The sequence below is a fragment of the Vulpes lagopus genome, chromosome 21 (genome assembly GCF_018345385.1).
Source record: "Vulpes lagopus strain Blue_001 chromosome 21, ASM1834538v1, whole genome shotgun sequence".
Taxonomy (NCBI): domain Eukaryota; kingdom Metazoa; phylum Chordata; class Mammalia; order Carnivora; family Canidae; genus Vulpes; species Vulpes lagopus.
This window is the reverse complement of record NC_054844.1, coordinates 39,653,072-39,725,160: the sequence shown is the minus strand read 5'-3', so window position 1 is coordinate 39,725,160 and position 72,089 is coordinate 39,653,072. Positions and strand designations below refer to the sequence as shown.

Below are 72,089 nucleotides of genomic sequence, written 5' to 3'. Positions count from 1 at the left end.
ATGACAAATGCATTGAGACAGGCCAGACCCCATGAGATCAACACGAGCTTCACACAGAACTGGGTGCTCATCACCTGGCCATAGAGCAGTGGGTGGCAGATGGCAGCATAGCGGTCATAGGCCATCACTGAGAGCAGAAAGGCTTCGGTCCCTGGTGTGATAAACACAAAGAACACCTGAGTGAGGCAGCCCTCCACTGAGATGGTTCTCTTCTCAGACAGCAGGTCCTTCAGTAGCTTGGGCACAGTGACAGAAGAGAAGCAGACGTCTAGGAAGGACAGGTTACTCAGGAAGAAGTACATGGGAGTGTGGAGGCGGGAATCCGCCCTGATCACCAGCAGCATCATCAGGTTCCCCATCACGGTCAGGAGGTAGATCCCCAGGAAGAACACAAAGAGCAGAGCTTCGATGTAGGGGTCGTCGGACAGCCCAATGAGAATGAACTCCGTGATGGTGCTGTGGTTCCTCCAGGCCATTTGTGGAGGGGGTTTCCCTGGAGTAATAGAGAAATAGTGATGAGATCCCTCTCCTTCACGTCATCACTCCTCTTACCATACATCCTTCCCTGCTTCCCTACACTCTGTGCGGACATCTCAAGGCTGCCCTCACTGTCTATCGGGAATAATTTTTATCTTGTTTGGTTATAACTGATCTGGTTCACAGTGTTTGCATAGTTCAGGAATCTTCTTTTTCTTCCATAGGCATTTATCTGGAAAAATGAGTCTCGCTGGTTCCCCTCCACATCCGTGCATTATGATCCCCCCCTTTAAAAAAATATTTTATTTATTTATTCATGAGAGAAACACAGAGAGAGGCAGAGATACAGGAAGAGGGAGAAGCAGGCTCCACACAGGGAGCCGGATGTGGGAGTCGATCCAGGGTTCCAGGCTCCTGTCCTGGGTTGATGGCCCCGCTAAACCGCTGAGCCATCCAGGGATCCCTGTGCATTATGATTCTATTGCATTCTTCCTAGCGTTTAGAAACCTAAAATTTCTTGCATGTATCTCCAGGGATATTCTAAACTTTCTCTTCAATTTCTAAATCATAATTTTTTGTTCAAAATCATCCAATGTCTCCTTACCAGAGTTGATAACCATTAGGGAAAGTAGGCAAGGATCTTGGAAGGCTAATGAATAAAATAAATTTTCTTTAAGATCTGAAGAAAAAATTAATACAATATAGGCTGGATTATATTTATAATGGGTGGGACAGAGCCAGAGAAATGCTTGCTTGTTATTGTGCTTCATAATTGCTTCAGTAATATAAATTTTAATAAAATTTTATTAAAAAGGGACCTATGAAGGCAAAAGTGCCTGGGAGCCATGGAAGTCAAGTCCCTGTTCTTTACTTTGTAAACAAGTACGTACATACTAAGGCTTCATTAAAACACTTTCTTAATGACTATCTCAATTGTTTCAAGGTAGTTCCATAAGATTGGAGAGGGAATTATTAGCCTGGAAAGGAAGTTTATCCCCATTATACCTGTGAGAAGTCTCATATTAAGGGATATTTGCAATGTCATATAACAACAAGTAGAAGAAAGAGGAAGTAAATGCCATTATTTTTTCTAATTACAATCCAATGTCTAGGCTTAGTCCACGTCATGAGGAACACTTTTCTTACCTGGACCTTTAAGTTCTTCCTCATCTGCCCTTAAACTTTTGGCCATTTTGGCTGCTTTTGATACCAGAAAGGTCTGTTTGTTTCTGTCCTTGCTCACCTTCTCCTCTATATGTTCTCTTAATTCCAGAGATGCAGACTCTCATGGGCCTTCCAATGTCACCTATAGCCCTGCTCAATTCCTTATAGCCTGACCCAACTTTTCCCTCCTTGAACTCCCAGCTCTCTGTTCAAATCATGGGGCCACCTGCTCTCAGGTGCTTTATGTCATGGTCTGATTCTGTGTCTGGCTCATGGGGGACATCTATCTGGGGTTTCCTCTCCCAATTGTGAGCTCCATGAGAGCAGGGCCACAACTGGACAAGCACAGTCACAAACCAGCATATCTCGGGCTCTGTCCCACCCATTAGCTTCTGATGACCTCTCCAATCTCTGTCCAACTGAGGCATCTCCTGTGTTCCTCAGAGACCTCTTGACCGTGCTTAGCACCATCTCATCCCTTCCTCCATAGGCCCCACAGCACTGGCACCTGGAGGGAGCACGATGGACAGGGCTGTCTGCCCCTGTTGCCAGGCCCCCCACTCACGAAGATTGGAGGCCACAGCTGCTGAATTTAGAGGTTGTTATCATCTGCACAGACCTCACCATCTCATGCTGCTGCCATCCTGTCTCTTCTGCTCTCATACTGGTAGACTCAAGGGCACTGTGACTAGCATTGCAAGAGTATGCTTGTGTTCTTATTGTGGACATGTTATTCTTTTTTGTCCCCCTAGGTTCAGAGGCAAAGGGCTTATAATTTTCTTTTTTTTAAAAAATTTTGTTTATTTATTCATGAGAGACACACACAGAGAGAGGCAGAGACACAGGCAGAGGGAGAAGCAGGCTCCCTGCAGGGAGCCTGACGTGGGACTTGATCCCGTCTCCAGGATCACGCTCTGGGCTGAAGGTGGTGCTAAACCTCTGAGCCACCCTATGGGCTGCCCTATAATTTTCTTTTAAACAATGTTTGTTGGATCCTCTTTCTACATATTTCAGCTGTGTAGCCAGGAGGAGCAGATGGTGAGCCATTTAGGTGAATGAGGATACTAAGATTCATTTTGACCCCTTACTTTTGGACTATATAGGGAGTCACTGTCCTATGAGAATATGCCTCTCTCAGTTGGACATTTAAAGCTAACTTATCAGTATTCTTTTTGTCTGTCAGTCCACAGTCTGATCCCACAGTAGGCTTCTGTCTTCATAGAACTATTTAATCACACCAACCCAGAAAACCCTGCTTCTGACCCTTTGGGCTTTGACAGCAATGTATGACCAGGTGTTAACTTACATTAAGAAAAGCTTAAATTTTGATCCAATTAATAAATCCACTAGTCCCACCTCAGTCCATCTTAGCCCCAAGTCTCGGTTACCTGTGTGGCAGGACAGATAGTGAGATGTTCACTGTTATGTGCCTGTAGGACATTAGCTTTGGTCCAGTGATGGTGAAGCATAACTGGCTGGAGAAGTTACTTTTGAGGATCCTACATGGATAAAATTGCAGACACTGCTGAGAGCAAACTCTGGCTGAATCTATGCAATCCACACAACATGATATGATAAATGGAAGCCATTCTTTTCAAAGATTCATGCATTTCAAAATATTTATGGATATGTCTACCTTGAAAATGACTTCCTTTCTTCCACTGACACTCACAAGGGGTACCGGGCTACAGTGCCCACAGGGGGTTCAAGTTCTCATCTGAAGAACACTGTAGTAGTTGTGCAGAATCCTTTCTGTCCTGTCTTAGGTCATATTATGTACAAACAAAGACACCAGTTACTTCTCTCATGTGAAATTCAGGTTGTCTCATAGAATGGAATCTTCCTCCCCATCACCATTTTTTTTCTTTTTTATATTTTTAAATTATTTTTTTATTGGAGTTCAATTTGCCAATATATAGCATATTACCCAGTGCTCATCCCGTCAAGTGCCCCCCTCAGTGCCCGTCACCCAGTCACCCCAACCCCCCGTCCACCCCCCCTTCCACTACCTCCTGTTCATTTCCCAGAGTTGGGAGTCTCTCATGTTTTGTCACCCTCACTGTTATTTCCCACTCATTTTCTCTCCTTTCCCCTTTAATCCCTTTCACTATTTTTTATATTCCCCAAATGAATGAGGCCATATAATGTTTGTCCTTTTTCGATTGACTTACTTCACTCAGCATAATACCCTCCAGTTCCATCTACGTTGAAGCAAATGGTGGGTATTCCTCATTTCTTTTATATATATATATATGTATATATATATATATTTTTTAGTTACGATAGTCACAGAGAGAGAGAGAGAGAGAGAGAGAGAGAGGCAGAGACATAGGCAGAGGGAGAAGTAGGCTCCATGCACCGGGAGCCCGACGTGGGATTCGATCCTGGGTCTCCAGGATCGCGCCCTGGGCCAAAGGCAGGAGCCAAACCGCTGCGCCACCCAGGGATCCCGGGTATTCCTCATTTCTAATGGCTGAGGAATATTCCATTGTATACATAGACCACAGCTTCTTTATCTATTCATCTTTCAGTGGACACCGATGCTCCTTCCACAGTTTGGCTATTGTCCCATGACCATTCTTAAACGATACTTCAAATTGATGCCTGAGATTTCTTTAGTGACCAGGGATGATTCTTTCCATTTACATCCTAGATCAATTAAGCATGAAAATAAAACACTTGCAGTCACTCTTCGGAAGGGAAGATATTGGCTTCATTTAATCCTGAGCTATACCAGACTGATGCCAGATGCAGAACATGGATTGTGAGCAGGAGAGGATTGAGGAAAAGTTGGGAGACTGGTGCCCGAGAAGTGGGAACTGTTAAAGGAGAGGATTTCAGTAGTATCTTAGATGAACGTTTGTGTCAGCATTTTACCAACACGGACATTTCACATCTATCAGACACCTGTACATTTGATGTATTTCTCTTTCTTTCTTTCTTTCTTTCTTTCTTTCTTTCTTTCTTTCTTTCTTTCTTTCTTTCTTTCTTTCTTCTTTGTTCTCTTGACTGCTACGTCAATGGTCAGCTTTATTTTCTTTCTTTTTAAAAATATTTTAGTTAAATTCAATTTGCCATCTTGATCAATTTCTCTTACAAAGAGATGTGGCAGGATATTGTGTATGTTTATGATTTGTGGCTCTCAGGAGGCTAACTAAGATCAGCATCTTCTCCAATTCAGCTGTTAATATAGCAAATCACACATTTATTTTTTGGACTTAAAGATCAAGCCCAAAGTTGAGAACAACTCTGCTGGAGCTATGATCACCCAATCTTGCCCAAAGAGGAAGCTATTTGACAGCAGGTATCTGTTAAATGAGAGAGTCATTAGTGTGTGTAAACTTACCTGCACACTGGCTACCATAAAGCTGTCTTTGGGATGAAGAAATGCCTGAAGGTTGTGTGCAGAAGGTCAGACTAGACAAGGTGCCTCTAGGGATCCTGTGAGCTGGTCTGTGGCAAGCAGACCCTCGGTGCTAGGTGCATGGGGTAAAATCTGTTTCGGGGAGAAGCATATCAGCACTGGGAGCAGGTGGGACTTGAGACAAACTTGATCCACCTGAAGTGATTCTCAGAGCTGTCCTCTCCTCTCCTCTCTCACACTATTCACAGTGTCTCATGGTGACTAGTTCTCAGGTGACTTGAATCTCAAGTACTGGAAGTCTACTGTGCTTCTACTGTTGTACTGGGCAAGCAGGAAAACAGGTAGCTGTGACAGTGTGAGCCCTATCTCTGATGCCCTCTTTTCATCTGGCTGTCAGCCTTTTTCAATGCTTTGGGATCCTGAAGCATGAGAAGATTGATGCCTAGACTTTAAGGTGTCACTGTCTTCAGGTGAGGCAGGGATGGAGAGAATGTGTCCAAGGCAGCTGGTACAAAAGCACCATTTGGACAGAGAGAGATATATAGAGTCTCACCTGGGGAGATGATCTGCCAAGAAGTGAGGTGTTCCCACCTGTAGCTTAGGGACAAGGAACGTGTGGAGCAGGAGCCTGAGGCTTTAGGACCAATGGAAGGGATCCTGAGGTGGAGATGGAGGAGGAAAAACCCCACCAGAATTAAAACATACAGAGAACATCCCAGGCAGAAAAATAGGAGGACCACCAGAAACACAGAGAAAATATTACCATCTCCTGGCTTTTCTTGGAGGAGGCAACTGCACGTGTTCCGTCTTCACCATCAGGAGCAGACACTTGGTAGGTCATCCCAATAAGAGAAGCCCTGTCACAAGCATCTCTTTACAGAGCACATAGCCTGTTCCCTTGGCTGTCAGTGAGTGAAGGAAGTTAGAATAGGGGAAGCTCTGGAAACACTGGATCTATCAGAGCATCAGGATTATTTTCCAGAACCCCTAAATAGAGGGGTGTCATTCTGCAATGGAGGCCACTCTATGGAAGGACAGAGACAACATTTCCAAACAGCTCATATTCTGAACAACAGACACACATTTCATGAATACCTTCTCTCCTGATCTCAGGGGCAGTAGTGTGCCCCTTTGTGCCCTCTGTGTTTCTGAATGCTCTTCTAAGAGTGTCACTTAAGGAAGGAAGAATTGACCAGAACCAATCAAAGGCTGCCTGTATTTCAGCAGCCATGGGGTGGTGTGGGCCCCCAGGGGAAGCTGGGCTGCTGCCCTGTAATCCCTGAAGTCCCAGCCTGAAGCTGAGCTCTGGACTCATTAACCACAGCTTGCACTTAACTAGAAAGGTAAATGTAGTAGGCGGCACAGGGGTTCTCTCCAGGGCATTTTTTCAAGTTTATGAATTAAGGCCATTTTTTAAGGTCTAGAAGAGACTATTATTTGGCTGGGGTGGAGATGGGGATGCTGAACAAGTAGAGAATAACATACAGATTTAAGGGAAAACTGCTGGGAAATGGACATTTTCCTGATGGCATCACAGAATGCCCTGAGAAATAGTGGATGGAACACAGCTGGCACATACTACTGACCAATGTCCAAGTCATTTCGAGAGGACATTTGCATTTTCCTTATTTCTCCAACAAGATCATCATTATACCAATGAGAGGACATGAGATAACTCATTCAGGGGAATATTACTAAGTTAGGTTTGTAGACTTTCCATGTTAAGCATAGGAGGAATTGTAAGGAGTGTTTATTAAAGAGTAATATTTGAGGTATATAATTAATTGTTTTTAGTAAGTTGAAGAGACGGTTTTTGAAATGAACAGAGTGAAAATTTTTTATTATATATATGTGTGTGTGTATATATATATATAGTTAAAATTTTTGTTTATTTATTTGAGCAGGAGAGGGAGAGAGAATCTCAACCAGACTGGATGCCCAGTGTATTGTGTGAGGTGGGTTCCATCCCAGAACCCAGAGACCATGACCTGAGCTGCACCCCTACCACTCCAATATCCACGTGGCTCTCTGTCCCTCAATTCAGGTCCCTGTTCAAATGTTGCCTCCTCAGAAGGGCCTTTGTTTACCTCCTTTATCAAAGCAGGAACTCCCATCACTCCTTCCTTATCCTGTTTTTCTTCTGGTGCTTGCCATCATATCTCTTCCCGCTGTACTATGTATGTTGTGGTCACAACATATGAGGGCAGAACACAGCCCTGGGGACGAGTGACATTTTCCTCCCTCCCAGGTCAGTGAGGCATGAACAGGGGCCAGGACAGCTAGATGGTGCACATTTCCCAGGGACCCTGAAGAGGTGACCTGGGAGGCCAGGTGGAGGCCTGGGGAGGGCATGGTGAAGGGGAATCCCACCCAACCTTACCTCCTGGTTGGAGAGCTCATTGGTGTAGTGAAGGCTGCCACGGAGTCCATGGTCCAAATGGAGCCGTACTCCGCCTGCCAGACTATCTCTAAGGATCTCTTGCTCACCACAGTGTCCTGGGCCAGGGCAGGGCCAGGAGAGGGTTGATGGGTGATGAGGGGCCCTACTCACCCACCTGGTTTATGTCCACAGGACTCCCCTGATTCTCAGGTGGCATGACTGAATTGCTATGGAAGCATAAAGATGGGAGCAAGTTAATTGGACACACTATTGCCTTGGCATAGTTTGACTTTGAACACATTTTTCACTTCCTCATTCTTGAAGTGTCCCATTTCCTTTTCTTGTTTTCCTATAAAATCCTTGGTATTGATGTTGACATCCTGTTGATGTCCATGCAAAGTTACTAATGATCTGGCTGGCTGGTGGCAGGGCTAGTCATGAGGCTACTTTGAAGACATGATGAACACGGCTGGTCCCACCTAACCAGATTAATGTGGAAACTGCTCAGATCCTGCATTTTCCTAGAAACCCCTCAGCCTTTTACTTCAGTCAGGCTTTCAGACTTGGAGGCATTAGCCTGCTATAGCCTTCTTAGCCTGACAAAGTAATAAACTATCTTCCTTCTTTATAACCAGAGTCTGTCTTTGCATTACATATTTCTGCTCTGGAGCACAGAGGTTGGTTTTCGACAGTATGTCCTTACCATGTACAGCTCCCAGATCCCATACATGGCTTCTGCACACCTCTCTAATATAGTGGGGCCATGTGTGGGGGACAGGATAGATGGGCCATGTGGGTGGACCTAGATAGGACAGAGCAGTTGGACACGCATCTCCCTGACTCTAGGAGCCGTACTCCTGCCTAGAGTGATGCCTACAATCCTGCAATCCTAAAGCCACTACAATGAGTGCCAATTACTAGGAGGGCAGGGTTCCCTGACCACTGGGTATGTGTCCCCATATGTGTATGTGTAAGTGATTATGTTGGGTGTCTGGGGATGGGGGGGACCTGTATATCCCTTCTGAATTCTCTGCTCCCAGCTCCAGGCTGGACAGGTGAAGCAGACATGACTGGGCCTGGGGGCAAAATAATCTTCTCTCCCACTTGATCTGACCTCAGTAGCGCATTATTGTTAAGCCCTGGGCTTGGAGATAGATTGGTTGACCTTAGTCATGTGACTGGTTGTGTGACTTTGGGCAGGCAACCTCCCATCTCTGCCTTTCTATCCCCTACAGTGTAAATTGGGGCTTCTGGTTAGAGTGCTGTGATGATGAAGCTGCCTGGTCCACCTGGTGTTTATTGTTGTTCTGGACCATTCGCTGCATCGCAGTGATCTTTACAGTCGTTCTCCAGACTTTACTCCCCAAAAGGGCTGGATATGTAAGTGATGGTGCACACAGGCCTCATCTATAGGTGATAAGTATGCCTGGGCTGGTGAGTGGCAGGAATGCTCTCCCTTGAGGCCTCCATTTTTGTGATCTCCCACCCCCTTTTTAAAAACTGTCTAACCACATCTTCCAGTACCTGTTTATAGCCAACTTTGGAGGGGATCAGGGAAGGCTTCCTGGAGAAGGAGACACCTGTGCGAGGGCCTCTGAGTAGTGTCCTGGCCGTCTTGTTGCAGGGGTGGTGGAGAGGCATAAGGCTGGAGTGGGCCGAGGTATGAATGACTATTCCAATTAGTGTGCCTGGGTGGCTAGGAGGACATCCTGAGGACAGCACCCCTTAGACCATCTGACTGTAAACGTTTATCTCTCTTAGCTCCTATAAAGCTTAATATCTGATAGTGCATCAGGAAATAATATCTCAATTCTAGGAAGCAAATGGTACTCTCTGTAATAAAGGCCATATTATTGTGATTTTTGTGGTGTTGGAAAACTTTGATCCTTGACGGTGTTGGAAAGCTTTGATCCATCTATAAAATATGAGTGAAAATAAGGTAAGAGGCAGTTTAGGACTTGACATGACTGGGTGAGCAGTGGAAAGCTGGTGGATTGGTAGTGATTGGCTCATCCTTGTTGGGAAGTAAGGAAAAGGAGGGCATTGGTGAGTGGGGCTATATCTTCTCGAGTCCCCAGTTAATCCAGAGAAGATCTACTTTGATCCAAGGGGTGACATGAAAGTTGTCATGGCCACAAACCAAAGAGAAACTTTGGATCCAGTGCTTGTCAGACAAGGCCTCATTGATAGAGAAACTGAGCTCCCCTTGCCCCACAAAAAGACTAAGTAGCACATCTTTCAGATCCACACAAGCAGGACACCAACACTTGAGTCACATTGTTTGTCCAATAGTATCAATTTCATCAATAAAATGATGGCTGGTGCATGTTCTTCCACATATGGAAACAATTCCCGAATGAGTTTGGGCTGATCCTCTAGGTACTTCTGAATAAGTTCTCAGGAAAGTGGCTGAGGTTTGGTTTGCTACTGCTTTGGTTAATAAGGTTTTCCCTGTGCCAGGTGGACCATAGAGAATGACCCTCTTTGGGAGCTTTATACCCATCTCTTCATAATACTCAGGATGAGTGAGAGGAAGCTCCACAGATACCTTAGTGTCCTGGATTTAGTTGTCCAACTCCCCAGTATCAGCACAGGTTTCCTGGGAATCCTTTTCTACCTTCATCACTGTGGCCAAGGGATCTGTGTCACTCATGAGCCCCTGTGTGAGAGCATGCACCTTGTGGTTGAGCAGGGTGGAGCAGCCTGGTTTCAGCAGATCCTTGTCTACATAGGAAAGAATGCTGTGTAGTGTTCTGAACCCACTGATACAGGCGCGATGGTGTTATTTTCATCAATGATCTTTTCCATGTTTCGCACTGACATTGGGGTCCCCTCAGATCATCCACCTTTGTTCTTTCCTCCTTTTGCTTTTCTTCTAAAGGCTTTTTTGTTCCTGATTTCTAATGAATTCTTCCTCCATGAGAAGATAGTCTTTAATTCTAACTTCAGTAATTTTAAGGGGCACTAAATGTGAGGTGTCACTATTGGTGGCTTAACTGACACCATCTGGTCCCTTTGTTTTCTTCTTTTTCCCCAGTCTAGTTGGTATAGGAGGTTCATATTTCTTTTTCTTGTCCTTGTCATCCTTCATGTCCAGGGACATGACTGCCACTCTGTCTTTGACCCATCCTGCTTTGGCCACTGGAACTGCTGCTGTGGGACTAATCACTTTTATTTGTTACTGTTTCTGTAGGATTTAAACAATAATATAATCAAAGTAAAGGGGCAGTTGGGTGGCACAGTCATTGAGCATCTGACTCTTGGTGTCAGCTCAGGTTGTGATCTCAGGGTCATGAGACTGAGCGCTGTGTTGGGCTCCACTGTCAGCATGGAATCTGCTTCAGATTCTTTCTCTCTCTCCCTCTGACCCACCTGCTTGTGTGCACTCTCTCACAAATAAATAAATAAATCTTTAAAAATAATAATAAAATCAGAGTTAAAAATTTTTTAATAAATTTTTTAAAATTGGTGTTCAATTTGCCAACATACAGAATAACACCCAGTATTCATCCCGTCAAGTGCCCACCTCAGTGCCCACCACTCAGTCACCGCCACCCCCCGCCCACCTCCCCTTCCACCACCCCTAGTTCGTTTCCCAGAGTTAGGAGTCTTCCATGTTCTGTTTCCCTTTCTGATATTTCCCACTTATTTTTCCTCCTTTCCCCTTTATTCCTTTTCACTATTATTTATATTCCCCAAATGAATGAGAACATATAATGTTTGTCCTTCTCCGATTGACTTATGTCACTCAGCATAATACCCTCCAGTTCCATCCCCGTCGAAGCAAATGCTGTTATTTGTCATTTCTAATGGCTGAGTAATATTCCATTGTATACATAAACCACATCTTCTTATTTATTTATGTATGTATGTATGTATGTATGTATGTATGTATGTATTTATTTATTTATGATAGTCACAGAGAGAGAGAGAGAGAGAGGCAGAGACATAGTCAGAGGGAGAAGCAGGCTCCATGCACCGGGAGCCCGACGTGGGATTCGATCCCGGGTCTCCAGGATCGCGCCCTGGGCCAAAGGCAGGCGCCAAACCACTGCACCGCCCAGGGATCCCTAAACCACATCTTCTTTATCCATTCATCTTTCGATGGACACCGAGACTCCTTCCGCAGTTTGGCTATTGTGGACATTGTTGCTAGAAACATCGGGGTGCAGGTGTCCCGGCGTTTCATTGCATCTGTGTCTTTGGGGTAAATCCCCAGCAGTGCAATTGCTGGGTCATAGGGCAGATCTATTTTTAACTCTTTGAGGAACCTCCCCACAGTTTTCCAGAGTGGCTGCACCAGTTCACATTCCCACCAACAGTGCAAGAGGGTTCCCTTTTCTCCGCATCCTCTCCAACATTTGTGGTTTCCTGCCTTGTTAATTTTCAACATTCTCACTGGTGTGAGGTGGTATCTCATTGTGGTTTTGATTTGTATTTCCCTGATGGCAGGTGATGCAGAGCATTTTCTCATGTGCTTGTTGGCCATGTCTATGTCTTCCTCTGTGAGATTTCTGTTCATGTCTTTTGCCCATTTTGATTGGATTGTTTCTTTGCTGTTGAGTTTAATAAGTTCATTATAGGGAGATCCCTGGGTGGCTCAGCGGTTTAGCGCCTGCCTTTGGCCCAGGGCACGATCCTGGAGTCCCGGGATCGAGTCTCGCGGCGGCCTTCTGGCATGAAGCCTGCTTCTCATTCCTCCTGTGTCTCTGCCTCTCTCTCTCTGTCTATCATAAATAAATAAATCTTAAAAAAATAAGTTCATTATGGATCTTGGAAACTAGCCTTTTATCTGATACATCATTTGCAAATATCTTTTCCCATTCTGTAGGTTGTCTTTTAGTTTTGTTGACTGTATCCTTTGCTGTGCAAAAGCTTCTTATCTTGATGAAGTCCCAATAGTTCATTTTTGCTTTTGTTTCTTTTGCCTTTGTGGATGTATCTTGCAAGAAGTTACTGTGGCCGAGTTCAAAAAGGGTGCTGCCTGTGCTCTCCTCTAGGATTTTGATGGAATCTTGTCTCACTTTTAGATCTTTCATCCATTTTGAGTTTATCTTTGTGTATGGTGCAAGAGAATGGTCTAGTTTCATTCTTCTGCATGTGGATGGAAGACACAAAGAGATGGAAAAATATTCCATGCTCATGGATTGGAAGAATTAATATTGTGAAAATGTCAGTGTTACCCAGGGCAAATATGTTTAATTTAATCCCTATCAAAATAACATGGACTTTCTTCAGAGAGTTAGAACAAATTATTTTAAGATTTGTGTGGAATCAGAAAAGACCCCGAATAGCCAGGGGAATTTTAAAAAAGAAAACCATAGCTGGGGGCATCAGAATGCCAGATTTCAGGTTGTACTACAAAGCTGTGGTCATCAAGACAGTGTGGTACTGGCACAAAAACAGACACATAGATCAATGGAACAGAATAGAGAATCCAGAAGTGGACCCTCAACTTTATGGTCAACTAATATTCGACGAAGCAGGAAAGATGATCCACTGGAAGGAAGACAGTCTCTTCAATAAATGGTGCTGGGAACATTGGACATCCACATGCAGAAGAATGAAAATCAGAGTTAAAATTGAATTGAAAATGTTTGATCTGGTTTAGCTCTTTATCTAATTTTATTTTTTTAAAGTCTTTATTTAAATTCTAATTAGTTAACATATAATGTAATATTAATTTCTGGTATGTAACAGTGATTTAACACTTACATCACTCAGTGCTCTTCAGGCCAAGTGCTCTGTTTTTTGAATTCAACATACGAGTGAAATCATATGGTATCTGATTTATTTCACTTAACATTCTCTCCAGCTCCATCCTTGTCCTTGCAAGTGGCAGTATTTCATCCTTTTTTATGGCACAGTAGTATTCCACTGTACATATATACCACATCTTCCTTATCCACCCACCAGTCAATGGACACTTGGGCTATTTCCCTATTTTGGCTATTGTAGATAATGCTGTTATAAATATTTGGGTGCATGGATCCCTTTGAATTAATATATTTGTAGTCTTTATAGCTCTTTATTTTAAATGTCTTTGTAGCTCTTTATTTTTAATGAGAAAATATACAGGTACCTATGTGGCTCAGTTGATTAAGCATCTGACTTGATTTGGGCTAAGGCCATGATCTTGGAGTGATGAGATAAAGCCCCATACTGGGTGCCATTTTCAGTTGGGAGTCTGCTTGTTCCTCTCCCTCTGCCCCTCCCCCTGCTTTCTCTCTCTTCTCTCTCTAAAAAAAAATAAGTTAAAAAATAAATCTTTTAAAAAAGTCCTCAACCTCTGCACTCCTTTTTACTTTCCTCTTTCTTATTCTAAATCTGAACACCTTGAGAGTGTTGTATGAACTTACTGCCTTCATTTATGTGTCCTATTTATTCAACATTTTGCAGTCTGGCTTCCAACCACCACCACTGCTACTGTTACTGATTTTATACATTTATAGAAAAGAATTTTTCAGGGCGTGAGAAGCCATTCAATAGGTATATACTGCCCAGGTTTAAATCGGCCCAAACCATTCTCGAGTCTAATCACTGAAAAACTCATTTATATAAATGTGCATTTGCCTAAAATCTCTACTAGCAAATTAGATTTCACATATGAAGGGTAGGTTCAATTGCTCTGGGGACTGGACCAATTCTTAACACTGTTTTTCTTTTTCTTTTTTTTTCCTTTTAGCATTTTCAGGATTTTAAAATCTGACACCTCTAATGCAATAGACCAACAAATATTGTAGATTGTTTTAAGCTGCAAGGTCATGCAAATAGATTCCTTAAGAACGAACATGCAAATAGACAACTGTAAGTAGCAAAGCTGAAGATGAATTCATCTGGAGAACATTCTCTTCTAAGTTGGGAGACAAAAATTATAGTATATCTTGGTTTTTTTTGGCTGACATAATGGGTGTAAAAAGCAAAACACAGGTGAAAGGAGATTGAAGTTTACCATCTACTCATCAAGACTTGAAGACTACTGCCTCTAGCTTTGGTTTTATTTTTCAACATTACTTTGGCTATTCAAGGTCTTTTCTGGTTCCATACACATTTTAAGATTATTTGTTTCAACTCTGTGAGAAATATTGATGGTATTTTGATAGGGATTGCACTGAATGTGTAAATTGCTTTGGGTAGCATAGACATTTTAGCAACATTTGTTCTTCTAATCCATGAACATGGACTGTTTTTCCATTTCTTTGTGTCTTCCTCAATTTCTTTCATAAGCGTTCTATAGCTTTCGGACAATTACGGATTTCAAGCTGTATTACAGAGCTGTAATCAAAACAGTAGATTGCTGGCACAAAAATAGAATCACAGATCAATGGAAAAGAGAACCCAGAAATGGACCCTCAACTTTATGGTCAAATGATCTTCAACAAAGCAGGAAATAATATCCAATGAAAAATAGACAGTCTCTTCAGCAAATGGTGTTGGGAAAACTGGACAGCCACATGCAGAAGAATGAAACTGAGCCACCCTCTGCCGTACACAAAAAGTAAATTCAAAATGGGTGAAAGACCTAAATGCAACACAGGAATCCATAAAAATCCCAGAGGAAAAACAGGCAGCAAACTCTTTGACCTCAGCCACAGAAATTTCTTGCTAGACATATCTCAGAGGTGAAGGAAACAAAACCAAAAATGAACTATTGGGAGTTCATCAAGAAAGCAAAGGAAATAATAACAAAACTAAAAGGCAACCTATGGAATGGGAAAGGATATTCCCAAGTGAAATATCATAAAGGGCTAGTATCCAACATGTATAAAGAGTTTATCAAGCTCAACACTCAAAAAACAAAAAAATCCAGTTAATAAGTGGGAAGAAGACATAAACAGACATTTCTCCAAAGAAAACATATAAATGGCCAACAAACACATGAAAAATGCTCAACATCACTCAGCATTAGGGAAATACAAATCAAAACCAAATGAGATACCACCTCACGCTGGTCAAAACACCCAAAATTAACAACTCAGGAAACAGCAGATGCTGGCAAGGACATGGAGAAAGGGGAACCCTTTTACCTTGTTGTTGGGAATGCAAACTGGTAGGCCCTTTGGAAAACAGTATGGAGGTTCTCAAAAAGTTAAAAATAGAACTATAATGTAACTCAGCAATTGCATTACTAGGTATGTAAAGAGCGATTCAAAGTGGTACATGTATGCCAATGTTTATTGCAGCAATGTCCATGATAGCCAAAATATGGAAAAAAGCCCAGATGTCCACCAATATATGAATGGATAAAGAACATCTGGTACTCACACCCCCCCCCCCACGAATATAACTCAGCCATCAAAAAGAAAGAAATCTTGCCACTTGTAGTGACATGGATGGAACTAGAGAGTATTACAGTAAGCAAAATAAGTTAGTCAGAGAAAGACAAATACCATATAATTTCACTCATGTGGAGTTTAAGAAACAAAACAGATGAACATGGGGGAAGGGAAGGAAAAATAAATGAAGATAAAAACAGAAAGGGAGGCAAACCATAAAAGACTCTTAACTTTAGGACACTAACTGAGGGTTGCTAGAGGGGAGGTGGATGGGGAGATAGGTAATTGAGTGATGGTATTAAGGAGGGCACTTGATGTAATGAGCATGGGGTATTATATGCAACCGATGAATTGCTAAATTCTACACTTGGAACTAATAGTACACTATATGTTAACTAAATTGAATTAAAAAAATTAAAGGCTTGAAGATGGAATATTTTAAGTTTTTGGAATTTTGAATAATTTCATTTATGTAAAGTTCAAGAACAGGCTAAGGTTATAGTTTTCCTTCTTCTAGCTTTGTTTTTTGCTATATAAGACCATGATCCCTAGATCTGAAGGTACTCGGATAAGTGTTTTGTGCCAGTCTCAGCCTACGGATAGTTTAAACTGTTGGCTAGAAATGTCTAGGCCCCATAAGCTTCCCACAGTCTTCCCTTTCCAAACCAATTTTATGACTGGGTGGCTCCTTGTGGTTCTTATTATGACTGGAGATGCCCTTCAGCAACAGTCATCAGGAAACTTGGGAAAAATAAAGATTTATTACTTACAGGATCTAGAAATTACATAGATCCCTGGGCCCACATAGTGAGGTCTTTGGGGTAGGGAGAGAGAGAGATTGCCTGGTTTCCCTTTTATTTTAGGGTGAAGGATGGCAGCCTGAAGTTTCTTGGGTTCTCTCTGTGATGGTGAATTTTAACACAAGAGTGGGAATTCATAAGAGATGAATCTTTGTATTTCCTTAAAATATTTATTTATTAAAATATTTTATTTATTTATTCATAAAAGACACAGAGAGAGGCAAAGACACAGGTGGAAGGAGAAGCAGGCTCCCTGTGGGGAGCCTGATGAGGGACTTGATCCCAGGAAGGATCATGACCTGAGCCAAAGGCAGATGCTCAACCACTGAGCCACCCGGGTGCCCAAATTTTTTATTTTTTATATCAGTGTTGCATTATTGGTTTTCTTTCTTTTGAATATATTCTACAGAATTATATAATTTTTTCTAGATGTTTTTGAGTGACTACATCTTTCATTTATTTCTCAATTCTGTTTTTTTGTTGTTTTGACTTCTTAATTTGTGGTATTAGTTCCTTTATCCCTCTTTTTGTATGTTAGCTTTTGTTGTCTTTCTAATGCTTGGATTTGAGCTTTTAGAAACTTAAATTTGTTTCTTGTTTACTAATGAGTAAGGAGAGATCGATTAAGATAATGGTTATACTGGCAATGTTTTGTAACTTTATTTTATTTTATTTTTATTTATGATAGTCACAGAGAGAGAGAGAGAGAGAGAGAGAGAGAGAGGCAGAGACACAGGCAGAGGGAGAAGCGGGCTCCATGCACCGGCAGCCCGATGTGGGATTCGATCCCAGGTCTCCAGGATCGCGCCCTGGGCCAAAGGCAGGCGCTAAACCGCTGCGCCACCCAGGGATCCCATGTAACTTTAGTATATAATGTTCTCATGTTCGTAATACTCTATATAGAGTTTTGAATATTTTGTTGACATGGGATTTTTTCTATTTACCAATGTTTTATTTAAAAACTTACCAGAAGTTGGATTTGCAAAAGTTACCTTCAATTTAATAAATGCCTCCTTTGTTTTTAGTTCTTTCCACAACTCCTCCTAGTCAGATGCTGAATCGCCTGAAATGATCATCGTATCTTTTCAACCTAATTATTTTGTTGTCTTATCCATTTGGTTGTGGAAAATTGTCTTCACATTCCCTTCCAACCAATGGAGCACAGACTTTCCAAATAAGGAGCCCTAATCAAGAACTAATGCCTTAGAATAATAGTCAAGCTCTACTTAGACAAGCTCTGGAATCTTTCTTCCAAATGATGTGACACGGTATGTAGGAGAAGGTGGGAACAAAAAAAGAAATGCAAAGGAACCCAGGCTTTATAACTGTGTCTTTGTTCACTACTTAGAGATATTTCCCCAGTGTCCTTCTCACAGCCGCCTTCACCTCTTTATTCTTTAGGCTGTAGATGAGGGGATTCAGCAAGGGTGTGACTGCACTGTACTGCAAGGAGATGAGAAAATCCAGGGAGGAACCTGAGGGAGGCATGAGATAACAAAGAAAACCTGAGCCAAAGAACAAGCAATGCACCTCACTGCAATGAGGTGGGAGGAGCAGGTGGAGAAGGTCTTGCTTCTGCCTGAGGTGGAGCTGATGCTCAGGATGGTGGAGATGATGCGAGCATAGGAGAAGAAGATTGGGAGGAAGGTCCCAAGCCCATGCAACAAACTGGAGGACAGCAGGATATCGGTAGTGATGGAGATATCCGAACAAGACAGAGGGAAAAGGGCAGGCAGCTCACAGGTGTAGTGGTGTATGGTTTGGGCCTCACAGAAGTCCAGGTTAATAGCCAAGAGCACAATGACAAATGCATTGAGACAGGCCAGACCCCATGAGATCAACACGAGCTTCACACAGAACTGGGTGCTCATCACCTGGCCATAGAGCAGTGGGTGGCAGATGGCAGCATAGCGGTCATAGGCCATCACTGAGAGCAGACAAGCTTCAGTTCCTGAAGAGAAAAACACAAAGAACACCTGGGTGAGGCAGCCCTCCACTGAGATGGTTTTCTTCTGAGACAGAAGGTCCTTCAGTAGTTTGGGCACAGTGACAGAAGAGAAGCAGAGGTCCATGAAGGACAGGTTACTCAGGAAGAAGTACATGGGAGTGTGGAGGCGGGAATCAGCCCTGATCACCAGCAGCAGCATCAGGTTCCCCATCACAGTCAGGAGGTAGGTCCCCAGGAAGAGAACAAAGAGCAGAGCTTCGACGTAGGGGTCGTCGGACAGCCCAATGAGAATGAACTCCGTGATGGTGCTGTGGTTCCTCCAGGCCATTTGTGGAGGGGGTTTCCTTGGAATAAGATAGAAAAAGGAGTGATATCACTTATGATTATTCCCATTTTTTAGGGGATAATCATGTCTTCTTATACATCCCTCCCCCACTGCTTAGTCTGACCTTGTGCTCAGACCTCTCAAGGTTGCCCTCGCTGTATATCAGGAAGAGTTTTTATCCTTCCTCGTTCAGTATTCATGTTCTTTAAAGAATTCTATTCCTGTTTCATAGGGATTTACTTGATAAATAACATTGCTGGCTCACTTACACATTAGTCTTATTGACTTTTCACTTCATGCTCCAAAATTCAGAAATCCTTACAATCATGTGTCCAAAACCATATATGACATATCCACAGTGAATGTACTAAAACTTTTCTCTTCTTGTCATTCTTCTTATTCAAAATATCAAGTTACTTACTTCCTAAACAGCACATTAAACTTTAATAGTTTTTATTTGTATGTAGAGTGTTTCCAAAAATTTTACTTGTTCTTACAGCAATTTTTGGTGTATTTTATGAACAGAAATTTATCCCATTTTACCCCTGAGGAATATGCTATTGAACTCCATTGAGAACCAGTAGAAAGCCAGGAAATAAACTTTTCCAAATTCTCATCCCAGTGGCTAGGCCTGGTTCCAGGAATAAAGACCACTTTTCTTGCCTTGACATTCAGATTTTTCTCATTTGCCCTTAACCTATTTTTTAGCTTTTTTGGCCCCTTTTGGTACTAGAAGGGCCTATTTATTTGTATATCTTTGATTACATTTTTTCTCCTTTCACATGTTCTCCTTCTTTAATCCACTGACCCAAATTTTCATATGCTTTCTAGCTTCCTCTCAAATCCGAGTATTTCCTTGTCAAGTATAGCTAAAAGCCTGATTCTATTAATAACTCTATCATCCCAGGCTCAAGCTCATCTTAGACCCAAGTCTAGGTTACCTGTGTCCCTGTGCACTCTGTTCCTTGGGGTGACTTCAGCTAGATCCAGTGGTGGTGAAGCATAAACAGTTGGAGAATTTACTTTTGAGAATCCTGCATGGATAAAAATGTAAACATGGTTGAAAGCAAACATTTTACTTGGAATCTACTCAAGTGAAGTGGAACGAAAAGTTTGTTCTGTGCTCTTCAAAGATTAGAGAACACCAAGTATTTGTAGGTAGGGCTATATTGCAAATGGTTTCTACTTTTCTACTTTTACTTGTAAGGGGGTATTTGACCATGGGATCTTTGGAGAGTTTAGGGTCTCATCTAAGAAGACTGTAGCATTTTTGAAAAACTATTTTTCAGTGGTGTGCTAACATCTGCATTTTGTGTAGATGAAGGCAGTAGCTGTTTGTATCATATGGTCTTGGGATATCATCCTCCTCCTCATCCTAAAAAGAAACTCAAACTGAGTCCAGGCATCTCTTTAATGACCAAGGACAAAGTCTTCCATTTAATTTTTCATTACATTAAAAGCATGAAAATAAATCAGTTTCAAGCAGGAAAATGAACATCAGCTTTCATTTACTATTTAGAATGAAAGACATTGGCTTTATTTCATACTGACATAAGAGAGACTGATGCCAGATTTACATGTAGACGAGAACAAAGGACTAAAATTAAACAAGGGGTAGCTTATTATGTAAATAAGAGGATATCAGAAGTGTTCTAGACACATCCAAAAACCACACTGGTTTTTGGATATATTTGGAAAGAAGTGAATGAAGGGTGGTTTGGAAGGTCAGTTTCCAAGCGACTTGAGGCTTACTGGGGCTGCATGCCATGTCCTGACCTTATATTCATGAGGAAGAATTTGAAAGGGGAGAAGGATATCAGTGCTGGAAGCGGGAGGAAACCAAAGGTCAATTTAATCCACTTGAAACTATTCTCATTGCTGTCCTCTCCAGTATCTCTCACACTATTCACATTGTCATAGTGGTGACTAGATGGAAAAGTTGTTCTAATAATAGAAAAAATACAAATAGAAGTCTGTGCAAGCAAGGAAATAAGTAGCTTCAACAAGTGAACATCTATTTCTGATATTTCATTCCAGGTGTCAGCTTTCTGCAGTCTTTGGGGATCCTGAAAAATAAGAGGATTTATGTCTATGCTTGAGATGTCCGTGTCACCAATGTTATAAGGGAATGAAGACAGATCTTTCTAAGATCTTTCCAAAGCAGCTGAGACAAATGAACATTAACAGAGACATCAGGGGCCAATCCAGAGAAGGAGGTGGCCTATGAAGGGGTGAGAAGTTTCCATCATAAGCTGGGAATGAAGAATGGGTTGAACAAGAGTCTCAGGATCTAGTACTAGTAGGATGTATCAGGAAGTTCTGCAGATGGAGTAAAGGTGGAGCATGGTGAGCAAAATTAAAACACATATAGAACTTTCTAGGAAAAAATGGGGGATATCCAATATGTTGGAGGGTATTACCATGCTCTTGGCTTTTCCTGGAGGAGGCAGCTCTTGTGTATTCTGGCTTTCCCATTCAAATAGACACATCATAGGTAAAGTCTCCCCATAAGAGAACCTATGTCTGACCCTTGAAGAACAGATAGCGATTTCTTCTTGCTGTCAGTGGATAATAGGCATCAGAATAGTTCAAACTTTAGAAACATTGAGGATGCCGGGATATCAAGATTATTTATTGAATACCTTAGCCTAGAGTAGTGTCATTCTGCAATGCAGGCCACTATATGGAAGGACTAGAAGAATATCTTTAAAGAAGTTCCTATTTCCAACTGGCATATACTTCATTAAAACTTCCTCACATCATCAGATCTAGTAACCTGCCATCTCTTCATTTATTTCCTCTGAAATTCTAAATACTGTCTTAAGAATAATACATAAAGAAAGAACAATGTAACAGAACCAATCAGAGGCCATCTGTGCTTATACAGCCATAGGCTGGGTTTGGCACCCCGGGGAAGCTGGGCCAATGCTTTGTATTCTCTGAAGTCTAGTCTGAAACCAAGTTCTGGACTCACTAATTAACACAGTTTGCAGTTAACTAGAAAGGTAAACAGTAAGAGGCACAGGGGACTATTTGAAATTTCTGAATTAAAGTAATTATTTAAAGCCTAAAAGAGAATTTTATTAGGCTAGTAGAAACTGGAGAATAAGAAAAGCATTTTTAAATCTCTCTCTCTCTCTCTGTAGTGTGTGTGTGTGTGTGTGTGTGTGTGTGTGTATGTATATATATGTGTGTGTGTAGATGAATATATGTACTATTTTTTGGGTAATATTTGTTGAGGATTTTTGCATCTATATAATTTTCTTTTATTATAGTGTCTTTATCTGGTTTTAGAATCAGATAATGCTGGCTTTGTAAAATGAATTTGGAAGTATTCACTCCTTTTCTATTTTTTGGGAAGAGTTTGAAAAGAATTGTCATTAGTTCCTTAAATGTTTGGTAGAATTCACCAGTGAAGCCATCTGGTATTGTATTTTTTTGTTGTTGTTGACTCGTGTTTTTTGTGGCTAGTTTAAACATTTGGAATTTAAACAACATGCCCTTTTTACTTGATATATAATTGACATGTAACATTTTTTTCAGGTGTACAACATAATGATTCAATATTCGTATATATTATAACATGATCACCACAATAAGTGTAGTTAACATCCCACTATATATAGTTACAAAAAATGTTTTTCCTTGAGAACTTTTAAAATCTAGTCTCAATAACTTTTGAATATATAATACAGTATTCTTTTCTTTTTAAGATTTTACTTATTTATTTGAGACAGAGAGAGAATGAACACCGAGGAGGGGCAGAGGGAGAGAAAGACAGAGAAGCAGACTCCCTACTGAGCAGGAAGCCTGATTCCAGCTGATCCCAGGACCCGGGGATCATGACCTGAGCCAAAGGAAGATGCTTAACTCACTGAGCCACCCAGGCTCCCTTACAATATAGTATTCTTATAGTCACCAGGCTGTACATTACATCCCAAAGACTTATTTATTTTATAACTGGAAATTTGTGCCTTTTGACCACCTATACCCATTTTGCCCACCCTCTACCCTCTGGCTTCCAGCAACCACCAATCTGCTCTTTAGGAGTTATTTTTTTAATTGAAATATATTTGACATATAACATTGTATAAATTTAAAGTGTACAACATATTACTTTGATACATTTATGTAATATTATTGCCATTGTAGTGATAATTTGCACCTCTGTCATGTTACATTATAGTACCATATTGTTGATTATATTCACTATACTGTGTATAGATCTCTAGGATATACTTACTACTTGTTGCAAGGTTGTATCTTTATTTATTTAAAAATATTTTATTTATTCATTTGACAGGAGAGAGAAAAAAAAAAAGAAAGAACACAGCAGTGGGGAGGAGCAGAGGGACAGAGGGGGAGAAGCAGGCTCTCTGCTGAGCAGAAAGCCCGATGTGGGGCTCAATCCCAGGACCCCAAGACCATGACCTGAGCTGAAGGTAGACTCTTAACCGACTGAAACACTCAGGCGCCCCAAGGTTGTATCTTTAATTTTTTTTTTTTAAGTAGGCTCCATACTCAACCTGGGGCTTGAACTCATGACCCTGAGATCAAGAGTCACATGTTCTATCAACTGAGCCAGCCAGGTACCCCACAGGGTTGTATCTTTAAATAACATCTGTCCTATTTCCCAAGCTCCCATCTTCTAGGAACCATCATTTATTCTTTGTTTTTATGACTTTGGCTTTTTTAGATCCCATATATAAGTGATATCATACAGTATTTGTCTTTCTCTGTCTGACCTATCTCACTTAACACAAAGTGGTCAAGATTCATTTATGTTGTTACAAATGGCAGGATGCCCTTCTTTCTTATGGCTGAATAACATTCAATTGTATACATATACCACATCTTCCTTATCAATTTATTTCTTGATGGGCACTTAGATTGCTTCCATATCTTAGCTATTATGAATAATGTTGAAGTAAACACAGAATTGCATATATCTCTTTGATATCCTATTTTCATTTCCTTTGGGTATCTGCCAAGGAGTGGGATTCCTGGATTATATGGTAGATCTCTTCTTACTTTTTTTGAGGAACCTCTGTGATGTTTTCCATAGTGGCTGAACAAGTTTATATTCCCACAACATAAATATCCTACATTTGGTAATATCTACCAATAATAGCATCAGACACCTTTTTTAAGGCTTAGTAAGAGATAGCAGAACCTATGTTGTTACTACTAGTTATAATAAACCCTCTCCTTCCCTGCTTATATACAAAGTTTGGGATTGGAACAAATTGGGGAGGGTGTTCATTCATTGGCCTTTCCAGGAAGTTTAGTGTTTTGGTGAGAAGCCATTTCCTTCTTTTCTCATGAGGGAAGGAAGGATTGCTTTTCTTTTGTAGAATCCAAATGAATGGGGTCCTAAGAGAAATGCTCACAAAAACAGATAATGCCTGCAAAGCGGAATAGACTGAGATCTCAGTCCCGTTAGACATGTTTCAGAAGTAGACTTGCTGATCTTTTCGCTATGCCTCTCTGAGCCAGAGAGAGAAGAATTGGAAAAGCTGACAGATGGGGGTGGGAGTGGGATGGGTGTGAAAGGAGTGAGTGTGTGTGTAGATATACAGCAGCCAGCCTATCCACTGTTTAGCATGGCAAGGATACATGAATTTCCTTGGCAGGGGGAGTGAATTGGTCATCTTGGTAGAAAGCTGATTTTGGACTCTAATTGTCACATCCAGGATGGTTGTTAGGGAGTTTCCCTTGACAGCAAGAAGCTGTGGGGTGCTGCAGGTATAGGAGAAGAGGCAGGAGAGAGGAGAGTGAACAGGAGTCAAGTCTTCTGAGTCAGGGAACTTGCAGAGGTGGATCACACTTGATCTTAGCCAAAAGGCGGAGAAGTGAGGCACTGAGAAGGATTAGCAGGATCTTACAAAGAATTCCCATGTGCCTCCACCAAAGCCAGTTTGTATAAAGTCTGTCCTGAGGTTGTTTTTATTTTTTATTTTTTTGGGGGGGATCAGCCATTGATAACTAGAAAATAAGTGACAATCAACAGTGAGAAAATAACAATAGGGCAAATTACAGGAATTTTTTGTTGTTGTTGTTCCCTCTGCCTTTTTTGTCCTCCAGATTGGGAGAACTGACCTTGAGGAGGTGGTAGAGGGGATGTGTCTGGGCCAGATTAAGCCTCTTCAGAATTGTGAGATCCCAGCTCAAACCTGCATTTGGGAAAGGAGAGGAGTGAGACTTTAATGAGATATATGTCTTATATTAGAATGTACATATATTAAACAAAGTGATCAGAACATTAAGGATCTGCTGATATATCTTTAAATGTAAGGAAATGGAGATTATAGATCCCAGTTGAATTAAGTAACTAGAAAAAAAATCAGTTTCATGTGTATTTGCCATGGAGTTGGGACTACTTGGTAAATGGATTACATTAAAATCTTCATGTGCAAAGGACAGAAGAAAGTATACTCAAATATGGGTGATGGAATTATTTTTGATAATTACCATCTTTTATTTAACCTATCTGCTTCTTTATTATAACTTAAAAAATTGGGGCAGCCAATTTTTTAGCGGTTTAGCGCCGCGGTGGCTTTATTATAACTTAAAAAATTGGGGCAGCCAATTTTTTAGCGGTTTAGCGCCGCCTTCAGCCCAGTGTGTGATCCTGGAGACCCGGAATCGAGTCCCACGTCAGGCTCCTTGCATGGAGCCTCTGTCTCTGCCTCTCTCTCTCTGTGTCTTTCATGAATAAATAAATTAAATTTTTAAAAAAATTGGAAATGCAGTTGTGTTATTAATTAGTGCATGATTCAGTACCTGATATGCTTTATGATAACATATGTTTATGAAAAAATGAAGTAAAATAGAACTACAGTATTTTAACCTATTAATCAAAATAATGTGGGGTCATCTAACATGAGTCAAGGAAGAATTCTTGAGACATTGTATGGTGTAACTTAGTGAGTTTATTTAAGTAGCACTGCGACAGGACCCATGGACAGAAAGAGTTGTACTTTTGGTGTGTGAGGCTGGTGGCTATCTATTTAGTAACCAAAGGGAAGAGGGCCTGCAGGGAGTATCAGGTTACAAAAGTTTTTTCAAATTTGTTTAAATTCCTACTCATACAACTACTTTTGCGACATTCTTCTGATGCTTATCATCAGTTCAATATTAACTATCTGTGAGATATATAAGCAGTAGTGAGACCCTAAAAGAATGTAGTAACCAGCACATGCCTGATACTTATTGAAACTATGCAGGCTGTAAATCAGCCTTCCTGGCTAAGGGTAAACATTTTCCTGCTTCTGTCCCTCATCAATAACATGTATTATTGGGGGTCTCATTAAGTATGTTAATAAATAACATTGAACGAGTATAAGCTACCACATTTTATTTTATTTTTTTTTAAATTTTTATTTATTTATGATAGTCACAGAGAGAGAGAGAGAGAGAGAGAGGCAGAGACAGGCAGAGGGAGAAGCAGGCTCCATGCACCGGGAGCCCGACGTGCGATTCGATCCCGGGTCTCCAGGATCGCGCCCCGGGCCAAAGGCAGGCGCCAAACCGCTGCGCCACCCAGGGATCCCCAAAATAGATTGTTTTAAAATGTGGTAGCTTAGGGGATCCCTGGGTGGCGCAGCGGTTTGGCGCCTGCCTTTGGCCCGGGGCGCGATCCTGGAGACCCGGGATCGAATCGCACGTCGGGCTCCCGGTGCATGGAGCCTGCTTCTCCCTCTGCCTGTCTCTGCCTCTCTCTCTCTCTCTCTCTCTCTCTCTGTGACTATCATGAATAAATAAATAAAATCTTAAAAAAAAAATAAAACAATCTATTTTGAGGAAAGTCATAAATGGTATAGAAAATTTTCTCAGAAGATACAGATTTGGTGATATATATATATATTGCATATTTCATAAACCCATGCTAGAATATACGAAAAGGAAATTACTTCAAAACAATTGACTCAAAACCCTTGCCTTCCCCGAATGGACTAAATGGACAATAAAAGCTGGAAGGAGGTGAATTGTTGTGGAAGGCTACATTTTCCTGTCTTACCTAGAATGAGTGACATCTTCCCTCATGTTCCAACTTCCAAGTAACAGAACAATAGAGTTCTTGGTATTACCCAAATCAATGACCTGCTAATTGTGCTGTCCAGAATTTTAGCACTTTTGTCTAACTGCAAAGCTTCCTCTTCAGTTGCCTCCACAGACCTCAAGTCTAACTTTCTTTCCCTGACATTCAACACTTTTTGGGGAAATCTTACAATGTTCAGTGCCTTTCTGTACATTTAATCCTAAAAAATAATCCAATACACACACATTGTTTTACTCAGTATCAATGAAACAACAGAAGAATGAATTATGATTAAAACTTTTAATCAACATGACTATATATTCCATGATCTGCCTTTGAGCAGGATTTAATCTGAACCACATTCCCCTACCCTGACCCCACGCTCAAGGTACCTATGTGCCTCTTTTCTCTCTTTTTTTAAAGATTTTATTTATTTTACAGAAAGACAGAGAAAGAGGGAGAGAGAAAGAGAGAGAGAGAGAGAGAGAGAAGAAGCAGCAGGCAGAGGGGAGGGAGAAGTAGACTCATCACAGAGCAGGAAGCTGGAAGGGGGGGCTCCATCTCAGGACCTTGAGATCATGACCTGAGCTGAAGGTAGATGCTTAACCGACTGAGCCACCCGGGTGCCCCTCTGTGCCTCTTTCATAAGCTCTTCTCTGGTATCTTTTAGCATCTAAAACAGTAAACCATCAGGAAGATTGTAGTATCAATTCAACAGGTATCCTGAAGCCTGTAGTTGTTTCCTAATTGGTCATCTCTTTGTAGTTCGCTACCTGTGCCATTGCAAACACTTTCCCAAGGTTCTTCTTAGAGCTGCCTTTACTTCTTTGTTTTTCAGGCTGTAAATGAGGGGATTCACTAGGGGAGTTATCACACCATACTGTATGGAGAAGATCAGCTCCAGAGGTGAGCCTGAGGTTGGTATGAGATGACGGAGGAAAGCTGAGCCATAGAAGAAGCTCACGGCAGTGAGGTGGGAGGAGCAGGTGGAGAAGGCCTTGCTTCTGCCCAAGGAGGAACTGATGCTCAGGATGGTGGAGACAATGCGTGCATAGGAGAAGAATATCAGGAAGAATGTACCAAAGCCATGCAGGAGTGTGGAACAGAGCAGGACAGTGAGGTTGGTAGAGACATCAGAGCAGGACAAAGGGAAGAGGGAGGGCAGCTCACAGCTGTAGTGGGGGATGGTATGGGCCTCACAGAAGTTCAAGTTCATAGCCAGGGGGATGTTGATAACTGCATCCAGGAAACCTAGGCTCCATGAAGCCCATACCAGCCTCACACACAGCTGGTTGCTCATCATGCGGCTATAGAGCAGAGGGTGGCAGATGGCTGCATAGCGGTCATAGGCCATGGCAGAGAGCAGGAAAATTTCTGTTCCTCCAATGTCAAACACAAAGAAGGCTTGAGTCAGGCATCCTTCTATTGAAATGATTTTCCTTTTAGATAGGAGGTTCTCCAGCATCTTGGGCACAGTGACCGAAGAAAAGCAGAGGTCTAAGAAGGACAGATTACTCAGGAAGAAGTACATGGGTGTGTGGAGGTGGAAATCAGCACTGATCACCAGCAGCATTGCCAGGTTCCCCATCACAGTCAGGAGATAAATCCCCAGGAAGAGCACAAAGAGCAAAGCCTGGACTTTGGGGTCAGCAGACAGCCCGAGGAGGATGAACTCAGTGCTGGTGCTGTGGTTTCTCAAGGCCATTTAGAGAGCACGTTTCCTAGAAAAAAATATAGGATGGACTCAAAACTTGTCTTGATTACACCCAATTACAGAATTAGGGACCTCCTTTTATGTTCCCACTCTTAATTATTTAGGTTTCACATATGCCCTTATCAACTATCTAGAATCCCCTCTTCCCTGTCTAGTATTTGGATTCAAAGTCTCTATGATATTGCCATATAGTTGTTAATTCTACTTTAAAGACTGCTTAGGAAATTTGTGAATTTGTACAGACCTAGTCCATGACTAATTTATTCTATGTTCTTCAGCTGAGCACTGCTTTGTCGGCCGTGTTCTGGACACATTTTACACATTGTAGTAGAATTTTTAGGGGGCTCTTTCAGCATTTGTCTTCTCTTCTCCATTTTCCCAACCTATTCTTACCCCATTTCAAAACCCTCCTAAGATTGGTAATTGCTTTAAATAGTATCATTTTGTCTTTCTATAGTTTTTTGTCATTGATACCACACATTAACATATATTATTGAGCCTTTGGGACAAGATTGAAAGATAATTGTGTGTGTGTGTGTGTGTGTGTGTGTGTGTGTGTGTGTGAATGTTGAATGTGGGACAAAAGAATAAGGGAATTATTGCAACTATTTTTTTTTGCAAATTAAAAAAGTATTATAAATGATGTAACTCATTCAATGCCATCATTTGTCTACATAGACATAGGATCCTGAGACACCAGGTCTTTCTTACATACAGTGACTTTCATTCAAGGCCTGCCTTCAAATTCTCCATCATACGGCATTTAGATAATGTTATGGTTGTTCTCAACTCTTTTGGTCTCGTTGCTGTGGGCAGAAAGGTGTACTTGCTCCTGAGCACCCCTTGGGAATAACTTTCTCTCTGCTTTTACTTTAGCATCTGCTCTATTTGAAATGCTCTGCCCTTTAGGGTAATTAATTGAAATCTTATTTATTATCTTACCCCATCTTAATTTTGATCTCTTATTGAGATCCTTTTTGATCATTTGCTTCTCTGAACTCCCATAGTACATGATGATAATAACAACTAGCTTTTTTTCTTTTTTTAAACTGAGGGCCTAATATGTCTTTGGCACTCTTAAAAATTTGACAATTTCACAAGCCACTCTGGGGAAATCATTCTATCCTAATTTTTCAAATCTAGAATTTTGCCTTGCCAGAGTTAATCAGTGGCTATATCAGGATTTCACCTGCATTTAACTTTTCTTTTTTTTTTAATTTAAAATGTTTTTATTTTCACCTGCATTTTCACTATTGCTTCTCATCTGGTACTTCTGCCTCCCCTTTTCTTATGTATTTTTCAAGGGTGTTAGCTCTCCTCCTGTCATGTTAGCTCTCCTCCTGTCATCTCCTCCTGTCACGCCCGTCTCCTCCTGTGGCAGCCATGGAGGTGCTTCACTTGGGTCTACCTTAAAGAAAGAACCTAACATTCATCAGTGATGGATCCAGTTAGTGGACAGAATCCAGTTGCAGTACCTTTGAGATTAACCGCAGCTTTAGCAGGGGCCAAACTGTTCCCAGGGAGTCAGTGAACTGAGCACGCCTTCTCTAAGGGGCAGTCTTTGCCCCAGACCTCCTACTGGCTTGTATGAATGTTTCTCATATCTGTATTGCAGTCTGAAGCTCCTAGAGACAATTCTGCTTTCCTTCTGTCTTTCTTGTTGCCAAGGTCACGTCTGGATCATTGTCTGAAGGCTTTTCTGACCCAATACTGATTCCTCCTCTTTATCTCTCACAGGCCCCTCCTCACCAAATTTCATGTAATCCTACTTCTACATCAACACTCTTCCGGAAGGACCTTACCTGATATACTTCCACTCTGTGCTAATTCATTAACTCACCATAAGCAACTCTTCATTTTATGCCATTGCTGAATCACCATCTTGTTTTGACAGTTAGTGGTTAGAATATTTATGCCATGTTTCTTTATTTTTCTTTTCTTCCCTCAAGCAATGATGTTATAGTTCTTTGATGAAGGTGATTATGCTCTAAATCACTTGGTATCTCTATCTCTATACCATAACACTTCGCCCAATGAGAAGCACATATGGTGGGTCCTTTATCACTTTTTGTTGGATGAAAAAAGAAAGCAAAGAAGTGAATTGAACAGACTGTTTAGCTAACCTTCTTTAGAAAAGTCTTCAGACTCATAAGCCTGGTAAAGGTTCAGCACCTTTACCAGACAACAAAGTAGGAAGCAAAGAAATGGTATGTGTGTTTGCATGTGTGTGTACAGTTTTGAGCAACCAGTGGTGTACTTAACATATATTCCATGCCTACTATCCCATTTCTACCTAGAAAGGCTAAAACCCATGAAATTCCCTGTTCATTCACCCATGTTTCTGAACATTAATTAATTATATTATATTATATTATTTTATTTTTTTGTATATTTTTTTATTGGAGTTCGATTTGCCAACATACAGTATAACACCCAGTGCTGGGACAAAAGAATAAGTGCTGGGTGTAATTCTGTATGTTGGCAAATCGAACACCAATAAAAAATAAATTTATTATTAAAAAAAATAACACCCAGTGCTCATCCCGGTAAGTGCCCCTCAGTGCCCATCACCCAGTCACTTCAACCCCCGCCCACCTCCCCTTCCACTACCCCTTGTTTGTTTCCCAGAGTTAGGAGTCTCTCATATTTTGTCTCCCTCTCTGATATTTCCCATTCATTTTCTCTCCTTTCCCATTTAATCCCTTTCACTATTTTTTATATTCTTCGAATGAATGAGACCATATAATGTTTGTCGTTCTCCGATTGATTTACTTCACTCCAGTGAAGTAATACCCTACATAATAATAATACCCTCCAGTTTTATCCACGTTGAAGCAGATGGTGGGTATTCATCATTTCTGATGGCTGAGTAATATTCCATTGTATATATAGACCACATCTTTTTATCCATTCATTAATTTATTTAGTTTACCTGTTGGCTCTTTAATATATCCTTTCCATGAACTTAGTCTTCTATATATTTATTCTTTGATCATTCTTGCATCTATCCATCCATAACTCAATCATTCATTCATAAGTTGCCAGCTATATGTTGGGTTATGCTGGGCTTAGAGAAGACCACATCACAAATATGTTGAACTGTTATATGCATTTACATTTGTCTCCTAATTTTTTTTAGTTTTTTTATTGGAGTTCAATTTGCCAACATATAGTTTAACACCTAGTGCTCATCCCGTCAAGTGCCCCCCTCAGTGCCCGTCACCCAGTCACCCATTTCCCCGCCCACTTCCCCTTCCGCTACCCTTTGTTTATTTCCCAGAGTTAGGTGTCTTTCATGTTTTGTCACCCTCACTGATATTTTTCACTCCTTTCCCTTTATTTCCTTTCACTAATTTTTATATTTCCCAAATGAATGTGTCTTCTAAATTTTAAGTCAGTCTTGTCCAGGATCCAGGGATGACTTATCTTTCTAGACTAGTTCCTTATGCTTAATTTGAAACTTGATATGGCACTATACATGCAAATCATGCTTCTTTATGAAACACCCCTTGGTTGGTAACTTCATACAGTCTTCTGACCAGTCCCTTGAACTCTTAGCCTACCTTTTATTCTTTAGCTTTGTTCTGACACCAGAGTCTGATGTTCGTATTGCCCAAAGGACTCACAACAAAAAGTTAAATTCCTGAAAAACTAGCCAACTTTCCAGTCTTTGTCATTTTCTTTACTTGGACAAAAAAACGGAGAAGTCTTTTCTCTACTATTAATATTAAATATTCACAGAGATCCCCAGACTATTCACAGAGATCTTACTTAGAACTTAGATCTAGATTATGTCTCAGTCTGTCCTGTAGGGGAATCTGTAGTTTAGGATGGCCCAAATTAACTCTGATTCAGTAAACAATGAGAGAAACTTGCAGGAGAAAAAGTCTATTTTAAGGAGCCTGTCTCATCTCTGAGTTTGTCAAGTTCTTTCAAAATGAATATTTTCTCTGCTTATCTTCAATAGCAAAATAACAATCACAACAAACCATCATAATTAATTTCGGTCATTCTTTTCTAGAATTTGTAAATTTCTCCAAGTATTTGGAATTTTCTGAATGAATTAGATAGTTGCTTCAATTATTCTACACATACTTTTTTTTTTTAATTAGGCTTTATGCCCAGTGTTGGACTTGAACTCACAACCCTGAGAGTAAGAGTTACATGCTCTAATGACCGCTACATGTATTTTTTAAAGTATACCTGACCACCTTGTTTTTATGTGTTTCTGACCATGCACTTAAGAACATACCAGCATCTGCAGAGGATATTGGAAAGTGTCATTTAAGGATCCAAAATCTGAAAACTTTGGTCCTACAATGAGGGCCCATGTGACTCCACAGTGGGACAGACAGCAGTCTGTTTATTGTGATCCTATTTGTTAATAAAACATTACTGACACATGCCTTTTTTATATATGAGAAACTAGGATACAGAAAAGTTAGGTAAATTTGTCAGGATCATGGAAATAGTATGAGTTAGCCGAAATTTGGGCTCAGGAACTTTGCATATGACATTGTCATATCCTGTCCAAGGGAACAGGTATCTGAGGTCATTCCTTGGAGAAAGGGCCAAAAAACATATAATACAAAGTGCTTAAAGTCTTGGTAGCCTCACTCACATTTAATTTTGTGTTTGTTAATTGAACAAATGATGTGATTGATGAATCTTATTGAGAATAAGAGGAGAGAGAAGTGTAGTGTTTCCTCTATAGACAGAACATGGAGATGTTCTGCATGACCAAATGCAGGGTAGGAATTTGGATACTCAGTGGTAAGTGGTATAAAGACCCTGGATATCTAGACAGGCACCTGGACTGGGGAAGACAGATGAAAATAGGAGAGAACTGAAAAGAACTTTTTGAATCCAGATAGTTTTCCTCAGACCTGTTCAGATCCTGCCCCTCTTTCTGTGTGCTTCACATCATCAGTATTTACTGGGTCCAAGGGGAATTAGTTATGCAGAAAAATGAACTTTTTAATAGTATATGTGGTTTGGCATTCTAGAAGAAGAGCGTTTCCTCAGAATTTCTGTTATCTGCTGTCTAGTCCAGTGTACTATCCACTATCCCCATCCACCTTGACATTTATGCTTCCACCTACTGGTCCCAGGTTTCACTGGCTATAACGTAAGCCAGTGCAGAATTTGAGACTAGGATGAAAGATATGCCAGATCCCAGAGCTCAGCATAACTCATTGAGGATAGAGAGTTCTTTCCATGTAGCTTCTTAGGACCAAAGCCCCATTTTATGGAAAATGTGATTCCTAGGTCAGGGACCTCAGTCTCCAGCAGGCAGAAAGTTAATGAGAAGACAGGAAAAGAAGGTTGGATCAGGAGAGAGAGAGAGAGGTAGGGGCCAGGAAAGAGAGACAAGAACTTCAGAGCAATCATAGCAGACATTACCGAGTTCCAGGCTTTTTCTGATTCAGAAGATTTCCTGTCGCTTTGGTCTTTTCATGGTGGGATCTCATCTGGACTGGGATGGTCTCTATGCCCATAGGAATCAATACTTCTGTAGCCTAGTTAAAGGAAAAGCAATTAATCCATTTATCTAATTGGAAGTCATAGTGACAACAGAAAACTGATTACCCCAGACCTAGATACTCTTAAAGGTAGAAGCTTCAAGACAAGCATTTTCTGAGCTCTAGCTTGGTCCTGCCTTTCTCTCCTATTCATTACATGGTGAGACTACGTGTAAGAAACTTCCCTCCAATGGTCATAGGCTCAGCTACACAGGCACCTCTTTATTTAATTTCCTCTCTGATTCTAAATACTGTCATAAAAGAGTCTGGGAATTGAGTGATTCTTACATAAAACTCTTGAGAACTGGGTATATATAGATTAAGCAGTCAGTAATTGGCTGACTGAACATGGCAACTTAGAAGATGAAGGAGCCAATGTTCTTTATTCCCTGAAGTCATAGCTTGAAGCCCAGTTTGAGACTCATTAACTAGATAAGTTGAAATTTGTGAGGGCCTCTGATGATTCTGTTCAGTATGGTCGTATGGAACTTCTGTGTTGAGGTTTTAGCCTAGGATGAGGTCACTCTCCCAAAATAGAGCCCCTTGGAATATTGAATATTTCATGCTAAAGGAATTTGAGAAATGGCAGGTGTAGGGAAGCACTTTCTGACTTCCCTCTGAAGCAAATCATAAAACCCTCATGTGAGAGGTGACTTCCCTATACCTGGAGGAAAGGGGCAACCTTATTTCCAAAGATGAAGGGACACAGAGAAGAATCTGAATAGGCCTTGCTAATTACCAGGCCCCATCTCCCCATTTCCATTTACCATATGTATCTCACCATTGTTTTATTACATCTTTCCATGACTTTCCTGTCTTTCCATAAAAATGCTTAAGTTTGTACCCTTTGGTCAACATGTTCTCATTATGAGGTGTCAGCTAAGTTATGGTGGTAAACAAACTGCAGTATATAAGTGTATCAAATCAATATGTCATACACTTTAAACTTACACAATGTCGTATGTCAATTATATCTCAATAAACCTGGGAAAATATCCCATTCAAGTTTAACTGTTTCTTCTGGCCTTCATTTTCTTTTTTTTTTTGTATATCTTTTTATTGCAGTTTGATTTGCCAACATATAGTATAACCCCTAGTGCTTGCTATTCAACATAGTACTAGAAGTCCTAGCCTCAGCAGCAATCAGGCAACAAAAAGAAATAAAAGGCATTCAAATTGGCAAAGAAGAAGTCAAACTCTCCCTCTTTGCCGATGACATGATACTCTACATAGAAAACCCAAAAAACTCCACCCCAAATTGCTAGAACTCATACAGCAATTTGGTAGCGTGGCAGGATACAAAATCAATGCCTAGAAGTCAGTGGCATTTCTATACACTAACAATGAGACTGAAGAAAGAGAAATTAAGGAGTCAATCCCATTTACAATTGCACCCAAAAGCATAAGATACCTAGGAATAAACCTAACCAAAGAGGTAAAAAAATCTATACCTAAAAACTACAGAGCACTTCTGAAAGAAATTGAGGAAGACACGAAGAGATGGAAAAATATTCCATGCTCATGGATTGGAAGAATTAATATTGTGAAAATGTCAATGTTACCCAGGGCAATTTACACGTTTAATGACTTTCTTCAGAAAGTTGGAACAAATCATCTTTTTTTTTTTAATTTTTATTTATTTATGATAGTCACAGAGAGAGAGAGAGGCAGAGATACAGGCAGAGGGAGAAGCAGGCTCCATGCACCGGGAGCCCGACGTGGGATTTGATCCCGGGTCTCCAGGATCGCGCCCTGGGCCAAAGGCAGGCACCAAACCGCTGCGCCACCCAGGGATCCCGGAACAAATCATCTTAAGATTTGTGTGGCATCAGAAAAGACCCCGAATAGCCAGGGGAATATTATAAAAGAAAACCATAGCTGGGGGCATCACAATGCCAGATTTCAGGTTGTACTACAAATATGTGATCATCAAGGCCATGTGATACTGGCACAATAACAGACACATAGATCAATGGAACCGAATAGAGAACCCAGAAGTGGACCCTCAACTTTATGGTCAACTAATATTCGACAAAGCAGGAAAGATGATCCACTGGAAAAACGACAGTCTCTTCAATAAATGGTGCTGGGAAAATTGGACATTCACATGCAGAAGAATGAAACTAGACCATTCTCTTACACCATACACAAAAATAAACTCAAAATGGATGCAAGATTTACATGTAAGAGAAGAATACCTCAAAATCCTAGAGGATTTTGGGAACACCCTTTTTGAATTTGGCCACAGCAACTTCTTGCAAGATGCATCTATGAAGGCAAGGGAAACAAGAGCAAAAATGAATTACTGGGACTTCATCAAGATAAAAAGCTTCTGCACAGTACAAGAAATAGTCAACAAAACTAAAAGACAACCTACAGAATGGGAGAAGATATTTGCCAATGACATATCAGAGAAAGGGCTAGTATCCAAGATCTAGAAAAAACTTATTAAACTCAACAGCAAAGAAACAAAAAATCCAATCATGAAATGGGCAAAGGACATGAACAGAAATTTCACAGAGGAAGACATAGACATGGCCAACATGCACATGAGAAAATACTCCGCATCACTGGCCATCAGGGAAATACAAATCAAAACCACAATGAGATACCACCTCACACCAGTAAGAATGGCTAAAATTAACAAGATAGGAAACCACAAATGTTGGAGAGGATGTGGAGAAGGGGAACCCTCTTGCACTGTTGGAATGTGAACTGGTGCAGCCACTCTGGAAAACTGTATGGAGTTTCCTCAAAGAGTTAAAAATAGATCTGCCCTATGACTCAGCAATTGCAGTGCTGGGGATTTACCCCAAAGATACTGATGTAGTGTAATGCTGGCACCCCTGCACCCCGATGTTTATAGCAGCATGTCCACAATAACCAAACTGTGGAAGGAGCCTCGGTGTCCATCGAAAGATGAATGGATAATGAAGATGTGGCATATATATACAATGGAATATTACTTAGCTATTAGAAATGAGGAATACCCACCATTTGCTTCAACATGGATGGTACTGGAGGGCATTATGCTGAGTGAAGTAAGTCAATCAGAGAAGGACAATCATCATATGGTTTCACTCATACGGGGAATATAAAAAATAGTGAAAGGGATTATAGGGGAAAGGAGAGAAAATGAGTGAGAAAAATCTGAGAGGGTAACAAAACATGAGACTCCTAACTCTGGGAAATGAACAAGGAGTAGTGGAAGGCGAGGTGTGCGGGGAAATGGGTGACTGGGTGACAGGCACTGCAGGTGATAGTTGGTGGGATGAGCACTGGGTGTTATATTATATGTTGGCAAATAGAACTCCAATAAAAATACATTAAAAAAGAGAAAACAAAAAATACATGTATATATATTACACAGATATCAAGCATACATTATACATATACATACCAAAGCACATTAAAGTTATTGAATAAAAACAAATCTGGTATCCTGGAGGAGTGTGGCATGGTAGGTTAGAGAAAATGCTTTTGAGTATGCTGATTAGAAAGAGGTAATAAAACATTTTCTTTGCATTGTATGCATGAGGTAATGAGGTAATGAGGTATTTATTTTTTTTTTAGGTTTTTAAAAAGATTTATTTTTTTAAAAGTTAATATGTGCATAAAAGGAAACTGAAAAACACAAGAAGCAAAGAACAAAGTCATCCATAATCACAAGTAGTTTACAGTTTGACTTCTAGGTCCTGTGTGTGTGTCTATCTACACAAGTAAGCATTTTAATGTAAGATCATACAGTTGTGTATCATGCTTTTACACACCATGAATATTTATCATGTCAAAGTCCCCAAACTATGAGTATTTTGATAACCAAGAATACACCAACTCCATCTGAAAAAAAATGTAATCCTGCCTTTCTTGGCGACAAAAATATAAAAGACAAAAATGGCCACAGGCCTCTAGATAAAGATATTGGCAGAGTTACAATTAAAATACTGCATTCCGGGATCCCTGGGTGGCGCAGCGGTTTGGCGCCTGCCTTTGGCCCGGGGCGCGATCCTGGAGACCCGGGATCGAATCCCACGTCGGGCTCCCAGTGCATGGAGCCTGCTTCTCCCTCTGCCTATGTCTCTGCTTCTCTCTCTCTCACTGTGTGCCTATCATAAATAAATAAAATTAAAAAATAAAAAAAAAATACTGCATTCCCTTAATGTTCAATTAAAACTGAGACATAAAGTAACAGAGTACACAACATATAATGCTTCTAAAAGAACTCATCATCCAATCTATAATATTCAGTTAGCAAGGAGGTATGTTTCCTTTGAATCACTTAATGTATTCCTAAAGCACAAAGAGATTAATATATGTTAACAGTTATTAAAATGTAAGTACGAAAACATCCACATACAACTCTCCCTCTATACTTCCTTCTGCCCCTCTGCTGCCAACCTAGTAAGTTCTGACATTTCTCAGAGACAGCTTAACAATCTCATGTCCAAGATGCTTCTTCCCTATCAATGATAACAAAGAGAAACTTATAAATTGGTTAAATCACTAGCTGTACATTTTAATGAGGTATTTCATGCAAGTGTGTACTCTTCAAAATTTTAACATATTAACTCTTGCTGTGCTTTTGTGAACTGCAAGACAAGAGATAGTCACGGACACCTAAAGTTTCTTAGTTCTATGTTACCTCTGCTGAGGTTGTTATAAAATATTGTTATTTTGGATAATAGCGCGGTCAAGACTGACTATTTCTAATACTCAAGCAAGAAGCTAAACACGAAAATACGTCTAAAATGAAACAGAATGTTTAAATGGGCTGAAACATGTTTACCTTGTATGAAAACCTAACATTTGATAATTATAGATGATAATCTATAGATTATCATCTATAATATAGATGTTTTGTAGGAAGAATTGATAATTGGCAAAAAATGGCTTAGACAAATGTCCTTTAAGTGGAAAATCAGTGGAGTTCTGCAGAGGGGCAGGTGAGGGCACCAGGTGAACACAGGGACATAAAGAAGAGGGAGGCATACAGACAGAGAAGAAGGACCACAGGGCTTACAGTCCCCCAAAGTGGAAGGAGGTCATCATGGGCCTTGTGTAGGAACATATTTGTGTATTTTGGTTTCATTTAAATCCAGGGCAAAAGTCTTTCTTCATTATCAATCCCAGGGATGGATGCAGCGAATTCCCTGCATCCATCCATATTCTGGGACAAACAGATGTTCTGTATTTGACAGCTTCTCAGTGATCTTCCTCTCCAGACTGATTTCTTCCCCATCTCCCTGTATCACTATTTGCTGGTACCGAGTCCTCTCCCTTTCCACACCACTCCTCTCCTCCTCATTCTAGCTTTACTGCCCGCTGTACTCTGTTCCTGTAGGAGGAGTGTTATATGTTTACTTGGTTGAAAGGCAGAATTCTAAGGATGGCCTTTCGAGATTTCTGATCCATGGTTCTTCAAACATGAATCTAGAGACTGCTCTGAAGGGATTTTGTAGATATAATTACAGTCCCAAATCAATTGGCTTTAAAATATGAGATTATGCTGGTGGGCCTAATCTAATCACACCCCTTTAGGAGCAGAGAGTTTTCTCCAGATGTTAGCAGAAGGGGACATGAGAGGGATTTGGAATGTGAGAAGTAGGTGATACACTGTTTTGAAAATGGAGAGGGCCAGGTGAGAAGTGAAGGGGCCCTAATAAGGAGAGAATGGTCCTCGGTTGACAGCCGGCAAGGAAATGGGGGTCTCAGACCTACAGTTTCAAGAGACCGAATTCTGCCAATAATCTGAATCTCTAGAGCCTGTGGAGAAGGGCCCAACCCAGCCAGCACCTTGATTTCAGTGTTGTGAGACCCTAAACAGAGAACCCAGGGAATCTGCTCAAATTTCTGACCTAGAGACCTATAAGGTAATAACTAGATGTTATTTTAATTTGTTGAAGTTTTGATAACTGATTATGGCAATAATGGAAAGCAACAGAGAACTAATATGCCTGGTAAATTGTGACTTCCCTCTCTTGACCACACTTTCTATTTCTGCCTATTTCCAGAGATCTTACCACTACCCATGACCCTTTCCTTCACCCTATGAAGCCCAAGTCTTTGTTATTCATTTCTTAGAGACCCAGGATCTTTTATTTCTATAAAATATTTTCCCAGACACAGTAATTCAAATTAAACATTCAAGACATAAAATATTTTAGGATCCACTCTAATTTGAATGCTTTTTTAAAAATGTGGACCGTATATTGACATGTTATTAACTAAATCTATGAAGCTGAGAAGGTTTTCCGACTTATGTGCTCTATGTCTGAATAGGATTGATTCTGAGCCATGCAAGCAAAATAGCTTCTAGCACTTTCCTTGATAGTTTTTAAAAAGGGAGCATCAGCAATATGCATTGCAACATGTGACAAAACAGGAAATCAGGAATTTAATGTCAATCATGAGATTTCTTGCTGCAGTTCTGTTTCTTTCATGTTATATCTCTTCTGTGCTGAGACATCGTAAGTATTTTATCATCATTCTTCTCAGAGCTGCTTTCACCTCCTTGTTCTTCCAGCTGTAGATGAGTGGATTCACCAAGGGAGTGATTACACTGTATTGTATGGAGAGGATCAACTCAAGAGGTGACCCTGAGGTTGGCATGAGATAGCGAAGAAGGGCTGAGCCATAGAACAGGATCACTGCAGTGAGGTGGGAGGAGCAGGTGGAGAAGGCCTTGCTTCTGCCTGTGGTGGAGCTGATGCTCAGGATGGTAGAGACAATGCGCACATAAGAGAAGAAGATCAGGAGGCATGTCCCAATGGCATGCAGGAGGGCAGAGCAGAGTAGCATTGCAGAGTTGGTGGAGACATCAGAGCAGGAGAGAGGGAAGAGGGAAGGGAGCTCACAGGAGTAGTGGTGGATGGTTTGAGCCTCACAGAAGTCCATATTCAAAGCCAGGAGGATGTTCATGAGTGCATCCAGAAAGGCCACGACCCAAGAGCCCCACACCAACCTCTCACATAGCTGTTTACTCATCATCTGGCCATAAAGCAGAGGGTGGCAGATGGCAGCATAGCGGTCATAGGCCATCACCGAAAGCAGGCAGGCTTCAATCCCTGTAGTGGCAAACACAAAGAACACCTGAGCCAGGCAGCCCTCCACTGAGATGGTTTTCCTCTGAGACAGGAGGTTCTCCAGCAGCTTGGGCACAGTGACTGTGGAGTAGAAGAGGTCTTGGAAGGAGAGATGGCTCAGGAAGAAGTACATGGGTGTGTGGAGGTTGGCATCTGTATGGATCACAAGTATTATCAGCAGATTCCCCAGTAGAGTCAGAAGGTAAATCATCAGGAACAGAACAAAGAGCAGAGCCTGGACATAGGGGTCAGCAGACAGCCCAAGAAGGATGAACTCCGTGATGCTGCTGTGATTCACTGAGGCCATTTACGGTCACTGTTCTTTAGAGAAAAATTAGGAAGAAGATATAAATCTCTTCTTTCCATAATAGTTTCCAGAAGGCATCACTCTTTACTATTTATTCCTTATGTCTTTCCCTATATATTCCTTCCTGCCTGGTCTGGTCTCCATTTTCATAGCCCCTTTAATGGTTCCATGGAGTCCCTTCTCCTCCCTGGCTCTCTGCTGTGCTGTCTCTGAGCTCTGGGTCAGCCCTACTGGGAACTGGGCTAATAGAGAAGTTTGCCTTGTACAAATAAATTCCTCGCATGTTTTCCACTGTGTGTGTGTGTGTGTGTGTGTGTGTGTGTTTGTGTGTGTACAGGGGATGGTGAGATACGAGACTGAACTCATTTTACAGGTGAGAACATTTAAACCCAGTGATCCTAGAACTTGTCTAGATCCCTACACTGATCAGTTTTTTTTTTTTAAAGAGCAAGGAAATAAATCTGTTGCATTTGGATGTAGAACAAGAGCTTGTCTACTATATGACCTGCTTAGAGAAAAAGCCAAACTCCCTAGTTTGGATTTCAAAGCATTAATCACCCAGGATTCTCTAGATGTCCCATTGCTGAGGCCAGATAGCTTTGCTTTGTTTGTTCTCCATCACTCCTGTTTTCTCTGATTTGATTCAGGCCGATATATTTTGTGTACCTATTAATTGATCTACATCTAATAAACCTTGGAATTCCCACCTTATTTACCACCTACTCTATGAGTTCTTTGATCACGCCCTTCTTTGTCCTCACATAAATTTCTGGGATAATCATCATGAACCACATTTTTTCAGATGATGAAAATAAAGCTAAGTAATCTAATTCAAGATTCTAATTAGTCTCTAATCTAGGATCCTAAAACCTTGCCTGCTTCCCTTTTCCATGTAACAATTCATCAACACACTGTAAGTTTTGCCATTTTTGGTATTACTAGTTTGCTTTATCACCTAGCGATATATGTGAGTATCACTTCTTGTGTCTACAATGACAGTGCAGTTTCATGGAGGGCAGGAATTATTTTCTTATTCACACCGCCCATCAATATTTAATGGGTCTTAAATAAATCATTGTTAAGTAAGTAAATACAAAAATTAAGAAAACTGAACAGATCATGTAGTAAAAACTCTTGGAGATTATCTCCAGGTCTAGAAGGTCAACTTCAAGTTGTAGTCAAGGGCAAAGCATTAAGGGGGCCTGGAATTAGAAGAGAAAGGGAAGAAGTGGACTACATACCTCCATTTTGCTGTAGAGGGCTTATTCCTTCTGAAATCACTAATACCTACAAATCTTTGCTTAAGAGGGATCACTTCACACTTTGCTTAAGTGTTCAATATCCATCCATCCACCCACTCATCCATCCATCCATCCATCCATAATGTTACTGAATAAACATTTTTGAGTCTCTGTTCACTAAGGTAAGTGTGTTGTACATACAGTTGAAGACAATTCTCTATTGTTTTTTTGTTGACTCTTGCATGAATGCACCTACCTGAGCATTTCTAGGTATGACCACTCCTCCTAACCTGTTTCCTCCTCATCAAAAGCAACCTGTGGTTATACAGTCAGATTCAGCCTTTCCTGGGATCCTCATGAGTGCTTTCCTATCTATCAGAGTGTTCTAATCTGCCCCTTGAACTATGAATCTTTCCTGGGATCTCTACCTTTTGTGTCTACCACACAAATGTAATCTTGATGTCTCTCATAGGACTTGCAATAAAAGGTATAATATTGCTCAGAAGGTAAATTTCCCAGTCCTTGAACTTCCTCTCTACCCTATTCTACTCCTGCTACTAAGCTTATCAAATACATACTGCTAAACTTTAAGCCTTTATTAGAATATGTGTCTGAATTACCTATGAGTTCTGTCCAGTGTGTAATGTGTAGTCCAGTGGGTTGGCTCAAACTAATGAAGACTCAGCAGTGAAGAAGGACTACCTGCAAAAGTCAGTTTTATCTTTGAGTGCATAAAACTCTTAAAATATTTTTGATACATTGCTTTTTAAAAATCTCTTATCTAAGTTAATCCTATTCAGCAAAAATTACAATAAATTTTATAAATTGTAGTTTAAGTCTTTTAAAAACCAGGAACATAATATGCTTTATGATAATCAAAGAACAATACTAAATCTGAGTTGTATGAGCTGTTAACTTGTAATATGTTTTAATGTTTAGCTTAAAAATAAATAAAAACCAACCACATGCTAATATACTGTCACAAAAGTTTCTCAGAGATGTCCTCTTACTCCCTGTGTGTCAGTATTTTTCTGTTTCTTCCCTGAGGTACAGAATACATCCATATCAGGTGTCAAGGTACTCATTCTAAACTGCCTTATCCTACTCATTTTAGGGGTTGTATTGGATAGAAGGCTGATATTTATTATCCCTCAGCTAGTCCATAAAATACTTTAGAAAGTAAACAACTTCTCTGGATTTTTAAAAAAGATTTTATTTATTTATTTGAGAATGAGAGTGAGCACAAGCAGGGGTAGCAGGCAAGAAGGAGAGGGAGAAGCAGGCTCTCTGCTGAGTGGGGCTTGATCCCAGGACCCTGAGATCATGACCTGAGCTGAAGGCAGATGCTTAATCAACTGAGCCACCTTGGTGCCCCAATTTCTTTGGATTTTATACTAACAAAATAACACTGTGGACAACATTCATTCTTGTAAAGACTATGAACATTTTTAAGAATTTGGAATTTAAAAAAAAAGAATTTGGAATTTAATTAATTTCTCATTTAATTTATCCAAATGAGAGAAATCGGTCCAGTTCTTCTATGCTTACTCTCTATTAACCTGGTTATAAGGACTAATTAGCATGAAAATACTCTAGCATCTTCAGAGGATATTAGAGAAGCTGCTTATCATGGATCCAAAGCCTGAAAACTTTTATCCTGGAATGGAAGCACCACAGTCTATCAGGGAGACAGCTCCATCATGTGATTTTATGTTCCATCTCACTCCAGGCTCAAAGCATAGATCTTCTGACAAATGATACGTTCTTTCAAAGTAGGACAATGTCTTTATCTTAATATTTAGGAAATGATAAAATGTTAATACAAAATCTTCTCACTTACCTCCAAGAAGGAACACAGTGAATTCAATTCAGGCAGAAGTTTGAGTGGTTCCAGATTTAAAAATGGTGTGAATATAGGGAGTCATGGAGTAGTTCCTGAGAAAGTAGAGGCATGAAGGGCAGCTTGAGGGATTCTCCCAAGACTGTTTACCAATTTTCCTTGAATTGCACACAGAACAAAAGCAAACTCAGCTTTCCACATTTTTTTCAAAGACCATCTTAACAACTTTAGAATATAAAGTTGCAACTAAGTAGCATCATAAATAATCACCATCTTCCCTTCTACTGAAATTTCAACATTGGAGATTGTTTATGCCAGAGTGAGTCTGTGTCTAAAGTAAAATTAGACAATTTTGGTAAGGGTTGCACATTGAAACAGTCGTCAAGTCGTTAGGTCTAATGAGACCACTAGTGTTTTCCAAGGTGACAAGTAGTTAAGGACTAATAATCAAAATATGAGACTTATTTCAATAAGTGTCTGATACTTGTCCTGGTATAGTTCAACTCAGAGGATGTTGAGGTCCTTAATTAAATAATTGATAAGTGAGGTTAGGAGAAGAGAAAGCTAAAATACTTCAGTACTTATAGAAGGGGCCTGGTGACCAGAATGAATTGTTATAAATAAGTCTCCCATTGTTCTTTACGTTAATTCTTCAGCAGGGATCAGACTGGGAATGGGTAATAATATCAGAAAAATGAATTCTCTGCACATATATGTCTGAGGACCTGTTAAAGGAGAGTGTACCTTAGGGCATCAATATTTTCTGCCAATATTCAAGGAATCCCCTTCCCTAATGATTAGCATTATTCACTGACCGCCTTATTACCCAATAAGAGAACTGGAGGACAAAACTGAATAAACTGAGAAATGCAGACACAGTTTAGGGAGCACTGAGAGGCAAAGGTCTCTCTGTTGTGTGGAAGTTGAGGTGAGAAAGTGAAAAGAAGTGTCTCAGAGATCCAAAGAGAGAAGGTCCAGTGAGAGATGTTAATAAAACTATAAAGCAACTGGAAAACATTTGGAAAAAAACTTTAAGAAAAATCATAGGAAATATTACCATGCTCCTATATTTTCTGATACAGAAGACATTTTGTAGCTGTTTTCCTACTCGACCTTATCTGAGGTCCTAAGAAGTAATACTTCAATGAAGTAACTTTAGGAAAAACAGCAACTTTTATTTTTCCAGTTGGGAGTCACAAGGAGGGCAGGAAGACAGAATGTCCTAGATTTAGATTGTTCTGAAGTGTTGGTCTTCTATGTCTCAATTGGCCACAGTGAAAAGATGTTCCAATCCTCAGTAAGTGTAGTTTGGTGAGAGATTTCAGGTGGTTTTAGGACTAGTTACTTAGTTTCTCTTCATTTAGCATTCTCTGTGACTAAATATGATGTTCAAGAGAGTAAAGCTCAGTTCTAACCTCTCAGAAAAGCAATTATAGTTCCTGCAGTTTATTGGCTGGTCGAAACTGGCAGATCAAGAGAAAGATGGAGCAATAGCCTTTATTCCCTGGAGTTAGATCCTGAACTACATGAGTTAATTAGGGAAGTTGCAGTTTGTAAGAATTGTAGATTTTCTCAGATGTTGACTTCCGAACTTGACTTAGAAATCTTACTGGAAACTCTTGGGTGAGAACTCCTGAGTATCTGGTGTTTTTTCTTTACTTTCCTCCCTCTCTGCCTCACTCTCTTCCTTCCTTCTTGATGTTGAGTTACAATTAAAATATAAAATTTTATATGTTTAAAATGTACAATGTGGTGATCTGACATATGTATGCTTTGTGAAATGATTTCCACCATCAGATTTTTAAAGATATTTTATTTATTTATTTGAAAGAGAGTGTGTGCACGTGTGAGCAGTCAGCTGGTGAACCAGGTAGAGCTAATATTGCAGATGAAGCTTAGATGAAGTCCACTGGAAGAATTCCCTCCTGTTCGTGGGAGGTCAGCCTTTTGTTCTAGTTAGTCAGTCCTTCAACTGATTGGACATGGCCCACCCAAATTATGGAGGGCAATCTTCTTTGCTCTAAATCTGCCATATCAAACTTATGTTTTCTGGAAAAGAATTCTTTTTTAAATAGATGCCTTACTCTAAATATTTTAAAGGATTTAAAACATCCTCCCAAGCTTTAGAGTAATAATATCTCACCATCCACCAGAGTAGCCTGGAGAAATATTCAGAATGCCTCAGACTATGTGGTATTTGTCATCAATGAACTGATCCATGCCAGTCACATTGATTACCATGGATGATGAGATTGGAGATGGGAAGGAGAAGATTTTTTTAAAATAAAAATTTAATTTTAGAATAGTTTTAGATTTACATAAAAGGTGCAAAAATAGTACAGAACATTCCCATATACCCCTGCCTAGTCTCCATTATTATTAACATTTTACATTAGTGTGGTACATTTATCACAAATAATGAACCATATTGAAAAATTATCACTAAAGTTCATAACGTATCCATATTTCCTTAGTTGTTACGTAACGTCCAATTTCTATTCCAAGATTCTATCCAGGACAGCACATTACATTTAATTCATGTATCCTTAGGCTCCCTTGATTGTGACAGTTCTCAGCCTTTGTTTTTGATGACATTGGCAGTTCTAAGGGTACTGGTCAGATATTTTGTACAATGCCCCTCAACTTGGTTTTATTTGATGTTTTTCTCATGATTAGGGCTGTGGGTTTTGGTGATGAGGCCCACACAGGTGAAGTGTCATTCTCATCACATCATATCAGGAGTGTATACTATCAACATGAGTTAACCACTGCTGATATTAATCTTGGTCATCTGTCACAGGTAGCATTTGTCAGGTTTCTCAACTTTTCCCCCATTTTCATACTGTATTCTTTAGAAGGGAATCGTTACGTGCAGCCCACCTTTAAGGAGTGACTAGTTATACTCTACTTCATTGAGAGTGCAGTTTCTATACAAGTTATTTGGGAATTCTTCTGAAAGGGAGATTGTCAACTCTCTTCCATTTATTTAATTATTCAATTATTTATTTATATAAGTATCATATTATTTTATACTTTGGTTATGATCTAATACTATGCTACTTATTTTGTTGCTCATATTGGTCCATCCTTAGTCACTGGGGGCTCTTTCATTTGGCTCCGGTGTCCCTTTAACATACCCATATCATTTTGGGGTGGGGTTTTTTGAGTACTTTCTTTTGCTATGAGATGCTTCAGGTTCATATTGTATCTTTTTTGTTTCAGCCTTAGAATCATCCAATTCTCCATGTGGCCTTGGTTCTTTTTTGTTGGAGAATGGTGTTAGAAATCAAGCTCTGAGTACTCAGTGTGCTCCTTGTTACTGGGATGTTGTTACTTTTAGGTCTTCTCAGCTGATAGAGTAAAGAAATAATGTGCATACCTAGCTGTCTATATTCACATATCTGTAAATATTTCTATATGCATCCAAAGAAGAGAATATTTTTATTTTTACCTTCTTGGATGCTGAAGAAAGAGCCACAGACAACACTTTGGGATTATGGGTGATACTGGCTTTTTATCCTTTTCAAAAATTTTCATATTTTCTAAAATAAAAGTGGATTGTTTTGTAATTGGAGAAATGATAGTGTTAAATACTTTTAAAGAATTGACAGATTGCAAGAAAATGGAATTATTTGTCAAAATTGTAGAGGAGTAATTATCATGTAGACATAAAATGTAAAAAATTCCATATATCATGCCTGGCTAATAGTAAAAGCTCAGTAAATATTGATTTCCTTATCTATTTTGCTAATGGCTAAGAAGAAGGCAATGATAAGATGTATGAATAAGAGTTATAAATTTAAAAACCTATCATCTCTTTTCCTCATTGATACCCAAGGAAAGAGAACAACCACTTGTTTCTAATGACTTTATCTTTCCTTACATTCTCATTCTCTTTCCTCACCCTCCACTGATCTTGGAGGTACAGATATGTGGGAACTTCTCTGTTTTTAGGTTGGTCCTGGGTTATCAAGGTGAATCACTCAACAATGGGAGAGAATGGAGTCTACTTACTGAGTGGGGATTACTACTTACTGAGTAGGTACGTGAGGTATGCTTTGAGCCTCTTTAAGGTAAGAACATGAATATAGTTTTTATGGACATTACAGGAAGTGGAGGCCTGACCCTTGTGTGCATCTTGTATTTTTGAAGGGAAGTTTCCTTATAATGCCAGTAGATTATTTATAATGCATTGATATCTGAAGGGGAATATGAAAGATCTCTGTGAGAAATTCTGTTGTGAGTGGAATATTCCATTCTGAGAGTCATCTGTATCTACTTAGCACAGAGTATACTAGAGGAAGAAGGAAGATAATCCCCCAAAGGTATTTAAGTTGCAAGAAGAAATCATTGAGACATCAGTGGTTAAATGTAGGCAAACTGAAGTTACACTAATATAATAAAATTTGTGTCTATTTTGTGGAATTAAAAAAAGACGTGAAATATTTGGCAATGATACTGTTTAGGAAGGAGAGAAGCCTGTTCATAAATGCATGTTATTAGTAACATTTCAGTTGTTAGGTTAAGTTGTGAGACCATGGAGGGTTTATGTTATCATTAAAAAAAAAAGGCAAACAAATATGCAACAAAAAGTAAACTAAAAAAAAGATGTACATGTATGGACTAATTATCACACGTTGCAAAGGATTATGATTTTTTTTATTGGAATTCAATTTGCCAACATATAGCTTAACACCCAGTGCTCATCCTGCCAAGTGTCCCCCTCAGGGCCCATCACCCAGTCACCCCAACCCCCCGCCCACCTCCCCTTCCACTACCCCTTGTTCATTTCCCAGAGTTAGGTGTCTCTCATGTTTTGTCACCCTCACTGATATTTTCACTCATTTTCTCTCCTTTCCCTTTATTCCCTTTCACTAATTTTTATATTCCCTAAATGAATGAGACCATATAATGTTTGTCCTTCTCCGATTGACTTATTTCACTCAGCATAATACCCTCCAGTTCCATCCACGTCGAAGCAAATGGTGGGTATTTGTCATTTCTAATGGCTGAGTAATATTCCATTGTGTACATACATATACCACATCTTCTTTAAAGGATTATGATTAATTAAATTCTGCAATATGAATTTTTAAGGCATATAACAAGAAAGAAAGGAGGAAAACCCTGGCTTCAAATATTTTTGGAAATATTGCATGACAAAAAAATAGGTTAATATTAGAAACACTAAAAATGTTTTGCCATATCTATTTCATGTTTTTCTTACAGTGAGAAATGGGAGCAAAACTAAGCAGGTGCTAACTTGTTTCATAAATCCTTGCAGTATAAAAGTGAATGGAAAAGAGAAATAATAAAAATAAAACAAGAATCTTAAAAATGTATAAATAATGAATCATATATTAAGGGTTGAATATTTATTAAAGATTAAAAAAATTACACCATTGCTCTCTGCTCCTCCCCATTCGACAGACAGCCGCATCTTCTGGTGCAGTGCCAGCCATGTCCCCGAGACACGATGGTGAAGGTCGGAGTGAACAGATTTGGCCATATTGGGCGCCTGGTCACCAGGGCTGCTTTTAACTCTGGCAAAGTGAATATTGTTGCCATCAATGACCCCTTCATCGACCTCAACTACATGGTGTACATGTTATAGTATGATTCTACCCATGGCAAATTCCATGGCATGGTCAAGACTGAGAATGGGAAACTTGTCATCAATGGGAAGTCCATCTCCATCTTCCAGGAGTGAGAACCTGCCAACATCAAATGGGGTGATGCTGGTGCTGAGTAGGTTGTGAAGTCCACTGGGGTCTTCACCACCATGGAGGAGGCTGGCGCTCACTTGAAGGGCAGGGCCAAGAGAGTCATCATCTCTGCTCCTTCCACTGATGCCCCCATGTTTGTGATGGGCATGAACCACAAGAAGAATGACAACTCCCTCAAGATTGTCAGCAATGCCTCCTGCACCACCAACTGCTTGGCTCCTCTGGCCAAAGTCATCCATGACAACTTCGGCATTGTGGAAGGCCTCATGACCACCGTCCATGCCATCACTGCCACCCAGAAGACCATGGACGGCCCCCCTGGGAACCTGTGGCGTGATAGCTGAGGGGCTGCTCAGAACATCATCCCTGCTTCCACTGGTGCTGCCAAGGCTGTGGGCAAGGTCATCCCTGAGCTGAACGGGAATCTCACTGGCATGACTTTCTGTGTCCCCACCTCCAATGTGTCAGTTGTGGATCTGACCTGCCACGTGGAGAAAGCTGCCAAATATGACCACATCAAGAAGGTGGTGAAGCAGGCATCAGAGGGCCCCCTCAAGGGCATCCTGGGCTATACTGAGGACCAGGTTGTCTACTGCAACTTCAACAGTGACACCCACTCTTCCACCTTCGACGCTGGGACTGGCATTGCCCTCAATGACCACTTTGTCAAGCTCATTTCCTAGTATGACAATGAATTCAGCTACAGCAACCAGGTGGTTGACCTCATTGTCCACATGGCCTCTAAGCAGTAAGAGCCTCTTGGACCACCAGCCCCAGCGAGAATAAGAGGAAGAGAGAGGCTCTCAGCTGCTGGGGAGTCCCTGCCCTGGTTTAATCCCCCAACACACTGAGAATCTCCTGACCTCCAATTTACATCCCAGACCCCCTGAGGAAGGGGAGCGGCTTGGGAAGATCTACCTTGTCATGTATATCAATAGAGTATAACGTATCCAGACCCCCCCAAATTACACCATTAATGGAGAAAGGGAAATTGAAAAGTAAAACTGAAAACTCCTTGAATTATCAAGGAAGGTAAAATAGGAAAAGAGACATACCAATATGGCAAAATTGTAGGAAAGGCCTGAAATAGGTCTAGCATGTATGGCATTTTGAAATTAGGTAAATGCAGGTTTTCCAATGATTGCATCACTAGATTATAGATAATTTTTTTCAAGCCAAATCATTTGAAAAAAGGACTTAGGTAGACTTGGAGCATCCTCTAACTCTGGGGGATGTCTGTCAAGTACTGTGCCTGGTGGGAACAGAAATCCTGTGAGATGGGAAGGTTACCAACAGGGAAGAAAAATCCCCCAGAGCAAGACAGTCCTTGAGCTAGAAATTTCCTAGGATTCCAGAGTTTGAAAACGGAACTGTTGACTATTTTCAGGTCATGTTTTGCCTGAGCATAGAGTTAGAGGATTTCTTCCTTCTTTCAACTGCGGTGTACATTGGTGCAGTGAATTCCTCACACCACCTAAGGGCGCCAGTGCATCTATAGCCTTGGGTTTTGAATTCCTTTTCTCCCAAGGGTGTCCTCCTGGGGGTACCCTTACTTGTCTGACCCTTACTGAAGTCTTCTTTGTAAACTTCCCCTTATTCCTCCCATTCTCCCTTCTACCATCTGGTCTTTCCTTGTCTAATCTTCTTTTCTTTTTCTTTTCCTTCCCTTTCTCTCCCTTGCCTTGCCTTGCCTTCCCTTCTCTTCCTTTCCCTGCCTGAGAGGCTCATGTTTACCATTATCTGATACACCAGTTTTCTGTTGGCCCTCAGTCCTATGCTTATCCAGTGTACTTGGCTTTATATTACCTGGGCTAGATGCCCACAGAGGATATCTCCCAGATTCCCAGGCTGGTGGCTTCTGTTTAGGGTCAACCAATGGAAAGTGTGGGTGAAAACTAAGAGAAGCAGCTAATCTGGTTCTGGGGGAGGCAAGGCAGTATCCCTTCAGCAGCTCCAGCATCCTCATTGATGACTGCCCCCTGGCCTTAGCACCTCCTCAGCATCCCAACAGTGGTGCCCCAATGACACACTAGGGCTGATGGCTACCCCAGAAAGAGTGGATTCTCTCCCTGTTGCCACCAGGTGAAGGTACCAGGAGAGACACAAAGTATGAAAAGTGTTTGTGAATCTGCCTTTGCCTCTGCCAGCCATGTTTAGATCCTTCTATCTTTTCTACAAGTCCCTATCTAGTCCAAGCTTATCCCCAACCTCCCTTCCAGCTCCTGAGTCTGGAATTTATGATCCTTTATTATCAATGGCCTTCTTGGTGCTTTTACTTCTAGCAAAGCTTCCCTGCTAAATATTAGACCCAACAAGAATTCAGTTTCTTGTCAATTTTCTTAATGCTAATCTCAATGGGAATGTTTCATAATTAAAACAGAGAATAAATCCATTGTTTTGTCTCTGAATAAATTAAATATGAGCCAACGTAAGCAAGTAGCTCTTGGATCTTCCCAGGCATTCCAAAGGAAACTAGCCCTTATAAGATTTTGTCATTCTGTTATGAACTAAGAAAATTTTCCCTACATCTGTTTTTCAACCATCTGATAAGATTCTTCCCCATTTCCCAGTCATCCTCTACTTGTTCTCTGCTCTCTGAGCTGTTTTAAACCTTTTTGCAACATTCTTTTCAGAGCTGCTTTTACTTCCTTGTTCTTCAAGCTGTAAATAAGGGGATTTATTAGAGGAGTGACCACACTGTACTGTATGGAGAAAATCAGCTCCAGAGGTGAGCCTGAGGTTGCCATGAAATAGCGAAGAAAAGCAGATCCATAGAAAAAGCTCACTGCAGTGAGGTGGGAGGAGCAGGTGGAGAAGGCCTTACTTCTGCCTGAGGTGGAGCTGATGCTCAGGATGGAGAAGACAATGCAAGTATATGAGAAGAAGACCAGAAGCAAGGTTCCAGAGGCATGAATGATGGCAGAGCACACCAGGACCGTAAAGTTGGTGGAGATGTCAGAGCAAGATAGAGAGAATAGAGATGGCAGTTCACAGCTGAAGTGAGGGATGACCTGAACCTCACAGAAGTCCAAATTCCAAGCCATGAGGGTGTTAATGAGAGCATCCAGAAAGCCCAGTGCCCATGAGACCCATACCAGACCCCCACACAACTGTTTACTCATCAGCTGGCCATAGAGCAGGGGGTAGCAGATGGCAGTATAGCGGTCATAGGCCATGGCAGAGAGCACAAAAACTTCAGTTCCGGCGATGGAAAACACGAAAAATGCCTGAGTGAGGCAACCTTCTACTGATACTGATTTCTTGTGAGATACGAGATTCTCCAGCATCTTGGGCACAATTACTGAAGTTAAACAAAGATCCAGGAAGGAGAGGTGGCTCAAGAAGAAGTACATGGGGGTGTGGAGATGGGTATCAGTCATAGTCACTATCATTATCATCAGGTTCCCCATGATGGTCAGGAGGTAAATTTCTAGGAAAAGCACAAAGAGCAGAACCTGGATGTGGGGGTCAGCAGACAGTCCAAGGAGGATGAATTCTGTGATGGTGCTGTGGTTTCCTAAGACCATGGTAGAAGATGTTCCACTGGAATGAGGACAAAAAGACACATGAAATATTCACCTTCTTTTTGTGCCACCTTAGGATTACTACTTCATTCTATGTATGCATGTATCTCTCTTCAGTGTGTTCACCTTTTGCATGGATTTTTAAAAAATCTACTCTTCCTCCCTCTCCAGAATTCTTCCCTCACTTGGTTGCCAGTTGCTTGGCTCCTGAACCAGCCGATTTGTGCTCTTTTCCCTTGTGACTACTCTCCCACAAATAAGCTCTGGTGACCTTTACAAAATTTTTCAGTTTAGTTTATGACTGATTGGTTTCATCTCCTTGAACTGTGCTTTGATTTTATCTTGCAACACTACCAGTTAAATTATATCCAATATACCTCTTGGAGAAGTGATTCTAGTCATCTCTGGTTTCTTGAGTTACACAGTCTTTCACTCTCCATTTAAAAGCTCACAATAGGCCAATATTACTTAATAATAATAATAATACTTAATAATAATTACTTATATTTATTATACTTCTAGTTTTCATGTGTCTCTCTCTAGTATATTTGTTTATTTGATTCAAGGGAAAATTTTGAAATGTATTTGTGTGTGAGTATGTATGTGGTGGGGAATGGGGTTAAGAAAGAATAGTGCTAATGTGTATTTTTAACGGTTAACCCTTCCCCCACCTCCAAAACTCAGATCTAGAAGACTCACTTAGTTCCTCAATCTGAACAAATAGGATTTGCATCTACTCTATATGAGCCTATGACCAGAATGTGAATTCTACAATGCTCCTGAATAATGATAAACTTCTCTGGTTGGCATTTAAAGATTAACCACTATTTGAAGTAATTTCTCTACCTGCAGAGAACTTGTTTTACTTGGTCTTTTTTGGATCCTGGTGATCAGTATTTTAAACATTCCCCATGTGGTTCTGGGTGGCTCTGTGCTGCAGAATCTGGTACCAGTTGGTCAGACAAAACTTGCTCTGGTACCCTAATTATTTTCCTATTCTCCACATTGACTTCAGCTGATACTTTTGAAATTTTTTCCTTTAAATCTTGGCCCAAATCCTACCATTTTTTTTCCATCTCACTGTAATTTCTATTTCTTCCACCATACTTCTGTCTTGATTACTTCTTTCTCCACCAGCACAGATTATGGAAAATAATGACACCCAATATTTAATTGATGCCAATTATATGTAGGTATTATCAAACATTTAGCTTTTTCTCTATTTGAAGATCTCAACAAAACTATGGGGGCTACATTATTTCAAATTTTAGAATAAGGGAATTGAATCTGAAAATGTGGTAACTTATTGGTATCTAGAGGATTAGTGGATAAGCTTTACATCTCTCCCAGGTGTATAAAGCTTCCATATCTGTGATTTTTACACTCTGACTAGCTGACATTTATTTGCTTAAGCACATCTACCTCACTCCATGTTCCCTTTTACCCCTTACCCTCTAACTGTTTTTGGCCTTCACTTGTATATCTATCTTACTCTGGCTTTTATTTTATTTCTTTGTTTCTCTGGGTTTTAGTAGGATGTATGTGTAAGTATTTCTTTTTTCTCAGGTGCGTTGCTTGTTTATGGAGAATAGATTTGGTATTTAATCATCTATATTAAGTCCTGATCCTACAGCAGAATGAAAGGCAATAATGGGTCCTTGATATTTGTTAAATGTAGAAAGAATGAATGAAGCAAATATGAGATATGTGCTTTGTTAGAGGAATATCTCCAGCTTTAATTCTAACTAGAAATAAATGAAACTTGAGGCTGACTAAGAAGTGGTGGAGAAAGAAAGGCTATGTGGGGTCGAGGGGCTCATTTTGTAGTGGTTGTGAAGGCAGAAGACTTATTTTCTGTTGTAATAACTGGTACCTAAAGATTCTTTCCCCCTGGGGGGGGGGGCAGCTCAAACTTACTACCTCATTTTTGTCCATGTTGGGAGGGTGGTTTAAAAACATGACATTTAGGTGTGCACTCTATTATCCATCCTGTTGGTCAATTCAGTCATCCATCTATGTTTCCACTCAATCGTTTATCCATTAATTCATCAGTTCTCTCATTTATCTAATTATTTGAAATATTATGGATCTACTTTGTGCAAGGCCTCCTACTTGCAATAGATTGGCCAAACAACCTTAATGTTTGTTGAACTGTTGTGCGAATATACATATTTGTTTTGCTTTTCCAGTCATACGTTAATGGCATTCAGAGCTGAATTCTTGCATTGGTTAATTTTTTTCATACTCAGCTTGAAACCTCAGATGCTGTTCCTTCATAAGTCCTCTTTCCTGGTATGGTAATCTTGACATCTAATCCAGAATTCTGAATTGACTCTGAGTTTCTCAGTTTTCACCTAGGGAATTTCACTACAACGTCACATTGTTCTTGCCCAGAGAACTCATCAGAACAGATTCTGTTCCTGCAGGGTCAGGCAATGCCCTGGGTTTTTTTTTTCTTTTCTTATTCAGACAAGTGCTTATACTCCCATTCCTTATCAGAACCCATATTCAAATTACCTCTTTGTTCTATCTGATGAGTAACTTGCAGTCCAGTTTGATGGCCCAAATTAATTCCAATTCTGCAGTGAAGATGAATGACCAGATGGAAAGATCAATTCTTCCTGTCTCTGAGTTTGTAAAATCTCATTGAAATAAACAGTTTTGGGGCACCTGGGTGGCTCAGTTGGTTAAGTGTCTGCCTTTGGGTCAGGTCATGATCTCCAGGTCCTGGGATTGAGCCCCGTGATGGGCTCTCTGCCCAGTGGGAACCTGTTTCTCCCTTTCCCTATGCCTGCCATTCCCCCTGCTTGTACTCTTCTTTCTCTGTCAAATTAATAAATAAGATCTTAAAAGAGGGAAATAAACAGTTTCTTTGTGTTCTTCACACTCAATTCAGTACATTTACTTTAACTAGAAAATTTCTCAAGATTTAGAATTCACTGATTTTGGCCACTTTCTTCATATTTACTTTCTAGTTTCTCCATATTTACTCCCATTGTAGACCTGGCTACAATCTCATTTTTATCTCCAGCACTCAGCCTAAGCCAACTCCAGCATAACCAAAAGATTTTTGGAGCAACTATGAGTTAGAGATCCAATACTTGAAAATCTCTGTGCTATGCTGGGGGTCCACACAACCCATCAGGAAGGCAGGTGGAAGCCCAAATTGTGAGATTCCATGATTTGCTTCCCCTACTCCTAATATAGATACTCTGATTGTGACCACCTGGAGACAGGTGGGCTTCATTTCAACCATGCAGTGAAAGGTAAGCACTAATTTCACTTTCTCTGCACTTACCTTGTGAAAAGGAACACAGTGGCTTCAATTCACATTGAAACTGAATGCCTATTTTGAAATTTATAAAAGTCAAAGAGAGAGAAGTTTAGGCACTTACCTAGAAAAGAGTGGAAGTAATAGAGCCCAGGGGGATCCTCTTAATAAAATGTGTTATTTACCACATTGCCTTTGTAGCCATTTGAAGCTTCTCAAATAGGTCACTTCTTAGTATCTCGTATATGTTTACATCAGATATCATCTTAAACAGAAGTGGAGCAGGAAATTGCGTTTTATGGGTCATTTAAAAAATAATTACAAAGAATTATCATCTTCCATCCTATGATTTTTTTCAAAGATTTTTATTTACTTATTCATGAGAGGCAGAGAGAGAGAGAGAGAGAGAGAGAGAGAGGCAGAGGGAGAAGCAGGCTCCATGCATGGAGCCCAACATGGGAATCGATCCTAGGTCCCCAGGATCACACCCCGGGCAGAAGGCAGCGCCAAACCGCTGAGCCACCAGGGCTGCCCCATCCTATGATTTTTGGCTGAAGTTTACACTACTGCAAATTCATTTTACTTAAAATGAATATTTGACTAAATTTAAGATTTACTCAATTCTGAGAGGCAAGAAATATCAATATGCCATTTAGATACAATGATCTTCTATCATTCCCACGGAGACATTCCAAGAAAAAAAAATCTCAGAAGTTATGTACTTGGTGAAATTACACATAATATTAACTACATAAATGACAGGATAGATACATAAATAAATATAGGATGAGAAGCAAGTACAATGCTACAAGGCAGAGATGGTCTGGATAACTATTACTGGAAAAATAAGACTTTGATGTTCTGAGGCCTGAAATGGGAAGACAAACTTCACATACATCATTATTTTCCTTAAAAATCTTCTCTGAATTCTGCTTTTCCTATTCCCCTTTAACCACTAATACCGATGACCAGAGCTGATGGAGTGGTTAATATTATTAGAAAAGTAAACTATTTTTAGCACACACATTTAGGGTCTAATAGAAGAAGGAGGATCTCAGACCACTAAAGTCTATCTATTATGATGTGCTTTTACCCACTCCTCCCTAGACGGGGGGCCTCTTAGCTCTTGGTTTCAGCTTCCCAAACCAACGCAGATTCTTTTTTTTTTTTTTACCAACGCATTTCTTTTTTTATTTTTTATTTTTTATTTTTTTTATTTTATTTTTTTAAATTAATTTTTATTGGTGTTCAATTTACCAACATACAGAAAAACGCATTTCTATAGCCAGGGTGCACTCATTACTAGAGAGCACAGAGAGATTTATTTAATAGATGCTAAAAACAGTTAAGGATAAGAGCCCTAAAGAAGAGAAATATCTACAAAGTTATTAGTCTGTAGCACAAGCAAAAGATGATGAGAGAATTCAGTGTAAGAGGAGTTGTCAGAGACAGTTAGGCAGAAGGCTAGATGAAAACAGAGACTGGAAATCACCAGATGGGAATGAAGGGAACCTTTAGAGAAATCATAGAAGTCTGAATTTTTCTGGCACAAAAGTTATCTTTTGGCTCTAGACTTAAAAAAAAAATTAATTAACATATAGTGTATTATTAGTTTCAGTTAATACCTATTCTCCTGAAGCTGTTCCAAAAACAGAAATGGAAGGAAAATTTCCAAACTCTTTCTATGAGGCCAGCATTACCTTGATCCCAAAGCCAGACAAAGACCCCACCAAAAAGGAAAATTACAGACCAATATCCCTCATGAATACCACCAAGATACTAACTAATAGGATCCAGCAGTACATTAAAAAGATTATTCACCACAGCCAAGTAGGATTTATTCCTGGGCTGCAAGGGTGGTTAACATTCACAAATCAATCAATGTGATAGGCCACATTAATAAAAGAAAGGACGAGAGCTATATTATTCTCTCAATAGATGCAGGAAAAGCACCCGACAAAATACAGCATCCTTTCCTGATAAAAACTCTCTGCAGTGTAGGGATAGAGACAACATAATTCAATATCATAAAAGCCATATAGGAAAAGCCCACAGCTAATATCATCCTCAATGGGGAAAAACTGAGAGCTTTTCCTCTAAGGTCAGGAGCATGACAGGGATGCCCACTCTTACCACTATTGCTCACCATAGTACTAGAAATCCTAGCCTCAGCAATCAGACAACGAAAAGAAATAAAAGGCATCCAAATCAGCAAAGAAGTCGGACATTCACATTTCACAGGGGACATGAGACTCTATGTTAAAAACCTAAAAGACTCTACCTCAAAATTGCTGGAACTCATACAGAAATTCAGCAAAGTTGCAGGATATAAAATCAATGCACAGAAGTCAGTTGCACTTCTATATGCTAACAATAAGTCAGAAGAAAGAGAAATAAAGGAATCAATCCTGTTTACAACTGCACCAAAAACCATTATATTCCTAGGAATAAACCTAACCAAGGAAGTGAAGGATCTGTACTCTGAAAACTATAAAACACTTATGAAAGAAAGTGAGGAAGACACAAAGAAATGGAAAAACTTCCATGCTCATGGATTGGAAGAACAAATATTGCTAAAATGTCTGTGGTTGGGAGGCCTGGGTGGCTCAGTTGGTTAAGCATCTGCCTTTGGGTCAGGTCATGATACCAAAGTCCTGGGATCCAGCCCTGCATCGAGCTCCCTATTCAGCGGGGAGCCTGCTTCTCCCTCCCTCCTGTTTGTGCTCTCCCTGTCTTTCTCCATAAATAAATAAATAAATAAATAAATAAATTCTTAAAAAAAATCTATGCTACCCAAAGCAATGTACATATTCAATACAATCCCTATCAAAATACAGTCTACATTTTTCACAAAGTTGAAACAAACAATCCCAAAATTTGGCTCTAGTCTTACCATGGTATAAGAAGTCATCTTTGGTCAGGTGATCACTAGGCACAGGAGAATCAATATTTCTATAGCCTAATTTCAGAAAGCGTACATGTTTTCTATTTACAAGTCTCAATGAGTGAAGGAAAACTGCTACTCTCACTCGCTAAATACAGTGGGAAACGTTCAAATTTTGAAAGGAACACAAGAGAGAATTCTCTCATACCATGCCAGACCAAATCACAGAGGCTACTCCTCATGTATCTTTCTGAGTCTATATATTGGGCAAAGAATATCAGTGAAGCATTATAATCTAGCTGATACAATCTAGGTAGATATAATCTAGCTGAAGGGAACCAGAGAGTTTGGTGGACCTAGTGGACCTCAGCAGTGCAAGGAAGTTGTATTCCCTGAGGTCGTAGTCTGAAGCCAGACTTTAAGCTCATTAACTAGAAGAATGAAGTTTGTAGAAGTCCTACCAGGTTCTTACAGATACAGGCTATAGAAGTTTAACCATAAACCCTGGAGTCTTATGGGCTCAAAAGTAGGAAAACTGGGAAATATTTTCCTGTTGGCCACTTACTGGAGGGATACCTTATTAGGAAAGTATTAAGGGAGATGTGTAGTAAGATATAATTCATATCATAGGAAACTGTATTTGTTTAAAAAGATTTATTATTAACTTTAGAGAGAGTGGGAGAGGTGGGGGAGAGAATCTCATGACCTTGAGATCATGACCTAAGCCAAAATCAAGAGTCAGATGCTTAACCGACGGAGTCACAGGTGCCCCTTAGGGAACAGTATCTTTAAAGAACCGTGATGAACATTTTTCTGATTCAATCTATTAATAAATAAGAAACAGTTACCTATCCAACTATCTAATTCATTGGATGCATCTGCGAAACCTCATTCTACACAACAGTATGGCAAAGAGCAGTGTATAAACTAGCATAATCACAGGTCCAGCTTCACATTCTTATGGGAGACATCTTTATCTCTGAGGATGAATTGTTGGTCAATAATGAGAATTTACTCAGGTTATGTGAAATTTTTGCTTTAAAACCTTTATTGTATCTATTAAAATTTTTAAATTTGAGATATAATTGACACGTGACATTGTATAAGTTTAAGGTGTAATTATGTTGATCGATACATTTGTATGTTGCCAGAGGAGTGTGTGCCATTGAAGGTAACACCTCTATCAGTCACATAATTATAATTTATTATTTTTAAAATTATATATATATTTTTTTAGTTTTTATTTGAGAGAGAGACAGAGAGAGAGAAAGAGAGTGCATGTGAGAGAGCACGAGCAGTGGGGAGAAGCAGACTCCCTGCTGAGCAAGTAGCCTGATGCTTGGATCAGGACCTTCGGATCATGACTTGAGCCTAAGCCAGATGCTTAACTGACTGAACCACTCAGGCGCCCTACAATTTCTTTTTTTATGATGGAATTCAGATCTAGTCTTCTCACAAGTTTGATGTTTGTAATACAGTAATCTTGACTATAATCACTATGCCAGGTTTTAGATCTTCAGAATTTATTTATCTACTATTTGCATGTTTGTATCCTTAAATGCAATCTGTCCTATTTCCCCATCCCCCCAGCTCCTTGTAATCACCATTCTACTCTCTGATTTTGCAAGATTCACTTTCTTAAATTTCACATATAAGTGATATCATACAAGATTTGTCCTTTTCTGCCTGACATATCCCATTTGGCATAATGCCTTCAAAGTGCATCTATGTTGTTGCAAATGGCAGGATTTTCTTCTTTCTTCTGGCTGAATAATATTCTCCCTCTGTGTGTGTGTGTGTGTGTGTGTGTGTGTGTGTGTGTGTGTCTATGTGTGTATGTGTATACACCATGTCTTTATATATTCTTCCTCTGATGGATATTTTGTTTGTTTTATGTCCTGGCTATTGTGAATAATGCTGCAATGAATAAGGGAGTGCAGATATTTCTTCCAGATATTGATTTCATTTCCTCTAGATATATACCCAGAAGTGGAATTGCTAGATCATATGATAGTTCTATTTTAATTTTTTTGAAGAACCTCCATACTATTTTCCACAGTTGATGAACCAAATTACATTCCCACCAACAGTGTACATGGGGTTTCCTTTCCTCCACATCCTCAAAACACTTGTTATTTCATCTTATTCTAATAGCTGGAAGGTGCTATCCATGGTGTTTTGATTTGCATTTCCCTAGTGATTAGTGGTGTTGAGTGTCTTTTCATGTACCTATTGCCCATTTGTATGTCTTCTTTGGACAAATGTCTATTTGGGTCTTCTGCGCATTTAAAAATCAGATTGTTTTGTTTTTTTTTCTTTTTGATGATTGAGTTGTAGGAATTTTTAAAATATATTTCAGTTATTAACTTCTTATCCAATATGTGGTTTGCAACAATGTTCTTCCATTCTGTAGGTTACTTTTTCACTTCACAAATGGTTTCTTTGCTATGCAAAGGCTTTTAAGTTTTATGTAGTCCCATTTGTTGATTTTTGTACTTTTGGTGTTGCATCTAAAAAATCATTGTCAAGACCGATGTTAAGAAGCCTCATCCCTATGTTTACCTCTAGGAGTTTTACAGTATCAGATTTTATGTTTAAATATTTGATCCATTTTTTATTGGAGTTCAATTGCCAACATATAGCATATCACCCAGTGCTCATCCCGTCAAGTGTCCCCTAAGTGCCCGTCACCCAGTCACCCCAACTCCCCACCCACCTCCCTTTCCACTACCCCTTGTTCGTTTCCCAGAGTTAGGAGTCTCTCATGTTCTGTCCCCCTCACTGATAAATATTTGATCCATTTGAGTTAATTTTGGCGAGTGATGTAAGATAGGGGTCCAATTTCATTTTTTCTGCCTATGAGTATCCAGTTTCCCAGCATCATTTGTTGAAGAGGCTATCTTTTCCCCATTTGGTATTCTTCATTCCCTTGTCAAATATCAGGGGCTTTCTATTCTGTTCTATTGGTCTATGCGTTTTTTTTTTTTATGTCAACACCATACTGTTCCAATTACTATAGCTTTGTAGTATAGTTTGAAATCAGGAAATGTGATGCCTCTGGCTTTGTTCTTCTGTTTCAAGATTTTTTTGGCTCTTTGGGGTCTTTTGTGGTTCCACACAAATTTTAGGATTGTTTATCCTATTCCTGTAAAAAGTGCCATTGGGACTTTCAGAGGGATTAAGTTGAATCTAAAGGTGCTTTGGGTAGTATAGACGTTTACAAAAAATAATTCTTCTGATACATGAACATGAGATATCATTCCATTTGCTTGTGTGTTTTTTTGAGTTCCTTCAACAATGTCTTGCAGTTTTCATTGTGCAAATCTTTCACTCCCTTGGTTAAATTTACTCCTAGGTATTTTATTGTTTTTGATGTTCTTATGAATGGAAGAGTTTTCTTTATTTATTTTTCAGAGGTTTCATTGTTAGTGTATATAACACAACTAATTTGTATATGTTGATTTTTATATATATTGCAATTTTACTGAATTCATTAAAATTGAAAAAACCAAGTTTTTTGGTTGAGTCTTTAGGATTCTCAATATATAAGATCATATCATCTGCAAATAATGACAGTTTTACTTCTTCCTTTCTGATTTGGATGCCTTTTATTTCTTTGTTTTATCTAATTGTTCTAGCTAGGACTTCCAGTAGTATATTGAATATGAGTGGTGAGAATGAGCATCTTTGTCTTTTTCCTGATCTTAGAGAAAAAGCTTTCACTTTTTCATGATTGAGTATAATGTTAGTTGTGGATTGTCACATATGGCCTTTATTACTTTAGGGTATGTTCCTTTTGTACCCAGTCTGGTTTCTATCATGAAAGGATGTTGTGTTCTGTCAAATGCTTTTTCAATATCGATTGAGATGTTCATATGATTTTTATCTTTCATTCTATTAATGTGGTGTATCACATTGATTTCTGTATGTTGAATCATCCTTGCATCTCAGGGATAAAATCCCACTTGGCCATGGTGTATAGCTCTATTAATGTGTTCTTGAATTCTATTTGTTAATTTTTTTGAGGATTTTGCATCTATATTCATCAGGGAACCTGGTCTGTGGATTTCCTTGATTGTCGTTGTGTGGCTTTGGTATCAGTGTAATGCTGCCCCATGGGAAGAGTTTGGAAGTGTTCCCTCCGCTTTCATTTTTGGGAAGAGTTCAAGGATTGGCATCAATTCTTTAAATGTTTGTATAATTTGCTAGTGAATTGGTCTGATCCTGGGATTTTCTGTGTTGGAAGATTAAAAAATATTTTTTAAAAACTCAAGTTAGACAACAAATAGTGTGTTATTAGTTTCAGGAGTAGAATTTAGTGATTCATCAACTGCATATAACCAGTGCTCCTTACATCGAGTGCCCTCCTTAAAGCCCATTGCCCAGTTACCCCATCCTCCCACCCATGTCCAATCCAGCAACCTTCAGTTTGTTCCCTATAGTCAAGAGTTACTTATGGGTTGTCCCTCTCTGTTTTGTTTGTTTGTTTGTTTCCTCTCTGTTGTTTTTTTTTTTAGAATTTATTTCTCTTTACAGAAATATTATTCTTTTTTTTAGAATTTATTTATTTCGCTTCTCTAGAGAGAGACAGAGACAGAGACAGAGAGAGAAAGAGTGGGAGGGGCAGAGGGGCAGAGGGAGATGGAGAGAGAATCCCTAGGAGATTCTGTGCTAAGTGCAGAGCCCAATGCAGGGCTTGATCTCATGACACTGAGATCATGACCTGAGCCAAAACCAAGAGTTGGATGCTTAACTGCACCACTCAGGCACCTGCCCTCTCTCTCTCTCTCTGTTTTTATCTTATTTTATTTTTATGTTTCCTTCCCTTCCCCTATATTTATCAGTTTTGTTTCTTAAATTACACAAATCATATGGTATTTGTCTTTCTCTGGCTGACTTATTTCACTGAGTATAATATACTTTGGTTCCATCAATGTCCTTGCAAATGGCAAGATTTCATTCTTTTTGATGGCTGAGTAATATATATATATATATATATATATATATATATATATATATATATAATATATTGCCCACATCTTCTTTATTCTTTCATCTGTTGATGGATATCTGGGCTCTTTCCATATTTTGGCTGTTGTGGACATTGCCTCTATAAACACTGGGGTGCTTGTGCCTCTCTGGATCATTATTTTTTGTATCCTCTGAATAAATACCTAATAGTGCAATTGCTGGGTCATAAGGTAGTTCTATTTTTAACTTTTTGAGGAAACTCTATACTGTTTTCCAGAGTGGATGCACCAGTTTGCATTCCTACCAGCAGTGTAAGAAGTCTCTTTACTGGGAGACCTTTGATTACCAATTCAATTGCTTTACTCATTATTGGTCTATTCAGATTTTCTATTTCTTCCTGATTTAGTTTTGTCAGGCTATTAGTTTCTGGGAATTTATCTATTTCTTCAAGGTTATCCAATTTGTTGTCATTTAATTGTTCACAATAATTTCAATGATCCTGTAACAATAGTTGTAAATGTATCTTCTTTCATTGCTGATTTTATTTGAATCTTTTTTTTCTTCTTTTCTTAGTCTAGATAAAGGTTTGTCAATTTTGTTTATCTTTTTGAAAACCAAACTGTTATTTTGATCATTTCAGTTGTTTTTCTGTTTGTTTGTTTTTTTTTTCCCCTCAGATCTTTGTTATTTCCTTAATTCTGTTGACTTTAGGCTTAATTTGTTCTTCTAGTTTCTTGAGGTGTGATGTTAGGGGTTTATTTGATCATTCTAATTTCTTAACATATGCATTATTGCTATTAATTTCCCTTTCAGAATTGTTTTACAGAATCCCATAGGTTTTGGTATACTGTTTCCATTTTCGTTTGTTTCAAGATATTTTTTTATTTCCTTTTTTGAACCACTGGTTTTTTGGTAGTGTGTTTTTTAGTGTCCACATGCTTGTAAATATTCTGGCTTTCCTCTTGCTCTTGATTTCTAGTTTCATAGCATTGTGGTCAGAAAAGATGATTTCAGGATTCTTAAATTTTCCAGGACTGGGTTTGTGTACTATTACTGTGTTCTCTCTCCTGGAGAATCCTTTACATGTGCTTGAAAAGAACATGTATTCTGCTGTTATTGGGTAGAATATTCTAAATATTTGTTAGGTCCATTTTGTCTAAAATATCATTCAAATCTAGCTATTCCTTGTTGGTTTTCTGTCTGGATGATCTATCCATTGTTGAAAGTGGAGTACTGAAGTGCCCTAATATTATTGTATTGTTATCTATTTCTCCCGATATTTGCTTAATATATTTAGGTGCTCCAGTGTTGGATATGTATATATTTAATATATTATAATATCCTCTTGATGAACTGACTAATTTTTCATTATATAATGACCTTTATATTTTGTTACCATTCTGGCTTAAATTCTATTTTGTTTGATATGAGTAAAACTATTCCTATTTTCTTTGTTCTATTGAGTCTATGTATGTCCTTAAAGCAGAAGTGAGTCTCTTGTAGGCAGCATATAGTTGAGTCATTAAAACAAATCCATCTAGCCACTATGTGCCTCTTGATTCATGAATTCATCCATTTACATCTACAGTAATTAATGATATGTAAGGACTTACTAATGTCATCTTCCTGACTGCTTTCTGGCTATTTCATATTTCCATTTTCTCTTTTTCCTTATTTATTATTTTTTCTTTTTCCCTATTTCTGTCTACCTTTGTAAATTGGTGGTTTTCCATGGTGGTATACTTTATTTCCACTTTTTAAATATTTTGTGAATAATCTTTTCTAGATTTTTGCTCTGTGGTTACCATGAGGCTTACATAAAACATCTCACAGATCAAATAGTCCATTTTGAGCTTCTCTTTGCACCTTATTTTTGCCTACAAAGACTCCATTTTTTTCATGCTTCCCTTTTATATATTTGATGTCACATCTTATCTTTATGTTATGTATTCATTTAAATATTATAGTAGCTATAGTTGTTTTTAACAATTTTCATCTAGCCTTTATACTATAGTTAAGTATATAGTACACCATCCTACATAAAATTAGAGTTTTCTAAATCTGACTGTATATTTTCACCTTACGAGAGTTGTATAGAGTTGTATACTTTATATATTTTCATGTCTCTGATTAGCTTCTGTTCATTTCAGCTTGAAATTTTTGAGCATTTTCTACAAGGCGGGTCTAGTGGGGATGAATTCCCTCAACTTTTGCTTGTTTGGGAAAGTATTTCTATTTCCTATCTGAAAGATAATTTTCTATAGGTTTTGTGCACTTAAATATTCATTAATAAGGTAAGGTAGATCTCATGTTAAGTGTTCTTACCAAAACAAAAATCATCAGAAAAACCCCCAAAGGGACACAAGGAAGCTTTTGGGTGGTGATAGATAATGTTTATTACCTTGATTGTGGTGATGACAATATGAGTGTATACATACGTCCAAAATCACTAAATTGTATACATAATTACATACAGTTTTTTATAATAAAAATAAGTGGAAGAAAGAGATGTAATAGCTAATAATTTTCCAATACTTATTTAAAAAATTAAAAAGCAGCCAGAATATGGTAGTTATGCTTGTGATGAGCAGCACAACATAATATATAAACTTGTTGAATCATTGGAGAAGAAGGGGAAGACAGTGGTGGAGTAGGAGGACCCTAGGCTTGCTTCATCCCACAGATACAACTAGATAATTATCAAATCATCCTAAATGCCCCAGAAGTCAACGTTGAAGACTGGCAGAACAAGCTTCACAACTAAAGGTAGAGAAGAGGCCACATTTAAGAAGGTAGGAAGTGTGGACATGCACTTTGGGAGAAAAATGGATCATGGTCTCTGTGGTGGGAGGGAGCCACAGTTGTAGAGAAGGGCAAGACACAGACTAACTAACAGGGGATCCCACAGGGAGAAGATGAATCCTTATAGCAATAGGCTTGGAAAGCAAAAGAAGCTAAATTTTATGCATTCTCACAACCAGTGGGTCTTAAAGCCTGGAGTTTTAAAGGTTAGTGGGCTTGGCTTGGGGAGAGCCTGTAGGGCATTGGGGCTGCTCATGGAGAGAAGGCAGGACAAACAGCCCACTATATATGGTATGGAAACAGTTATCTAAAGAGTGTCTGAGCGACACAGTGGGGAGGCTATTTGCTCACCTCAGAGCATGTTCCAGAGAGGCAGTGTTCATGGAGAGACCCCTACAGGAACAAAGGAATTGGTAGGTAGATATAAGTAACATGCCTGATTGAGAATTTAAAGTAATGACCATTAAGATATTCACCAGACTTGAGAAAAGAGTGGAAGACATCAGTGAGACCCTTAACACAGAGATAAAGAAAAACAGCAGACATAAAATGTTTAATAAACACAATGAGAAGCACACTTGATGGAATGAATAGCAGGCTGGAAGAAGCTGAGGAATGAACTAATAACCTAGAAAACAGAGTAATGGAAAGTGATCAAGCTGAACAAAAGAGAGAAAAAAAGAATAAAGCAAAATGATAACAGATTTAGGAAACTCAATGATTCAATCAAATGTAATAACATTCTTATTATAGGGATCCCAGAAGAAGAGAGAGAATGAGGGACAGAAAATTTATTTGAAGAAATAATAGCTGAAAACTTCCTTAATCTGGGGGAAGAAACAGATATCTAAATCCAGGAGGCACCCCTCCCCCCCAAAAAAAGCAGAGACACACCAAGGCGTTGGTATAATTGTAATTAAATGGAAGAAAAAATTTTAGAGCAGCAAACCAAAGAAGACAATTACATACAAGGGAAACATCATAAGACTATCAGCTGATTTTTCAGCAGAAACTTTACAACCCAGAAGAGAGAGGCATGATATATTCAAAGAGCTATAAGGAAAAATCTGCATCCAATACTCTATCTCCATCCATACTATATCCAGCAAGGCTATAATTCAGAATAGAAGGAGAGATAAAGAGTTTCCAAGACAAATAAAAACTAAAGGAATTCATGACCATTAAGCTGCTAGTCCTGCAAGAAATATTAAAGGAGACTCCTTGGGTGGAAAGGAAAAACAAGTGACGGTATGAAAGTAGGAAGTAGAAAAGCAGTAAAAATGATTATTTCTCTAAAAAATCAGTCAAGTAACCCACAAAATAAAAGGTTGTAAAATATGACTCAATATACCTAAAACATGGAGGGGAAAGAAATAAAGAATGGGTTCAAACTTAAACAACCATCAACTTAATATAGATTGCAATATGCAGAAGTTGTTATATACAAACCCAGCGGTAACAACAAATTAAAAACCACTAATATATATGCAAAGGATAAAGCTGAAAGGCAATCTATAGAATTGGAGAAGATATTTTCAAATGACATATCTGATAAAGAGTTAGTATCCAAAATATATGAAGAACTTTACAACTCAACACCCCAAAACCAAATAATCCAATTAAAAAATGGGCAGAAAACATGAACAGACATTTCTCCAAAGAAAGAATCCACATGCAACAGGCACATGAAATGATGCTTAATATCACTCATCATCATCAGGGAAATGCAAATCAAAACTATAATGAGATTTCACCTCACAATTCTCAGCATGGCTAAAATCGATAACATGAGAAACAACAAATGTTGGCGAGAATATGGAGAAAGGGGAACCCTCTTGCACTGTTGGTGGGAATGCAAATGTAGCCTTTGTGGAAAACAGTATGGAAATTCCTCAAAAAGTTAAAAATAGAATTACCCTATGATCCAGGAATTGCACTGCTGGGTATTTACCCAAAGAATACAAGAACACTAATTCAAAGTGATACATATACCCCTATGTTTACAGCTGCATTACTTATAATAGCCAAATTATGGAAATAGCCCAAGGATCCATTGGTGGATGAATGGATAAAGAAGATGTGGCATATATGTACACACACACACACACACACACACACACACAATGGAATGTTACTCACTCAGCCATAAAAGAGAATGAGATCTTGCCATTTGCAAGGTTGTGGATAGAACTAGAGGGTATTACACTAAGTGCAATAAGTCAGTCACAGAACGACAAATACAATATGATTTCACTCATGTGTGGAATTTAAGAAAACAAAAAAAGCAAAAGGAAGATAAGAGAGAGAGAGAGAAAGCGAAAAACAGATTTTTAATTATAGAGAACAAACTGATGGTTACTAAAGGGGAGGTGGCTGGGGGATGGGTTAAATAGGCAATGGCAATTAAGGAGTACACTTATAGTGATGAACTCAGGGTGATGTATGAAACTGTTGAGTTACTGTATTGTATACCTGAAACTAATATTACATTGTATGTTAACTAATTGGAATTAAAATAAAAAAAGAAAAAAGAAAACCATGAATATTATAGCTTTACAGTCAGTAAATTGATTATATTTCTGGTAATACTATTAAGAAATTTTTGTTAAATCCTAAAAAAAAAGTCTTTTTTTTGTTTGTCTCTTAAAAATCCACATATGAGTGCAATCATATGATACGGTGTTTGTCTTTCTCTGACTGACTTACTTCACATAGCATTACAGCTTCTAGATCCATTTATATCGTTGCAAATGGCAGGATTCATTCTTTTTTATGGCTGAGTAATCTTTATCCATTCATCTGTCAATGGACACTTGGATTGCTTTCATATCTTTGCTATTATAAATAATGGTGCAAAAAAACAGGTGTGCCTGTAGTTTTTCAAAATAGTGTTTTTGTTTTCTCTAGGTAAATACCCAATAGTGGAATTACTGGGTCATATTAGAAATCTATTTTTAATTTTTTTTTATTTTTTTTTAATTAACTTTTATTGGTGTTTAATTTACCAACATACAGAAAAACACCCAGTGCTCATCCCGTCAAGTGTCCACCTCAGTGCCCGTCACCCATTCCCCTCCAACACCCGCCCTCCTCCCCTTCCACCACCCCTAGTTCGTTTCCCCGAGTTAGGAGTCTTTATGTTCTGTCTCCCTTCCTGATATTTCCCAACATTTCTTTTCCCTTCCTTTATATTCCCTTTCACTATTATTCATATTCCCCAAATGAATGAGAACATACACTGTTTGTCCTTCTCCGATTGACTTATTTCACTCAGCATAATACCCTCCAGTTCCATCCACGTTGAAGCAAATGGTGGGTATTTGTCGTTTCTAATTGCTGAGTAATATTCCATTGTATACATAAACCACATCTTCTTTATCCATTCATCTTTCGATGGACACCGAGGCTCCTTCCACAGTTTGGCTATTGTGGCCATTGCTGATAGAAACATCGGGGTGCAGGTGTCCCGACGTTTCATTGCATCTGAATCTTTGGGGTAAATCCCCAACAGTGCAATTACTGGGTCGTAGGGCAGGTCTATTTTTAACTCTTTGAGGAACCTCCACACAGTTTTCCAGAGTGGCTGCACCAGTTCACATTCCCACCAACAGTGTAAGAGGGTTCCCTTTTCTCCGCATCCTCTCCAACATTTGTTGTTTCCTGCCTTGTTAATTTTCCCCATTCTCACTGGTGTGAGGTGGTATCTCATTGTGGTTTTGATTTGTATTTCCCTGATGGCAAGTGATGCAGAGCATTTTCTCATGTGCATGTTGGCCATGTCCATGTCTTCCTCTGTGAGATTTCTCTTCATGTCTTTTGCCCATTTCATGATTGGATTGTTTGTTTCTTTGGTGTTGAGTTTAATAAGTTCTTTATAGATTTTGGAAACTAGCCCTTTATCTGATATGTCATTTGCAAATATCTTCTCCCATTCTGTAGGTTGTCTTTTAGTTTTGTTGACTGTATCCTTTGCTGTGCAAAAGCTTCTTATCTTGATGAAGTCCCAATAGTTCATTTTTGCTTTTGTTTCTTTTGCCTTCGTGGATGTATCTTGCAAGAAGTTACTGTGGCCAAGTTCAAAAAGGGTGTTGCTTGTGTTCTCCTCTAGGATTTTGATGGAATCTTGTCTCACATTTAGATCTCTCATCCATTTTGAGTTTATCTTTGTGTATGGTGAAAGAGAGTGGTCCAGTTTCATTCTTCTGCATGTGGATGTCCAATTTTCCCAGCACCATTTATTGAAGAGACTGTCTTTCTTCCAATGGATAGTCTTTCCTCCTTTATCGAATATTAGATGGCCGTACATTTCAGGGTCCACTTCTGGGTTCTCTATTCTGTTCCATTGATCTATGTGTCTGTTTTTGTGCCAGTACCACACTGTCTTGATGACCACAGCTTTGTAGTACAACCTGAAATCTGGCATTGTGATG

The 72,089-nt window shown here is 39.5% G+C and overlaps 5 protein-coding genes and 2 pseudogenes across 5 annotated transcripts in view; 1 reads left to right on the top strand and 6 right to left on the bottom strand.

Annotated features, from left to right (window-relative positions):
• Positions 1 to 476, bottom strand: part of LOC121480200 (olfactory receptor 8S1-like) — a 924-nt gene extending 448 nt beyond the window's left edge. The window contains exon 1 of the mRNA XM_041736549.1: positions 1 to 476. This exon is cut by the window's left edge and continues 448 nt beyond it. Coding sequence (XP_041592483.1) covers positions 1 to 476 — 476 coding nt within the window.
• Positions 1 to 10,513, bottom strand: part of LOC121479802 — a 25,942-nt pseudogene extending 15,429 nt beyond the window's left edge.
• Positions 10,514 to 17,805: 7,292 nt separating this feature from the next.
• LOC121480358 (olfactory receptor 8S1-like) lies at positions 17,806 to 18,737 on the bottom strand. The gene is given in 2 exon segments (XM_041736851.1): positions 17,806 to 17,991; positions 17,994 to 18,737. Coding segments are annotated over 2 exon segments (930 nt in total).
• Positions 18,738 to 27,544: 8,807 nt separating this feature from the next.
• On the bottom strand, positions 27,545 to 28,480 carry LOC121479801 (olfactory receptor 8S1-like). Its single transcript, XM_041735600.1, has one exon. The coding sequence runs from the start codon at positions 28,478 to 28,480 to the stop codon at positions 27,545 to 27,547; it is 936 nt and encodes a 311-aa protein (XP_041591534.1).
• Positions 28,481 to 40,452: 11,972 nt separating this feature from the next.
• On the bottom strand, positions 40,453 to 41,400 carry LOC121479800 (olfactory receptor 8S1-like). Its single transcript, XM_041735599.1, has one exon. It carries the CDS (start codon positions 41,398 to 41,400, stop codon positions 40,453 to 40,455), a length of 948 nt encoding a protein of 315 aa, XP_041591533.1.
• Positions 41,401 to 49,957: 8,557 nt separating this feature from the next.
• LOC121479798 lies at positions 49,958 to 50,959 on the top strand (annotated as a pseudogene).
• A 1,818-nt stretch (positions 50,960 to 52,777) lies between these two features.
• LOC121479797 (olfactory receptor 8S1-like) lies at positions 52,778 to 53,734 on the bottom strand. The gene has a single exon (XM_041735598.1). The coding sequence runs from the start codon at positions 53,732 to 53,734 to the stop codon at positions 52,778 to 52,780; it is 957 nt and encodes a 318-aa protein (XP_041591532.1).
• Positions 53,735 to 72,089: the final 18,355 nt, after the last annotated feature.

What these genes read in the sequence shown, in the direction of transcription:
- LOC121479800 (XM_041735599.1), bottom strand. Translation starts at nt 41,400, where the DNA reads ATGGCCTCAGTGAATCACAGCAGCATCACGGAGTTCATCCTTCTTGGG.
- LOC121479801 (XM_041735600.1), bottom strand. Translation starts at nt 28,480, where the DNA reads ATGGCCTTGAGAAACCACAGCACCAGCACTGAGTTCATCCTCCTCGGG.
- LOC121479797 (XM_041735598.1), bottom strand. Translation starts at nt 53,734, where the DNA reads ATGGTCTTAGGAAACCACAGCACCATCACAGAATTCATCCTCCTTGGA.